The 72,089-nt window shown below is 34.8% G+C and overlaps 1 non-coding gene and 2 pseudogenes across 1 annotated transcript; all 3 read right to left on the bottom strand.

The window, feature by feature from the left end:
* Nucleotides 1–42,703: 42,703 nt before the first annotated feature.
* Nucleotides 42,704–42,808, bottom strand: LOC150041645 (U6 spliceosomal RNA). The gene has a single exon (XR_016533990.1). It is a non-coding gene; the product is annotated as a U6 spliceosomal RNA (small nuclear RNA).
* Nucleotides 42,809–69,379: 26,571 nt separating this feature from the next.
* On the bottom strand, nucleotides 69,380–70,133 carry LOC150041644 (large ribosomal subunit protein eL43 pseudogene; annotated as a pseudogene).
* Nucleotides 70,134–70,436: 303 nt separating this feature from the next.
* Nucleotides 70,437–70,716, bottom strand: LOC150041643 (centromere protein R-like; annotated as a pseudogene).
* Nucleotides 70,717–72,089: the final 1,373 nt, after the last annotated feature.

Genomic DNA, 72,089 nt, shown 5'->3' with positions numbered 1-72,089 from the left:
AAAAGTCTGTGAGACACTTACCTCAATAAACTAGTGAAAAGCCAGAAATGGAGTTGTGGCTCAAGGTGTAGTACATGAGATTTGAGCAAAAAATCTAAGGCAAGAGTGCAGTGGCCCTGAGTTCAAGTCACAGTACTGATACCAAAAAAAATTGAAAAGAAAAAAATAATTCAAGGCTATTAATTTGGCAAAAGGCATTTCCTTGAATTTTGATAATATTGTAACATTAAAAACTACAATATTTTATGAAATGTTCAACCAGCATTGAAACAAGTGTACACACACACACACACACACACACACACACACACACACACGCGCGCGCACACACACACACACACACACACATACACACATATTCTGTGTTAGTCCTGGGGTTTGAACTCAGGGCTTGGGCACTGTCCTTGAACTTTCTCATCGCTACCACTCTACCACTTGAGCCCCAGCACCACTTCTGGCTTTTTCTGTGTATGTGATACTGAGGAATTGAACCCCAGGGCTTCGTGCATGCTAGGCAAGCACTCTACCACTAGACAAACTCCCAATCCCTGAATAAATTTTTATGATACTAATTATGAATAACATCCAATTTCACCTGCTAATAAAATGTGCTATACTCTTTACTGTCAATTTTCTGCAGTTGCTATTTCAGAATTCTTTTGTTCATTTCTGTCAGACTTGTAATTTCATCACAAGTGATGAAATAATCTGCTTCTAACCTCAGTGTTAGTTCATGTTTTTATCCATGTTAATGAATGAGTCATCTAAGGCAATTGCTGAGACGTTACTTATTTGATCAGATAAATAAATAGAATATCACTAAAATGGATGTGAATCTGCAATTATAGGACATCTATGTTCTTATTTATTATGCTGTTCAGAACATAATGGTGATAGGCAATTATAATTTCTTTTTTTGCCAGTCCTGGGCTTTGAACTCAGGGCCTGAACACTGTCCTTCGGCTTTATGAAGGCTAGAGATTGACCACTTGAGTCACAGCACCACTTCTGTATTTTTTCTATGTATGTCATACCAAGGAATCAAACCTGAGACTTAGTGCATGTAGGCAAGCATGCCACCACTAGGCCAAACTCTTGGCCCTGTGATAGGTAATTATAAAATATAATAAAATAATCTAAATGGTTAATTTTTAATATTACTTATTCTGTTATAATTTACTGTTATACCTTTATGTGAAATAATTTTAATCATAGCTGCTGTCCAATATCTGTGAAAAGATATTAAAAAAGAGTTGGCTCTTGAATACAAGAGCAGGTTAACTCCATCAAAACTACTAAATTGAAGAGAAGTCTGGTCCTACATGGGTATCTGGTGTGTGCCATCTGCCATTGGATCCAGTAAGTGAAAATTTGATCAAGTTATTAACAATCTGAATTCTCTATTTCCTCATTTAAAAATTAAGAATACTTTTGTTTCTATATCCTGGAGGTCCTTTCATTTAGCTTCATCCTATATGACCTTATGCATCTAAGCTTTGCTCTACTGTAAATCTCTGCTAGAAGAGCCCAGGGTTTCTACTGATTATGACAAATGAGGGAAACCATTGCCATATAATGAGTGATTGTTGTCCTTCATATACTATGTTATCTCTCATCTCTTTTGCTGTCCCTTGGTTATCTCATATTGTCACAGTATTTTACCTTGTTATCTGATATATTGTATATATGCATATTTGGTTATTTGAAAAATAGAATAGGGAAGGGGGAAAACAAGATGAGGGGCAGGGGTAGGAAGAGGGAAATGGGGACCAAAACATGAGAAAGGGTATCAATATTTGTGAACTAATGCACCTTATATCTGGTGAATATAATGTAACCCTTCTATTAATTACAATAAAAATATATCAAAAAATTAAGGATACTGATATTTCAAATGACATTAGGATGGTTTAAATTCATAAGTATAAATCACATATATTACAACCTTAATGTACAGAAATCATTACTTCATTATTGTTAAGCACCAGTTGGTAGAATCCCATTGGAAATGACAGTCTATGGTGTAGAATACACCTCAGTTCATGAATACTTACACTTCTCTTTTACTCTTTAAAATATATTATATTGTTCTCAAGTAGTTGTACAAAGAAGCTACCATTTGACATAGCATTTTATGAATAGAAAGCATTTTCAACCCATCTATTTCCTTACTCAACTTAATTTTGTAAGATATATGTTTATGACTGCATTCATGTTCCTTTTCTTTCCTTTGAACTTCTTAACAAAATTTTTAATATTATAAAATGCCTTTTCAAAATCAAATTTTCAAAATTCCCATGTCTCTTGACTAGGCATTTCCTTTTTTGAATTCCTAGCAGAGATGCTAAGGGAATGTCTGGAACAATTTCAGGAGGATCTTAGAAGTGCTATCATATTAGGACATGATGGATGTAGAGTAATACAGATACTGATTATTCATATAGGCCTGGAGCACAGGAAAAAAAGGAGGAAGTTCAACTATTCTAAATCTCTAAATAAAAGCAAGTCTGTTCTCTAAATTAATCATCCTTCTGCTTCTTAATTCTTTTCATTTTTCCCCCACAGATGTGATTTCCTTGACATCATTGAGAAGTAGTTATATATACAGAGTATTGAATGCCAGATGAATAGTCTTGAATACTGCTTTTCTGTTTCAAAATTCATTTAGTCTATTAATAAGTTCTAGTTTGCAAAGGAAAAAATCTGCTACCTTCTAAAGACATTAATAACAGTATATTTGAATGACATCATGACTAATAGATTAAAATTGCATCATTCCCTTGGACTGATTGTAGTAAAATTCAAATAGTAATTTAGATGACTTAACAAAGGAAAATAACCTGTTTATAATTTAATAGAGCAGAGTATGTATATTTTGAAATTATTTTGGCTGAAATAAATTCATACACAGAGAAAACATTTAAAATGCCCAAATTTTTGCTATATATCATTTCTAATTTCAACATACAATTTAAACAGTCATGAGAAACACTCATGGAAACAATCATGAGATCTGAAATGAAAACATTCATCATAAATATTATTTTAGTAAAATTTAAATACCACATTCATTTAAGAAAACTAATTTGAAAAAAAGAAAACTAATTTGTAAGTGAAAATATTAGGAAAACATGATTTCTTTTTTACAAAAGAATATCTAATTGAAATTGTTTCTGAAGCATGCCTCTGACTTTTTTTTGCCAGTCGTAGGCTTGAACTCAGGGCCTGAGCACTGTCCATGGATTTTCTCAAGGCTAGAGCTCTACCACCTGAACCTCACCACCACTTCTGGCTTTTTTTTTTCTGTGTATGTGATACTGAGGAATCTAACCTGGATCTTCATGCAATCTAGGCAAGCTCTCTACCACTAGGCCAAACTCCTGGGTCCTCTCTGACTCTTTTTTCTGTTAGTTGTTTTTGAGTTAAAGTCTTAGTTCACACTTGGATACAGGCCTGGTCTCTGATCTTTCTGATTTCAGCTTCCTATGCATTTGGGATGGCAAGCACAATCCACTTTACTCATCTATGGGTTAAGAAGGAATATCTAATTATAATTTTTTCTGCTGGAGCTAGCCTTGAAACATAATCCTCCATACTTACAGTATTACTTTGGAAGGACTTTTATTTTCCTTGACTTCAGCTTAGTTATATGTAAACTTTAGATAACAATTATATCTTGGGAGATTTAGTAGTGTAATTAAATTTATAATGGCCCAGGTTAACATCAAGGCATAATAAATGATTTTTAAAAACCATAAAGTTAACCAAAAACTCAAAATCAGAATGAAGAGGAAGAGGAAAAATAAAATATGTAAGCAGTAAGGGTTATTTGTGGGATTTGAGTTTCAAAATTAGTCCTAATATTTTAGCTCACAATTTTGGAAACCAGGAAGTTAATCAACTTCAAAGGAAATCCAACATCATTTTTCTGCTATAATCTACATTAATTGAGGTTTTATTCAGATGCTATAGAGAAGTACAGGGATAATTCCCTTTCTACATAATTTTATAACAAAAAATTGGCTTAAAACTATGATGTAATAAGCAAGTACTTTGTCAAATACTTTATTTATATATTCATGGTCATATGCATTAGTCACAAAGGGCTCATGAGGTACATGTTACTTAATAACTACACTGTACTTGAGAAATATGGTGCTTAGACTAGAATGCATATTGTGTGAGGTCATGAAGGAGAGTGTAATCCAATCTTCAGTCTATTTTGACTCAGTTGTCCCATTTCTTTTCTTATTAGCTGACGTTGGTCATTCAAGGGGGAGGATTTCGTTTTTACATTTCCACACATATCTGTCATATTTTAAAAGTCTGTTCAACAAAGCTTTCCATGATTACTGAATCTAGCTATATATGCACTATATGTTTTGAAGAATCATAGGAACAACATTTCTTTTTTGTGGCTTTTATTCTTTGCTATCAATTTCTAGCTCTATAAAGTACATGAGTGCTGTTTTTCAGCTTCTCATATCCAGTGCTTCCAGTAGAATCTGAATCATTGTTGCCATTTTCTTCCTGTCTCCTCCATTTCTTCATCTGCGTTCTCTATCCAAGTACTAATAGTTGGTTAAATTTCCATGTTATATTTTTACTCTTCTGTGTTAATCTTGGACATAATGTATTGCTTTTCAGTTTGTTTTCCTGGATTTGTTTGGTAGTACTCATTGTCTGATCTACTCTAACTTCTCTTTTACAGCTGCCTATTGTATACTTCATTTGGATAATTAAGAGATCCATCAAAACTATTACGTCTTGTGCCTTTCTGTGTTCTCTATTGCAATGATTGCTAGACAGGCAGTTTCTCATATCTCACTGGGATATTTGAAATGCTTCCTAAACACTGCTTCTTCCCACATTCCCTTAAAGAAAACATCCCAATTTCTAGCCCAACAAAATTAAATCTACTTTTTTTGGTACATAAGAAACAAAAATTTCATTCCCAATAATCTTTCAGTTTTATGTTCAATATATATCCTTCACAGGGTCAATGGCTTTGACCAACTGATATAGTAGCTATTGCTAATTAACTTCCTATAAATTCCCTTCTTTTTTTAAAAAAAATTAATAAATAAAGCTTTTCTCATGACCAATCTTAACCATTCTTCTAGGTCTAGCTCTAATCCTAAATTCTATATTGTATTCACTCACAGTGATGCTATTGCTGCTCCTCTGACCCATGGCGACCCCTAGTGGATGGGTCTACCCAGCTCAACCCCTGAAATGGAAATTAAAGACATTTTTTTTTTTTTTTTTTTTGCCAGTCCTGGGCTTGAGCTCAGGGCCTGAGCACTGTCCTTGGACTTTCTCAAGGCTAGAGTTCTACCACTTGAGCCTCAGCACCACTTCTGGCTTTTTTTTTCTATGTATGTGGTACCAAGGAATCGAACCCGGGTCTTCGTGCATGCTAGGCAAGCACTCTACCACTAGGCCAAACTCCCGGCCCACAGACTACTTCTTGTTCCAATTTATGGAACAAGAAATGCAAACTTAAGTTAGGCAGCATATTGAGAGACACTTTATGGTTAAGACAATGGATTTGTAGAGCATGCACATAAACTGGGATTTCTTAATATAATATATACTATATAAAGATCAATATTGCCATGGAAATTACTTTCCTATAGAAAGAAGCCTTTAAAAGAATTCAAAAAAGTATTGGTCATTTTACTTGGTTAACTATGTAGATTCTTTTGGCTTTGTTCATCAGTATAAAAAGTTGCAGAATTAAAATGAAAGTAGATCAGAACATACATGCTTTGCTGTTTTAACTAAGTCCTTCAGTGTTTAGCTCTACGAAGGGTGTATATTTGTATGAATTGTTTATTTAATCCTTGGAGCATGATAGGATCGCATGTATTTATCATGAACAGAGCTATCCCAACAGTAAGAACTGAATGAATAAGCCCTCCTGCTCACTACCATAGTTTAATTCACTTTTCTCAATGTTAGGAAGAAAATTCTTGCTTCAACCTTACATTATGCTTCCTAATATGATTCTATTATACTATGTCTTTTCCCTAATCTTGAGTTCATTTTTCTCAAGTAGATGATTTTAGATGCTTTCTAGAAATATCTATGGCAGAAGCTGTCAATCTAGGGGGAAAGTATTAGCACAGTCAAATAGGAAATGCGTAATTACATATAGCTTGTATTGTTGATGAAATACTTTAAAATGCATAAACAAGTATCACTAATAACATCTGGGATATATACCTTAGTGCATCTGGTAAACTTTCTAGTGTACTAGATGAACTATTAAGGAAGTTTGATTGTGTCAGGGGCAGAAATGTCTCCTTCCAGTGAAATAAACCCTTATGAATTGACGTCTTGTTTAGCACACATCTGTATGCTTCTAGAATTTTTCTATATGCTTCTAGAACTTTTGTAAGTATAAAAAATAAACTTCAGAATTTGAATAACACTACACAGTAAAGCTAGGGGAAAACCATAGACCTTTTCATCCTGCAGTTTTCTTTTGTCACTGACAGTGACTTTGCTAAAGCAGATGCAGATGATAAATGGAATAGAATGGATGAGTGAGTATGCATGATTCCCTGTAAATGTGAGTGTACCAGGGGAATAAAGTTAACCCCACTGAGGCTGAGATCTGAGTATAGTAGTTCAAAGCTCACCCAGACACAAAAGTCTATTAGGCTCCAATATACCAGTAAAAATCCAGAAGTGAAGCTGTAGCTTAAGTGGTAGAGCACTAGCCTTGTGCATAAAGGCTCAGGGACAGCACTCAGGACCCGAGTTCAAGCCAGAACTGGCACAAAATAATAACCTGGCTTAGAAATATATAGCAAAGCCTTATTTTAGTAATTTCTGCAAAATAATCAGAATTTTTCTTAGAAGTACTTTCTCTACACACAAATGTGAAGAGTGCAAAGAAATGGAAGGGTTACAGTTTTTTATCTTATTTGTAGAGGTAATGTAGACAGGACTGACAGTTTCATTAATCAAGTAACAAGTATATTTCTTTTTGAACCATGTTTCCTCTTCCCTCAGTTTCTACCAATTTTTCACTCCATCCCCACGCAGGATATTTACAATTCATTTTCCACCCTGTCTAGTGAGTACCAGTGTTGTATTTGTTCACCCTTTTCTAGCCTTTTCTGTGCCCACCTTACTTTCCCACGTACAAAAACTAACAAGACAAAAAGAAAGGAAAACATAAGTGAAATGGAGGGGGAACATTTACAGATAATTTCTAAAATAAGTATAAAATACTTTTATGATCACTGTTGTTTATTTCCAAATTGTGGATGTTTATAAACATATGTATATTTGTGTATATATACTTCCACATTCATGCAGATGTTTCTGTCTACATCAGTAAAACAATCCACACAATTATAATCATCTTTTACTTATTTAATGCACTTCATTGCAGTTATTTCACTTGTGAATGAAACATGAACCTACTATGTTTTCCTGTATCAACTTAATATAAGAATGTAACATTTAAAAACCTCAGGTTTCAAAGGCCATATAATGAGTAATTGTTGTCCTTAATGTACTATGTTATCGCTTATCTCTTTTGCCATCCCTTGGTTATCTCATATTGTTACACGTTTTTCACCTTGTTGTCTGATATATTTTATATGTGCTTAATTGGTTACTTGAAATTGGATAGGGAAGGGGGAAATCAAGGGGGAGGGTGGGAGGGAAATGGGGACCATGTCATGAGAAAGGGTATCAATGTTTGTGAAGTTATGCACCTTCTATCTGGTGAATATAATGTAACCCTTCTATTAATCACAATAAAAGATTATTAAAAAAATAAAAAATCTCAGGTTTCTTATAGTGTTGTGGGCTGAAGGGGTGGCTAAAATGGTAGAGACCTGCCTAGGAAGCTGTAGGCTTTGCATTCAAACCTCAGAACTTCCAGAAAGAGAATATTATGTCACATTACTACAAATGCACAATAACAAAATGTTAAAGAAAGTAAGAGACTTAAGTACATAAATCTAAAGCACTTAGCCATCATAGTAATGGCTGTGTTATTTTAACATTACTATTGTTGTCATTTTAATTGTCTTTTATATAAAATACTCCAATGAATGAAACTTAGTAGTGTTCTACTACTTAAGCCAGGGGAGTGGTTCAGGAATTTTCTTTAGTGAAATCATCATTTTAATTTCAAGTTATTTTGTCTCTGATATTTTGTTGTGTCTCTGCTCTATGAATTTTAATGCTTTACACATTCACACACTGGACTGTCCAAACTCAATAGAATTTCTATTTCTTTTTGCGCTGAGCTTTACAAATTTTTCTTGAATGGTTTACAATCTAGAGACTTTACACCTACATTTTTTTTTGCCAGTCCAGGGCTTGCGCTTCAGGGCCTGAGCACTGTCCTTGGGATTTCTTAAGGCTAGAGATCTACCATTTGAGCCACAGCATCAATTCTGGCATTTTTTATTTTTCTATGTATGTGGTACCAAGGAATCGAACCCGGGTCTTTGTGCATCCTAGGGGAGAACTCTACCACCAGGCCAAACTCCTGAACCTAGACTTATATTTAAACCCATGTCACTTTTGTAAAAAGGGAAAATACTCCACTAAATTTGAAGATTTTTATGTTATACTATTTTTTCATATTTTCTGTTCCTGTGTATTTTGCAAATAAACATATTCAGTATTTTCTCCAATATGATATAGAAAATTTGAGCAAATATTCTAGAAGTTAACAATTTCATATCATTTGATGATAAAAATCAGTATATTGAATTACAAAGGTTAAGACACAGTTTTCTGCTCTTTCAAACCCCCATAATTGGAGATAACTCTGATGTCAAAATTATAGCATAATAGCAAATTCACTATTCTTTTGTAAGAAATAAAATTTCTCATTAATAAAACAATTTAATAGTGATATTCCTTTCTGCTAATAACATTAACATAGAGCTCTTAATTCTGCCTTCTATTTTTGAAAGATCTATTGAGATATTGATCCAATAAGACAAATGTACATATGAAAATTGTACTCAGTTGTCTAAAGTGTAATTTGATTGATCTTAAACAATAGTCTCATATAGTCTCATATAGTTTCATTATAACAACAAAATAATTTTTCTCTGAAATTTCCCTTGGCTGAAGCACAATAAACAATTGAATTAAAAGTATAAGTCTCCACAATATTCTATTTACAGTGTTTATATTAGTAATAACACCCCAGGAAAAGATCCTTCTAAGTTTTCACAACATATCAGCACTGTATCCTGCACATTCTGTAAAACTAATTAAAAATTTGTTTAATTATGTGATGCAGCTTCTCTATTTGATAAGATGGGTCTATGTGTGTTTCCATTATGGTGCTATTTTGGATTATGTTATAAATATATAAATGTATGTATATGTCATATACACATTTATAAAAGTATACTAGATATTCTATTTATAAAATATAAAACATAGAGACTAGTTGGGTTGGCAAGATATCTCTTTGGATATATTTCTTCACTACTTATTTAAAGTAATCTACATGGTAAAAATAAAATGAAGAATTACTTCTGTTTTTGTATTTATTTTTCCTGTTTTGTTTTCATGTGAAAAAATTCACCAAATTGCTTACATTATTGTGTTTCCATTCTCCAGTATTCCTATACACTAGGTGTCAGAGAAACAGTTATAAATAAAACACACAGTAATTATATTTGAAAATCTTATGTGTCAGAGAAAGGTATAGAAAATGAAGACCAATAAATAAAATATATAGTATATTAATAATGATAAGTGATCAGAAAGGGAAAAGAAAAAGAAGAAAATAAATGTATAGATATACCCATCTTGATCAAGAATGTCCTCACTCAAATGCCACCATTTGAACAAAGATTTGAAAGAAGTGAAAGGTTGAGCCAAACATTATCTACAGGGAGAATACTGTAAGGAAAAGAAACCCCATAGCCACTGTATCAGGATTATGGCATGTTCCTGGAATAACCAATAGGGCAGTGGGCCTGTGATCAAATGTATATCCTATAGAATTAAAAAGAATGTTAGCTATTTATCATTCAACATATAATGTTTTCCCCTGTGATTAAACATCTTAAATTCCCGGTTGTCAGTGTATCTGATTGTGGTATCTGGTGTATTATATATACAATATTCAAATAAACATTTGAATTATGGAAAGGATGGGGAACAACAAAATGGTGATACAAAGCTCAAAGTGTGAACCAATGCAACAGAGATACACATAAGATATTAGGTTCGGAATAAACTCTACAACTTGGGGAGGGAATTGAAGCGGAAGTGGGAGAAAACATGGATTGGGGTGAGAATGTCCAACAAGTGACATACTCACTACCTTATGTATGTAACTGTAAACCCTCTGTATATCACCCTTACAATAAAATAAAATTTAAAACATTTAGAATGATTAAGTATTTCCCAGGCCTCTGGATATATGCTTTATTGCATATATTCTGCTCTAATTGGAGATTTTGGTTGCTGTTATTATTTCATTAGAATATTAATGATAAGAAAGTATAAAATGAATATTACAAGACATGCTTTTTGTTTAAACTTGCAGAAGCAAAAACATCCTTATTTTTTGATCCATATTTGACTATTTTAACTAGATAGTACTAAATAAGGAAGTTATATCCTGATTCTTAGGAAACAATGTTTTTCAAGAGAGCAGGTTATACAATATTTATGTCAATCAGAAAGTGTTATCAGGGATGATTCTTTTCTCTGAATGCCAGAAACTTTTACTTAAGATGTAGAACTCCACTATAGCAATCATTTGAATCAATTATTATTACTGGGAAAGAAAGAAGAGAGTAGGAAGGAAAGGCAAGAGGACGGATGGGTGAGAATGTTGAAAGGTTATATTGTTCAAGATAAATTACATTCATAAACAGCTTCGTTAAATGACAACTCATTTGTAAAAGTGCTTGAAGATAATAAAAATAACCTGAAGATGAATTTTTAAAGTAAAATGAGGAGCAGTCATATAGGCACAGTTATCAGAGCTTGCTTTCAGGAAACAAAAAACCCAAATTGTTGGGGGGTCATTATGGCATCAGTGGAAAAGATAGGATGAAGTGAGGATGAACTCCATGATTCTATATTTAAACTGAGCCAAATATAACATATATGATAATATTTTCTTATGCTCATTTAAGCTTTGAAGCATGCTCACAAATTACTCTTTTTTTTCTTTTTCCTGTACCAGTTTGCAAAAGTATATTGTGGTAAAATTAGAAAGTCTTATCCTCTATTTTTTATTGTCAGGTTAATGAATAGAGGGGTTACAGTTACATTTGTCAGGTAATAGGTACATTACTTCTCACACCCCTTCTCATGTTTTTGTTCCCATTTCTTTTCTTCCACCCCCTCCAATCATCTTGTTTTCCCCCCTTCCCTTTCCTATTTCAAATAAACAAATAAACTTATACATAATATACTAGGTAACAAAGTCACATACTGTAACAATATGAGATTGACCAAAGGGCCAAAAAACATAGTACATTATCCTCTATTTTGTTAAAGTTCTTTCATTATTGGGTTTCAACCAAAAGCCATGCATTACCATATGCTTTTGTGTTTGTGCTATTTCTGTTACCAAGGTTTATTTTCAATGAGGTATGTTAAGATACACAGGTATGAAAATAAAAGTCATGGAGGAGAAAATTTTTACTCACTGTTCGCTAAAAATACAACACAATGTATACTATGCAGAGAACATAGGGATTCACAGCAGGGTCAGTCATAAAGGCTTAGGAAACACAGTAAATATATGCAAGAGTCTGCTGTAATTGCTGAAGGAAATAACAAAAAATGGCATAAATAGTTTAAAGTTTGGCCAATTTGAATCAATTCAGTGGTTTCTAAGGTGAATAAGGCAGATGGAGAAAGAGGCTCAGAGTGTAAGAGGTGAGAAAGACCGTGGTTGGCATGTATGGAGTTGGGATCTTTTATTTACAAATGAAAATTATGCCTACAGATGAAGATTTTTATCTCAAGGAATTAACTGACCAAGAGGGACAAATCCTCCTGTAAGATCAGGGATAAGAGTGTAAGAAGACAGACCAGAGGAAAATAAACTTTATCTAATTTCCTCAGACACGCTTTACTATAAATGAATCTATACTAATGATGCAAAGCTCAATTAAATGTATTTTTGTCAAGTTCTTCCCAATTACCACATCAAAATTAACCGGACATTCCTTTCACAGAGTCTTTTGTTTAGCATCCTCTGTAATTACATACCACAATCCTGACCTAATAACTAAGGTCTGTGTGAGTTACTATCTGCCATAGTTTTTAAATAGAAAAGCTGTTTTGGTAACAATAATAGTATCAAAATGACATAATATGACATCATCAAGACCATAAAAAGTGCTATCAAAATAACGTAACAATTGCTGACCACATCTTATTAATGAAACAAACTAGCTTTTCCACAGAGAATGAATTACAGTTTTATATCTCAATGTAAGTCATAGAATATATGAAATAGTGACAGTTAACAAAATGACTAAAAATCCAGCATCCACTGAAAACTAAAGAAGGAAGTTAAGTACAGTTTTCATCACCCACCTAAGATATTAAACTGTTAGTTTGACTTTTTGTTTTTCTTATTTTTTTATTTGTTACTGAACTTACTGATTTGGTCATTATATAGTTTTACTTGGTGGACATACTGTATTTCAAATGTAACAAAGTTTACAGTGATGGATTAAAAATGCATAACACTTCTAGTTTGAAGAGCTTTGATAGTACATAGCTATGAGTGGAGTCAAAAAGGATAGCTAACCGAGTTCCAAGTGGCTCATGCCTGTATTCATAGCTACTCAGAAGGCTGAGATCTAAGGATCATGGTTTGAAACCAATTCAGACAGAAAAGCCCTGCTGAGACTTTTAGCTTCAGTTAAGCATTCAAAAATCAGAAGTGGTGCAGTGGTTCATAGTGAGAGTGCTAGCCTTAAGTAAAAGAGCTCAGGGACAGCACTCAGGTTCATGAGTTAAAGCCCCATGATCATGAACAACAACAAAACAAGTACAGATATGTGCATGGTAAGGAAAATTAATTATGTGACTAGGTTATCCTTTTCATATTCTATCTTCATAAATGTTGCACACAATGTAGTCTCAACAGGATAACATGGATAATCCAGGTGGCTGCCCAGGATTTGAACAATGATTCATATGAACCCATATATGCAACAACAATGTCATAATATATGAATCTGGCTATTTGTAAAGATATTTTCTAAAATTTTTGAATGCTGTACTAGATATTGAATATACTGTGTCTCAAAAATTCTTGGATTTGGGCCAGGACACTAGCCTGATGGTAGAGTGTTTGCCTAGCACGCACGAAGACCCAGGTTCAATTCCTTGGTACCACATACACAGAAAAAGCTAGAAGTGGCACTGTGGATTAAGTGGCAAAGCACTTGCTTTGAGAAAAAAAACTGTCCGAGGACAATGACCAGGCCCTGAGTCAAGATCCAGGACTGGCAAAAAACAAATCTTGAATTTGACCATTACTAGGACTTAGACTCACGACCCAGGTGATAGTATTAGCTATTTTGCTCAAAGACGGTACTCTATCACTTGAGTCAGAACTCCAGTTCTGGATTTTTAGTGGTTAATTGTAGATAAGAATGTTAGACCTATTGGCTACCTGCGTGTGGCTGGAGCTGGCAATGGTCCCTCTGTGTTTGTAACTATCCCATTGGCCACCTGTGTTGCCAGGTTCGACTGCATGGGTTTTTCCCTTAAAAACCCACAGTGAGAGCCGCTCAGGGTCATAGTGTCAGCTCCCAAGTCTTCACTGTGTCTCTGGCCGGTCATTTCAACATCTATTTCCCCTGGCCGGTCAGTTCACCAGAGATTTTTCTTCCCTGGAGTGGCTTCAAACTGTAATTCTCAGTTCTCAGCCTCTTGAGTAGTTAGGATTACAGGTGTGAAACACTAACACTAGCTTTGTGTTGTTGTTGGTGGTCATAGGGCTTGAACTCTGGGCCTGGGCATTGTCCCAGCTCAAGGCTACCACCCTACCCTTTGAGCCACAGCCTTACTTCCGGTTTTCTAGTAGGTAATTGTAAATAAGTGTCTTATGGTCTTTAGTGCCCTGGCTGCCTTTGAACAGTGATCCTCAGATCTCAGCCTCCTGAGTACCTAGGACTACAGGCATGAGACACCACACCCAGTCCTAACACTAGCTTTAATGAAGTTTTCAACTTTCAGAATCATTATCACTGTCTAAGATTACTTTTGAGTAGACTACACACAACACTTTAGAATTTATTCCAATTATTCATGGTAAATACAGAGGCTATAATATGCCACATTTGTGAGCATGTAGGAATCATGCACACATACCCTCTGTGTTACTATAAGATATTTATCAACCATTAACACAGAAGTGGTTCCTTCATCATCAGATTGTAGCAAGATTCTTCATTCTGTCAGTACTCAAGGATATACTGAAAGAGCCTGTTGCCTAGTGAAAGACCTAGAGTAAAAATATTTCCTAGAGGAAAAAATAACCAATACAATATGAAGTTTTTCATAAGGAGAGAATACACAAGTGATTCTTGGCCTGAAGGTAAGTCACAGATGGACAAGGCTCAGATGGTACATGAGGATACAGAACTGAATGTGATTCCCTAGTGAGAATTCAAAGTGAATTTTGGCAAAAATGAAATTGTCCCTTATACATTAGGGTCATTACACACAACCTTTGCCCATTTCTCCATCTGTGTCAAGTAACATTATTTCATCTTTCAGGGGGTGAATTCCAATAATTCAAACATAACAAATATCTCTAACGTGTTGAAATCAATCTTCACATACATGTTTTATATGCATGTAATTTTTGAGAGTAGATGGGTGCAATGTCCAAATCAATGAAAACAATAAAGAGGTTATAGAAAATGTCAAAACACTACAGTGCAAGGATAAAAAGAAATCTCATCTCTAGAAGCTTTTTCCAAAATTTTTGCTGTGTTTATCATTAGCACTGAAAGAATCACCACCATTTGTGAAAAATACATAGATAAAAATAAGATATTTTATATTATTATAAAAATATTGGTAGAGGAATAACTTCTTAGGGGAAGAATGTTTTATTCTGCTTGAAGAGAAAAAAAACATTTGGAAATTAACAATAGTATTATTTCCTGCTTTCTAGATTGTCTGGATATTAATATATATCTGTTCTAACCAAGTAAAATTGTTAAGGTCATCTTACCATTATTACTGAAGGATCACTAAGAATGAAGGTAATAAACTCAATTCATTTGATTGAATTGTTTTCAGTCTTGTCATATTTTTGCATTTCATTATTAGACAAATTTTAAAATCAGCACAAATACATCCAGAATCCTTTGGACATTGTTTCTTTGAAAAAAGACAAGAACTAGGCCTGTTCCAGTGGCCCATACCTGTAATCCTAGCTACGTAGGAAGCTGTTATCTCAGAATGGGATTCAAAGACAGCTCTGGCAGGAAAGTTTGAGAATCAATGAGAATCATCTACAATTAACCACTAAAAAGCCTGAAATGGGGGCTGGGAGCTTGGCCTAGTGGTAGAGTGCTTGCCTAGCATGCACGAAGACCCGGATTCGATTCCTCAGCACCACATACATAGAAAAAAAGCCAGCGAAGTGGTGCTGAGGCTCAACTGGTAGAGCACTAGCCTTGAGAAATTCCAAGGACAGTGCTCAGGCCCTGAGCTCAAGCCCAAGCCAAAAAAAATGGAGCTATGACTCAGGTGGTAGAGTGCTAGCTTTGACCACAAATAAGCTCAGGGACAGTGCCTAAGAATCAAGGTAAAGATCCAGGGCCAACACATACACAATCTAAATAAATAGCCATTTTATATTTTGTTATTTCATTTACTGTGCTCAATTAATAGAATGGTTACATGATATTTGCCAGATAGATGGTGCATTAATTCCCATACATTGATACCCTTTCAAATGTCTTGGTCCCCATTTCCCTCCCCCCACCCCCACCCCTCATCTTGTTTTCCCCCATTCCCTATCCAATTTCAAATAACCAAATACAAATATATCCAATATATCAGGTAACAAAGTGAGATACTGTAACAATATCAAAACAGCTTGGTACTGGCACAAGAACAGGCCTGAAGACCAATGGAATAGATCTGAAGACCCAGATATTAAACCACAGACCTATGGCCACCTAATCTTTGACAAGGGAGCCAAAAAATAGAATGGAAGAAAGACAGCCTCTTCAACAAGTGGTGCTGGCAGAACTGGTTAAGCACATGCAGAAAACTAAAGTTGGATCCTTCTTTGTCACCCTGCACTAGAATTAACTCCAAATGGATCAAAGACCTCGAGGTAAAAGCCGACACTCTGAAAACTTTACAAGAAGGAATAGGAGATACACTAGACCTCCTTGGCACAGGTCGAATCTTTCTTAATAAGGACCAAGAATCACAACAAATCAGAGATAGAATATACTCAAATTTCTAAATGAAATCACACTTATTGAAACATTTCTTTCCCCAAAATATCCCTTTACATTGTAAATGGTCTTCATAAATATCAATGTAGATTTTAAACACCATTTTTAACGTATATTTCCCAAAATATTTATATGTACTCTCATCTTACTAACATAATCACTTAAAATTGTGTAATGACTCATCTTAGCCTGAAATATGTACACAAATATCAAAGTAGCCAGTTCAAATATTTCAAAATTTGTACTTATTCAAAAGTATGTGGTATGCTAATGTTATATATACTTGTTTTATGTTATTTTATCATAAAATAATGTATCATTTAATAAATATGAATGTGATCTGAATTCATATTTAGAGCTAATCCTTTAAAATACAATTTCTTGATAGCCAGTGATAAGGCCTAGGATAGTGACATATGTCTTAACCTCAGGCAATCAAGAGGCTGAGGTAGGAAGTTCAAGAGTTGGAGACATTCCTGGGCTACAGTATGCAACTTTTTCAAAATACAAAGTCAAACAAATATAACAATACCCATAAGAAACAACAGTAAGGACCAGTGGTAGAGTGCTTGCCTAGCATGTACAAAGCCTAATTCCTTGGTACTATATTCACAGATGTAGCACTCAAGTGGTGGAGTGCTATCCTTGAGAGAGCTCAAGGATAATGCCCAGACCCCAAGTTCAAGCCCCAGGACTGGCAAAAAATAATAATAAGATAAAAAAGAAAGAATGGTAAATATTTAGCTGATTGTTTTCACTTCCTAAAATTGTATTACCACAGCAGACTCAATATCTCTCTCTGTCTCTCTCTCTCTCTCTCCATATATATATATATATATATACACACATATATATGTATATATATTGCTTTAAATAAGCTATGAGATAATACTTGAAAGACAAACCACAGAATTCTGAAATAGTATAGTTTCTACAGAATTATCTGTTTATCTAAGTGTTGATAAAATACATGAAAGCTCCAACTCAGGTCATTTAATCATTAATTAAAATACTCTAACTTAAAAAATGTAGCTCAGCATGGTGGCTGACACCTGTAATCCTAGCTACTCAGGAGACTGAGATCTGAGGATCAAGGTTCAAAGCTAGCCAGGGCACAAAAAGACCTGAGACTCTTATCTCCAATTAACCTCTAAAAAATGGGGAGTGGGGCTTGGCTCAAGGGTAGGGTGGTATCTTTGAGCTGAAGAGCTTAGGGACAGTGCCTAGGCCAGAGTTCAAGCCCCATTTATTCCACTTTTCCTACGTTTGTCTATACTTTAATCATTCAGCATACTGCTAATAAAATGATTCAAACTTCATTTCTTGATGAGTTTAATACTGATGATAGATCTACTGTTGTAAGGTTTAAAGTTATTTATTAATTATTATGGGACACCTTATGATTAAAAACTGAAATCCCTAGCCTCCTTTTCATGGAGAAGAGTGAAGCAAATGCTAGATATGCCAACCATTTTGGAAAAAAATTCAGAATTAGAATAGTGACTGTATTAAGGATAACCTCTAAGTTTTCTTCTACGTAAAAGTATCTGTCATTCTAAATGTACCATAACATAGTTTAGATAGTTCTGATTTTCCTCTTAGTCAGTTTACCTATTCTGCTTCTGCACTATTTTATCAGTATACACATGTAAGCAGCATTACAAAATATTCTCATCATTCTTATATTCAACTCAGAAATACTATACTTTCATTTGTTATTTAACCATTGTAAGACAATTTGAAAAGTATGAGATTGCATCAAGTTTCCAAAACAGAATAGTCAAGCAGAATAAAGAAAAAGGAAGATCATTGTTTTGCACTATAAGTGCAAATTCAGCAATACAAAAAGGTATAGAGTATGTGAACTGATCTGTTTTTCACCTCTGGCCTCTTCCCTGGCCCACAAGTGCATTCCTCAGAGAACATGTCATTTTAAAGAAAATATGCCATTCTATAATCACTAAACCAGAAAAAAAAACTGGTAGACATTATCTTGGGTTAAATAAATACTGTATATACCTTGTTCATTTGTGATGGAAATATTCTCGATAAAATTTTGTCACAAAGCAGGAAAGTTGAGTTTACATGATATGTATTCAATGTAGGGAACAATAAGAACTGATTATAACTGAAGATTAGTTGTTTCTGAATCTAATATACCATGAGACTTTTAAAAATTTTATATGATTTATTACAATTTGGCAAAGAACTTTCAAATATTTTTGAGTAAACCCAGGTAACAATACTCTAATAGGTATCTATCAAGTAATTGCATTGACAGAGCAAGAACTGAGTTGTTAAAATTCTGAAATTCTTTCTCAAGATTTCCAGTTTGAAGAATAGTTATCAAAAAATTTCACAAAATCTATTAAATAGAATAGTATTGGTTACCATCCTCATCAGGTTGTTGCAAGGACTGAATTATTTCATTTAACAACCTTAAAATGTCACCAAAGCCAAGGACTCATTGGATGTACTGAAGCACTGAATGCACAATGCTACTGTTACATAGTTTTTCTTATCTTAATTGCACTGTAAATCAAGTTAATGTGCAGCATATTTTCTAATAGATAGGAGAGCCAAAAGTTGTAGCTACTCACAGTAAATCTGTTATTAATCTCTAACTTTGTTATTGTATCCCATTTCTCATCTTTGAATGTTTGTGACTCTGCTGTATTGTGCATATTTCTGGAAAATGATCTAAACTCTCTCCAGAGCAACACTGGCTATAAATACCTATAAATGCAAGAAACACTCATCTTTACTTATCTTTTATTAGCATTTGGAAATAGAAAACAAACCAATAAGAAGCTTATGCACATAAAAAATTTCACAAAACTTTTGGGAGTTGAGCAGATTGTAAGATCAATATACAAAAATCAGTAGCTTTTCTATATAACAGCAAGGAACAGGAGTAAAATATTAAAAAATAAATTCACAAAAGCCTCAAAAATATCTAGATAAACTTAATGAGAAAACAAATTGACAAAACAGCAGAAGATGGACAGATATTAACAGACTGATAATTTGGCCATATTAGGGAAATAGTCTATATATTCATTTCTCATAAATCTCTCAAAATCAGTCCTTATAGAAATAGAAAATCTGAACTGAAAATTCATATAGACCATAAAAGATATTTATAAAATTTTACTTATGAATTAATAACTAAAGTAATATTGATAAAAAAAGAGCTATGCTGGAGATATCTCATCAAATTTCAATGATATTTTTGGAGCCATAGTAACAGAACATCATGGTTCTGGTACAAAGATAGATACAAAATAATAGGAAAGAATACAAGACTCAAAAATAAAACCAAATTGCTAGAACCATCTGATAAAAATCAGATGAAGGAGCTAAATTGCATACTATAATAAGAACAGTCTCATTAATAACTTGTGCTGCAAAACCAGGTATCTCCATATAAAAAACTTGCAGATAGACAATAAAGACATAAAGTGAGCCTGGTGTAGTGGTTCACGCCTATAATTCTAGCTACTCAGGAGACTGAGATCTGAGGATCGGTCTTCAAATCCAGCCAGGCACTGAAGTCCCTAAGATTCTTTTATCCATTTAACCACCAGAAAACCAGAAGTGGCGCTCTGGCTCAAGGGGTAGGGCTGGAAGCCTTGAGCTAAAGAGCTCAGGGACAATGCCCAGGCCCAGAGTTCAAGTCCCACAACCAACAACAACAACAACAAAAATTGCTAATCAACAAAAAGATATAAAATTATAAAGAGATGCTATTATCCACTTTCAAATGGCTCACAGAAACAAAGAAATTGCCAAGCTTTTAGAATTTAATGGACAAATTGCAAGTAAGATATAAGATACAGTTGATGGTGAATATATAATAGTATAAAGCTTTTGGAAAAATGCTTATTAAGGAGAAGACATATATATGCACTGTGTTATTCCTGCATGTCTACCGTGAAAAATTAAAATATGTCTCGACAATAAGGTTCATATGTGAATATTTGTGGCACTTCTGTTCATCACATCCAAAACCCAGAGAAACCCCAAACATCTTACCAATGAGAGAACAGGAAAACCTTTTTTCAGACAATGAAATTCCACCCCAAAACAACAAATACACAACTGATAGTTATAAAAATTTGGATAAACCCAAAAACAATAGTATAAACAAAAGTTGAAAAACAGATATACACAGTGCAATTGCATTTACAAATGTTTTTTTTCTACAAGTGTAAACTAGTCTTCTCTTGGAAAAAAAAATAAAGACTATAAGAGAATGTTACTATTTTCCATTCAAAGCCAAGCAAAGTAGATATGCCTCCTGTTGCCTAAAAATAATAAAGTATTTTATATCAGTAGGATGAGGTACAGGAGTCATATATGATATTATACAGTTCTCGAATCAGGCTATGTGAGAATGCAATATAAAAGGATCATTGATTACATGATACAAACCTAAAAAAAAATAACAAGTAGTTTAATGAGTGTATGTGTGGGGCAGTTTGCATGCATGCACATATGTATATGTATATACACCTGAAACATCAGGATGGTCTCAGCAATTTGGAACCCAGTCATGAATTACATTGGAAGTAGGGCAGTAGCCTTGAGCTGAACAGGTCAGAGACAACGCCCAGGAACAGAATTTAAGCCTCAGGACAGACCAACAACCACAACAAAAAATGGCATGGAAGTTAGCCTCAGCCTTTTGTGTCCCAGAAGTCAAGACTGCATTGGTTAAATCTCTGACAATTGACACCCTTAAAAAGGAGTGCAAAAAACACCTGAAAAATACACCATCAAATGAATTTTATTTTACTACTTAAAAATACTTAGCCATTCTAAAGCATGACACATTTTCAGTCTGAGACAATCTGGAAATGGAAGCACATTTGGATAGTGGGAGGAATATTGCCGACATTTTAGAAGAAACTAAAATTACTTCCTGGCTTGCTCCAATAATATTTGAATGATGTTAATAGTTTGAATTTATGTTGATTTTTCTTAAAATCCATGTTGCAAATATCATCAAAAAGCATTGGAACAAATATTTTAGAATATAATTATTCCAAACTATGGAATTATAAAAGCTTAAGTAATCACTCAAAAATATTGTGACTAGGGAATATGATCTGCTCTAAGAAAACATTAATAAAATAGTTTTTATATAGTGTTGGATGAAATATTTGATTAGATGTAACATAACCTCATGTTATAGATCTACTCTTATACACTTTGTAAATCTTTTAAGCTTCAGTAGTATACAAATAAGTACCTGTATATAAAAAAGTATCTTAACCTCTTTTTTTCATATATTTTTATTGTAATTAATAGAAGGGTTACATCATATTTGCCAGATAGAAGGTGCATTAATTCATATACATTGATACCCTTTCTCATGTCTTGGTCCCCATTTCCCTCCCCCCCACTCCTCATATTGATTTCCCTCCTTCCCTATCCAACTACAAATAAAAAATACAAATATATCCAATATATCAGATAACAAAGTAAGATACTGTAACAATATGAGATAATCAAGGGATTAATCAAGAGATGAGAGATAACATAGTATGTTCAGGACAACAATCATTCATTATATGGCTTTTGTTTCTATATCCTAGAGGTCCTTTCATTTAGCGTCATACTATATGGCCTTATGTATGGAGGTTTTGCTCTATTGCAAATCTCTGCTAGGAGAGACCAAAGTTTCTACTGATTATGATGAATGAGGGAAACCATTGAGCCTATGTTCCTTTGAGTCTGGCTTACTTCACTTAATATGATTTTTTCTAAGTCTTTCCATTCCTAACAAATGGGGCGATGTCATTCTTTCTGACAGCAGCATAGAATTCCATTGTGTACAAATACCACATCTTGTTGATCCACTCATCAACTAAGGGACATCTGGGTTGGTTCCATATCTTTGCTATGGTAAATAGTGCTGCAATGAACATCGTGGTACTAGTGGATTTAGTCTGACCTTGTTTCTGGACAATTGGGTAAATGCCAACTAGTGGAATTGCTGGGTCATAGGGGAACTCTGTGTTTAGTCTTTTGAGGAACTGCCATACTGCTTTCCATAGTGGTTGAACAAGTTTGCACTCCCACCAGCAGTGTAGTAGTGATCCCTCCTGGCCACATCCCCTCCAACATCTGTTGTTACTAGTTTTCTTGATCCTGGACATTCTAACTGGAGTGAGGTGGAATCTTAGTGTTGTTTTGATTTGCATTTCTTTTATGACCAGAGATGTTGAGCATTTCTTCATGTGTCTATAGGCTTGACCTCTTTTTATAAAAGTATACTTTTATTTAGCGAAATATGGGTATCTTTCAGGTTTCTCAGAAGAGAAGATTTGTTTCACTTACACTATAAATATTTTGTAGTAAATTAGATAAAATACAAACAAAATGCCTATTTGTTTCTCAAACATTATTTTGTGATTCTGTTACTTCGTAAGAATTTTCTTCTTCATCTCCTTATATACACTTAGTATTTATTTGCTTAAATAAATTATTTTCCCCTAAGCTTCTGAATGAATAATTTATATTCTAAATTATTGAAAGTACAGATAATGATTTCAATTCACTCTCAGCAATCACAAAGAAATAAAGAATAAGAAATATGACAGAACAATTATTACAGTCATGGTTTTCATAAAGAAATAAAAAGGCATAATTGCAAGCTTTAGCACAATGTGTAAGGTGAAAACTGTGCATGCATATTTACTGTTTGTTAGAGTCTTACTTTGAAAGACAAGGAATGAATATTAAAGAATTCTCATAATAAAAAGGATTGAAAACCTCATTTCCATTGCTTTGAAGATCTTTACATTGGTTTATCTATGTGGCAGCAAACTTCTAATAGAGTACACTCTTATCACAAGGACTTAGCTGTTTACTCTATTTATCCCATGAACCGCTGCTAGATTTAATGTTCAGTTTGAAATAGTAAGAATTATATAACTCCAATATTCAAAAAAATTCAGAAGGAACTCCAATATCAAATCCATAACGCAAATGACAATTTTTTAATTCAATTTGTTAAGAGCAACCTTGAGGAACTCATTACGGATAGCAATTTTTTCCTGTTCCTGCTCATTGTGTAGGAAAATACTGGTTAGCATTGTAGGTCCAATATTTTAAAAATTCAAAATTATTTAGGGATTTATTGACTCAAACTAGTGAAATATTTTTGTTATGAAACTTCTGCATGTATGTGATCTATAATTTCTTTTCTAAATTTCCTAGCATTTCTAAAAAAGTACTGGTTGTTAACTAATGTGAAAACAGGAAGGATAATATGTTCTATTATATCCAAATTATTTCTATTGTAGTCAGAGTTGCAATTCTGAGTCTAAAATGGATTTGAAACATTCATGAAGTCTTTTTGGCTTATAAGCAACTCATTATTTTCATACTGTGTGGAATGGAAATGCAAAAATCCCAAATCAGTAACTTCATTTTAGGACTTTTTCAATGTTCCCCTAAGACATGATAGAATTACTAAGTCCCTATGGAAGCAATTTCTATTATTGCAGCATTAAATATTCTACTGGTAGAGCACCCATTATAAAGTCAGCTATGAACATTGGTAGAAAGAATAAACACAGTTTTACTTTACCAGGTATTCTTCTTTATATAATTGTGCTCTAAAATCATTCAAAACATTAACCTCTAGCTATAAAAACAATATCAAGGACAATGTAATCTCGGGAAATACTAAAACAAAGGACCAAGAAATAAAATTGAAATAATTGTAGTATATTTTGTTACTTGTATCCATTAGAATATATTGCATGCTTTTGTTTATGATGAAGTAAGATTGTGTTTAGTAAGGGTTTTCACTTACCAATACACTATCATTTGTCTCCAATGATATTTGAGATCTTTCTGAGTATATATATATATATATAGCTACATGTGTATGTATAATATACATATAAAATGCATACAATTTATAAAAAATAGATATACAATATATAGTACATATACTCTAATACAATATATTTATGCTGTATATATGTATATGCATGCATATGTATACATATACATAGTAAGAAAATTTGGAAGAGCATTACTGTGTGAGTAGACAAATAGGCAATCAGAAAGGAGAAGGCACACTGTAACAAAGTTTGGGTGCTGTCAAATCTAGAGAGACTCACAGCTCTTTGGTGTCAGGGGACTTATATGGGAAAGGTAGGTTGAATTCAAATTATACAAAGATAGGGGTCTTATCTTTGCTCTAATCATTCCTGGTGTTATACTTTCTGAGTTTCCGGATGTTTCAGAGCATTTCTTTAAGGTAAGGATGCATTCATACACAAAACAGATGCTTATTCTTGAGATAAAGAAGGCGTCCTGTTTTCTACATTTTGGGTAGGAGGATGCTTACATTTGCTCATGAATGCATATATCGTGCCCAACAAATTATAATTCTTGAATGAGAAATGCATCTCCTAGGAAGGAATGCATCTAGTTGCTTTCCTTTTGAGCATAGATGGCACTTTTATGTTTCTAAGTACTATGTTTTTGATTTGTCTTCACCAAGCCTCTTTCTTTCTCAGTTTATCCTGCCTCATTTTCCCCTAAAATGACTGGTTCATTAATATTAAGGAGAATAGAAAGATTATCTTTAAGCCTGAGTTTTTTAAAAATATCTGGTATCCACTTACCATGCCTCATTTTCCCTAGTCTATTTGTCTCATTTTCCTTTAAAATGACTTTTCTTCCTTAATCTTAAGGGGAGTTGATGGGTGCAGATCTGTCTTCTGCAACAGCTTCAAACTGAATAGGGGGGTTAGCCATGGCTAATCAGGGACCTGAAAAGTCTTTTTCTCGCATATTGAGGGGCAACATGGGAAGTTCAGTTGTTAGATTATCAAGATCAGCTGTCACTAGGAGCATCTTCTGACTAAACTGTAAATGAAGCCAAAACATAAATTAGGGAGGTAATAAGCCACAGACACAAGGTGCAGCAGATTAATATTCCCAACATATTAATTCCATGAAGGCAAATATATTTAAGGCCTTACCTCAGATTTATGATCTAGTTGAAACTGCATAATGCTTTATTTTGAATGTGCAGTTTACATGGTTTGATTTAATATTTTACAAAAGTTTTATAGGATCTTTATTATTCTAACCTAAAATACTTTCTACAAATAGTCTAGTTAGCCTATAATTTAAATGCAATTTTTACATGTAATCACTTTTAGTACCAAGACACAAAAAACTTGAAACAGATACATTCTCTGAAAAGTTTTTGATATATATATATATATATATATATATATATACATATACACATACATACATAGTGCTTCTACCAAATAGTTTTCCTGGCTTCTCTGTAAAGTTTTTCTGGAAAAATAGCATAATGTATGTTTATGAGATTTACTTTAAATTAAATCTTGCCATTTCCTAAGTAGTGAGGAAAAAACCTTCTCATACATTATTATCCATGGTATTCATGTATATTCTTCAATACATATGACCTGATTAGGAAAATTACAAAGCATAAATAAGTGATGAGACTAAGTTTATTTCTGACATACGCAATAAAATTGGAAATATATTTCCTATGTCCCTAGCTTCCACATAATTTTTTTAAAAGTATGAAATATTTTGAAGTATCAGAATTGAAACACTACTTTTGGTCTGTCAAACACTATGATTGAGTATATGTATAAAGTTTTACATTTGAATAAAATATTAAAATTCCATATAATGAGTTACTAAAATACCTACCATTATTATTTTATCCATAATTTCTCTCATAAAAACTAATTAGTAAGTTTAATAAAAATGTATTTGCTATTGGATACGAATCATCCCTTTCCTCTTCTTGGCAGAATCCCTTTGCTCTCTACTCTTCCCCTTGTATCTGAAGAAGGTGAAACCATCCTTAGCTGCTGGAGCAGGTCCTGATTAGTTTAGGTTAACCAACACATAAGCGTATGTTATTTTATTATAAAATATTTAAATACATATATGTAGAAGTAGAGCATGCTATACACTAGTCAGCTGTTCAGAAATACACTTTTTCTTTGGGCAGACAAATGAACTAAACCAGAATATAGTGGAAAAGTAGATCTCATTGAAAAGGTCATTTGCTATATGCAATTTTTTTTAATTGGCTCACTTGATTCACTTTTGTAAGGAGGTGATTTTTTTTAATTCCACTCTGAACAGCTATTGTTAGAGTTCTAGCTAGTAATGCACACTATGAACTTCACTAGAAAACTGTTTGAATGACATATAATGAGTGACTGTTGTCCTTAATGTACTATGTTATCTCTCATCTCTTTTGCCATCCCGTGGTTATCTCATATTGTTACAATATTTCACCTTGTTATCTGATATATTTTATATGTGCTTAATTGGTTATTTGAAATTGGATAGGGAAATCAAGATAAGCGGGGGGAGGGTGGGAGGGAAATGGGAACCATGTCATGAGAAAGGGTATCAATGTTTGTGAAGTTATGCACCTTCTATCTAGTGAATATAACGTAACCATTCTATTAATCACAATAAAAATTATGAAAAATGTATTTGCTAAACACATTTTACCTAGCACTTGTTTGAAAGTACTTTTTTTCATATGAATAATGCAGCACATATGGTTTTATATCTTACAACACAATGAAAAATCCATTCAACCAGCAAAAATAGGTTTTAAGACATATATATATATATTTTTTTGCCAGTCCTGGGCTTGAGCTCAGGGCCTGAGCACTGTCCTTGGACTTTCTCAAGGCTAGAGCTCTACCACTTGAGCCTCAGCACCACTTCTGGCTTTTTTCTATGTATGTGGTACCGAGGAATCGAAGCCGGGTCTTCATGCATGCTAGGCAAGCACTTTAACCACTAGGCCAAACTCCCGGCCCCTAAGACATATATTTTAAATTACCTGATTATCTCCACTTTCAGAATGACACTACAGTATGTAACTTTTCTTGATATATTTATAGTTTTAACATTCATTAGAAAGAATAATATTAGGGGCTGAGAGTTTGGCCTAGTGGTTAAAGTGCTTGCCTAGCATGCATGAAGACCCGGGTTCGATTCCTTGGTACCACATACATAGAAAAAAGCCAGAAGTGGTGCTGAGGCTCAAGCGGTAGAGCTCTAGCCTTGAGAAAGTCCAAGGACATTGCTCAGGCCCTGAGCTCAAGCCCAGGACTGGCAAAAAAAAAAAAAAAAGAAAGAAAGAATAATATTATACTATTAACAAAAAAATGGAAAGACTTGGCAAAATTTGTTAAGTGAAGTTAATCAGGCCCTAAGAGACAAAGGCCACACAGTTTCCCTTATTTATGACTAAATATGTTGTTGGTATGCAAGTGTAAGCAAATGTTTATTAAGTAGAATATGGCAAAGTTAAGAGAGAACTCAATAATGTTGTTACTTAGAAAGGCAAATTCAAAGCTTACCAAAACAAAGACCAGGAATCGAACACTTGAAGAGGGTGAGGTGGGATCAAAGGAAAAATGATAGACAATGAAGAGGAGAAAAGGGGGAGACTGCTGTCAAGAATTCAATTCCTACAAAATTAAGAAGTACGAGGGAAGGAACATGTAAGTGAGGGACAGATAAAATTATTGAAAGCAGTAAAAAATCAAGATGCATTTTACTCATAAACTGATTTGTAAAATGTCAAATCCTTTGTACAACTAAAGATAATAAAAATAAATTTAAAATAGTAACTACAATTAATACTTATTATGCAGTTTATATGTTACCAGCACCATTTACAATCCTTTAGCTTTAATTCCAAAACAAGAACCTATCGTAGAAACTAGTATAGAATATTTAATAAAAGTTGTAAAGAGGTGGGTGCTGGTGACTCATGCCTGTAATCCTAGCTAATCAAGAGGCTGAGATCTGAGGACCGTGGTTCAAAGCCATCCTGAGCATGGAAGTCTGTGAGACTCTTATTTCCAATTAATCACCAGAAAACAAGAAGTGGCACTGTGACTCAAGTGATACAGTGCTAGTCTTGAGCGGAAGACCTCAGTGACAGACCTGAGTTCAAGCCTGACAACCAACAAAAAAAAAAAAAAAGAAAAAAAATTTTGTAAAATAAGATCCTTTCACAATTGTTGAGCCATACACAGGTACACATATGAAAGAGTTATTCATGCACTTTCACAAAAAAGAAAGGAAGCCAGACAAGGGAGCAGTGCTTGGTGATAGTTTAGCAGAAATGAAATATTCACTGAAGAAGATAATAATTACTAATGTTACTTTCCCTCAACTACACAGAAGTTCTCACTAGGAAGAAAGAAGGAATTCAACTCAGGCGTTAGACCTGTAACCTATAACCAGCATGGTTCAATCCAGTGACAAAAGGGCTGTATATTCTTTGTGGAAAGACCAATACATACACGTTGAACTACATTAGCCAGTTTACATTAGCGAGTTATCCAAGTGCCTACCTATACCACCCTAACCTCAGCAGGCAGGAGAGGAGAATCAAGATCCTACATTAAAGTTAGCCCAGAAGCAGGATACAAAACTGGCAGAATATTTTGCTATGCTGAGGCCAGCTCTAAATGGAATAGAGACTAAATGCCCAGGAGTGGGATTGCCTGGGTCACAGGGGAGCTCTATGTTTAGCCTTTTGAGGAATTTCCATACTGATTTCCACTGTGGTTGAACCAGTTTACATTCCCATCAGTAGTATAGTAGTGTTCCCTTTTGGCTTCATCCCCACCAGTTTCTGTTGTTTTAGATTTCTTGATAATTGCCACGTAAACAGGGATGAGATGAAAACACAATTTGTTTCTGTTCGCGTTTCTTTTATGGCCAGAGATGTTGAGCATTTCCTCTTCAGTCTTTAAGTCTTTAGCACACTTTTTAATGAGGTGATTGTTTCTTTGATGATTTGTTTGGGGGTGATTTAATTTTTTGAGTTCTAAATGTAATTTAGATATGAGGCCCTTGTCTGTTATATGGCTAGTGAAGATCTCCCACTCTATGGGCTCTCTGTCTTGCTAGCTATTTCCTTTCCTATGCAAAAGCTCTGCAGTTTAATGCAATCCCATTTGTCGAACCTTTCATTGATTTCTTGTGTTTCTGGGTCTTTATTAAATTAGGTCCTCATATATCACCCTGAACTAGAATCAATTCAAAATGGATCAAAGACGTCCAGATAAAAGCAGATACACTGAAAATATTATAGGAAGGATCAAGAAAAACACTAGGGCTCTTTGGCACAGGTCAAAACTTTCTTAATAGAGAATGCTGGAGAAGACTCTCTTTAAGTCTTTGGCCCATTTTTTAATGGGATGGTTGTTACTTTGGAGATTAGTTTTGGAGTGATTCAATTTTTTGAGTCCTATAGACACATGAAGAAATGCTCAACATCTCTGGTCATAAAAGAAATGCAAATCAAAACAACTCTAAGATTCCACCTCACTCCAGTTAGAATGGCCAGGATCAGGAAAACGAATAATAACAGATGCTGGAGGGGATGTGGCTAGGAGGGATCAATACTACACTGTTGGTGGGAGTGCAAACTCGTTCAACCACTATGGAAAGCAGTGTGGCAGTGCCTCAAAAGGCTAAACATAGAACTCCCCTATGACCCAGCAATTCCACTACTTGGCATTTACCCAACCATCCAGAAACACGGGCATACTAAATCCACTAGCACAACAATGTTCATTGCAGCACTATTCACCATAGCAAAGATATGGAACCAACCTAGATGTCCCTCAGTTGATGAGTGGATCAACAAGTTGTGGTATTTGTACACAATGGAATTCTATGCTGCTGTCAGAAAGAATGACATTGCCCCATTTGTTAGGAAATGGAAAGACTTAGAAAAAATCATATTAAGTGAAGTAAGCCAGACTCAAAGGAACTTAGGCACAATGGTTTCCCTCATTCGTCATAATCAGTAGAAACCTTGGGCTCTACTAGCAGAGATCTGCAATAGAGCAAAACCTTGATACATAAGGCCATATAGTATGAAGCTAATTGAAAGGACCTCCAGGATATTGAAACAAAAGCCATATAACGAATGATTGTTGTCCTTAATGTACTATGTTGTCTCTCATCTCCTTTGCTGTCCCTTGGTTATCCCATATTGTTAGAGTATCTCACTTTGTTATCTGATATATTGAATTTATTTGTATTTGGTTATTTGAAATTTGATAGGGAAGGGGGGAAAACCAAGACCGGTGGGGGGTGTGTGTGGGGGTAATGGGTACCAAGACATGTGAAAGGGTATCAATGTATGTGAATTAATGCACCTTCTATCTGGCAAATATCATGTAACCCTTTTACTAATTACAATAAAAAAAAAGAGAATGCTGGATAATCTAACTAGTGACTATCGAGCCTATTTAAGTTCTTATAACTAGTATAATTAAGATATTCACTAATGAGAAAGAGACTTCCAAAGTGTTATGGTTCCTTCATACTTATTATCAGTTTCGTCACCAATTTCTGAGTATTTTGTTTTTCAATTGCCAATCTATTTTATTAACCCTGTTCTTCCGCATATTATTCTGTCTCATGATCCCATATGCTTCCTGGACTCCAGCCAAGCCTACTACAATCTTACCTTGATTATACTATTATTTCAGGTTAATCATAGTCTACATATTGCAAATGAAAAAGGTTTTAAATGGAAAGTGATAAGGCACAGTAAGAATCAAAAGAGAAACCTAGTACAATAACACATTTTTTGCAATGTAGAAAAGTGAAATGGAACATGAGAAGGGGTATCAATGTTTGTGAGGTAATGCACCTTCTCTCTGCTGAATATAATGGAACCCTTCTATTAATCACAGTCTAAAAAAACCACAAAAAGTGAAATGGAAGGATATTTATTGTAGGAATCTAAGTTATACAGGTAAACATTAACAAAAATCTTGAAGGTAGGGATAGATAGCCTTAGATTTTACACACACACAGACACACACACACACACACACACACACACACACACGAACAACACACACGAACAATTATTAGGAAATGCTATTTGATATAAGACATGAGGTTAAAAAATGTTATTTGGTTATTCGTCTATTTTCCTCTCTTCAACATCATGAGCACCTGACAAGTTTCTGAGTTTCTCTGTTATATTTAGAAATCACATATCCAATTTATATAGAGTCAAATCAGTATCCCATTTTCCAAATACAATCTCATTGAATCCATAACATAGAGTCAATTCAGTATCTAATTTTCCAAATACAATCTCATTGAATTCAAACATATGAAATCTTAGGCATTTACTCACCTTTTAAATAAGTCTTTAACATTTGAAATATGTTAGGAAACATGGAAAATAAAAGATGCATTAGGTATTACATTTTAGCTCTTATGAACTAAGGCTCTGATGATCCCCAAGTCTTTCCAATCACAGGTTGCTATTTATCACCTTCTTATGAATAAACTACTAGCAATGTTATTATGAATGCCTTCTCTTATACGCTCTGGCACCAAAACATTTTATGATAAGTATTATTGTTGTGGCTGCAACAAGTATTTTTATACATATAGTTGAATATTTTCCCAACTTCTGTACAATGTGTTTTAAATTCATTTTTGTGCCAGTACTGGGGCTTGAGCCTGTGGTTTTGGCACTGTTTCTGAGCTTCTTTGGCTAATGGGCAGCACTTTACCACTAGAGCTGCAACTCCTACTTGGGCATTTTTCGTGTTTAATTGGAGAAAAGTTTGCCAGGTATTTTCCTGCCCTGTCTGGCTTCAAACCATGGTATTCAGATCTCCTCTTTCTGAATTTCTAGGATTACAGGTGTGGGCTACTGCTGCCTGGGTTAAACACACTAAGATGAAACATATTTCTGTTGGTACACAATTACTAAGAGAAATTATGAATTGGAATCCAAGTGTTGTCTGCTTAGCCCAAAGAGGTAAGGGAACAATTTATTTGTTGCTTGGATAGTGAATAAATAGATTAAAAACATTTGTGAGAAAGAACTGTTAATGATTTGTATGTATTAATCAGACTTCTTTTGAATATCAACTTCCTATAATATAATTCATATGTACTTAATTTACTTCTCTAGACTCCCGTAATATTGTACCTTTTTTATAAATTGTAATGTTTCACTTGTGAAGGCCTTTTACATTTTTAGTTACAGGATGTCAGTTATTTTTGCAGGCAACTTAAGACAGCACAAACTTTCAGCTGTTTAAAATTTACAGATATTGAGTTTTCATAGTGAACATGTCTGTCTCTATAAAATTTATTTTATTTTGGCCTAAGTAAGCCAACCTCTGTTTTAATATACCTGCAAAAGTGTCTGGTAATTGTAGGTGGCTTATGAGCCTATTTTCAGTGTTGGCATTTTTATTGATTATTGTAATTATCTTTTAATAACAGGTTTTTCCTCCTGGAATGGCAAGATATTTTGATATATGCTCATTTCCAGGATTTAAAATATCATCACACCCTAGAAATGCAAGAATTTACAGTTAAGCGAATTGAACATATAACTTAAATTTGAAAGAAATCTGTATTCAACACAAATATATGTGTAACACACATACATTTAACAAAATGAAACAGAGGATATTAGCCAATGGTATCCATGGGATGGAAATTTAACTTTAAAAAATTTAGCAATAATCTACAAATTCAACGCAATACCCATCAATATCCCAATGTCATTCTTTGAAGAAATAGAAGAGGCAATCCAAAATTTCATATGAAATAATAAAGAACCCAAATAGCAAAAACACTTCTTAGCAGAAAGAACAGAGCTGGAGGAATTTCAATACCAAACTTTAGACTCTATTACAGAGATACAGTGACCAAAACAGCTTGGTACTAGCACAAGAACAGGCCTGAAGACCAAGGGAATAGTACTGAGGACCCAGATATTAAACCACAGACCTATGGCCACCTGATCTTTAATAAGGGAGTCAAAAAAATAGAATGGAAGAAAGAAAGCCACGACAACAAGTGGTGCTACCAGAACTGGTTAAGCACCTGAAGAAAACTAAAGTTGGATCCTTCTTTGTCACCCTGCACTAGGATTAAATACAAATGGATCAAAGACCTCGAGGTAAAAGCAGATACACTGAAAATTTTACAAGAAAGAATAGGAGATACACTAGGTCTCCTTCGAACAGGTCGAAACTTTCTTAATAAGGACCAAGAAACACAACAAATCAGAGCAAGTCTGGATAAGTGGGACTGCATTAAACTTCAGAGCTACTGTATGGTAAAGGACATAGCTAGCAAACCAACTAAAAAGCCTACAGAGTGGGAGAAGATCTTCACTAACCATAAAACAGACAAAGGACTCATATCTAAAATATATCAGCTCCTCAAAAAATTGAAACACTCCCAAACTAATTTCCAAAGAAACAACCACCCCATTAAAAGAAGGGCCCAAGTGGTAGAGCTCTAACCTTGAGAAAGTCCAAGGGCAGTGCTCAGGCCCTGAGCTGAAGCCCAGGACTGGCAAAAATAAAAAATAAAAAAATAAAAGAAGGGCCAAAGATTTATAAAGAGAATCTTCTCCGAAGAAGAAATAAGAATGCCCTATAGACACAAGAAGAAATGCTCGACATACCTTGCCTTAAAAAAATGCAAATAAAAACAACTCTAAGATTCCACCTCACTCCATTTAGAATGGTCAGGATCAAAAAATCTAATAACAACAGATGCTGGAGGGGATGTGGCCAGGAGGGATCACTACTACACTGTTGGTGTGAGTGCAAATTCGTTCAACCACTATGGAAAGCATTATGGCAGTTCCTCAAAAGACTAAACAAAGAACTCTCCTATGACCCAGGAATTCCACTACTTGGCATTTACCCAATCATCCAGAAACAAAGACATACTAAATCCACCAGCACAACAATGTTCACTGCAGCATTATTCACCATAGCAAAGATATGGAACCAACCTAGATGTCCCTCAGTTGATGAGTGGATCAACAAGATTTGGTATTTGTACACAATGGAATTCTATGTGACTGCCAGAAAGAATGACATTGCCCCATTTGTTAGGAAATGGAAAGACTTAGAAAAGATCATATTAAGTGAAGTAAGCCAGACACAAAGGAACTTAGGCTCAATGGTTTCCCTCATTTGTCATAATCAGTAGAAACCTTGGGCTCTCCTAGCAGAGGTTTACAATAGAACAAAACCTAGATAATTAAGGCCATATAAAATGACCTCTATTACAGAGCTATTACTATCAAAACAGCTTGGTACTGGCACAAGAACAGGCCTGAAGAACAATGGAATCGAATTGAGGACCCAGATATTAAATCACAGACGTATGGCCACCTAATCTTTGACAAGGGAGCCAAAAAAATAGAATGGAAGAAAGATAGCCTCTACAACAAGTTGTGCTGGCAGAACTGGTTAAGCACATGCAGAAAACTAAAATTGGACCCTTCTTTGTCACCCTGCACTAGAATTAACTCCAAATGGCTCAAAGACCTGGAGGTAAAAGCTGCCACACTGAAAACTTTACAAGAAGGAATAGGAGATGCCCTAGGCCTCCTTGGCACAGGTTGAAACTTTCTTTTTTTTCACATATTTTTTATTGTAATTAATAGAAAGGTTACATGATATTTGCCCCATAGATAGTGCATTAATTCCCATACATTGACACCATTTCATACGTCTTGGTCCCCATTTCCCTCTCCCCACCCCCATCCCTCACCTTTTTTTTCCCCCGTTCCCTATCCAATTTCAAATAACCAAATACAAATATATCCAATATATCAGGTAACAAAGTGAGATACTGTAACAATATGAGATAACCAAGGGACAGCAAAAGAGATCAGAGATAACATAGTACCTTAAGAAAAACACTCATTCATTATATGGCTTATGTTTCTATATCCTAGAGGTCCTTTCATTTAGCATCCTACTATAGGGCCTTTTGTATCAAGGTTTTGCTCTATTGCAAATCTCTGCTAGGAGAGCCCAAGGATTCTACTGATTATGACAAATGAGGGAAACCATTGAGCCTAAGTTCCTTTGAGTCTGGCTTACTTCACTTAATATGATCTTCTCTAAGTCCGTCCATTTCCTAACAAATGGGGCAATGTCATTCTTTCTGACAGCAGTATAGAATTCCATTGTGTACAAATACCACGTCTTGTTGATCCACTCATCAACTGAGGGACATCTAGGTTGGTTCCATATCTTTGCTATGGTGAATAGTGCTGCAATGAACCTTGTTGTGCTGGTGGATTTAGTATGTCTTTATTTCTGGATGATTGGGTAAATGCAGAGTAGTGGAATTGCTGGGTCATAGGGGAGCTCTATGTTTAGTCTTTTGAGGAACTGCCATACTGCTTTCCATAGTGGTTGAACAAGTTTTCACTCCCACCAACTGAGGAAATGGAAAAACTTCCCATGCTCCTGGATTGGAAGAATCAACATCGTGAAACTGACAATCTTGCCAAGGGCTATCTACAACTTCAACACAATACCCATCATTATCCCAATGTCATTCTAGAAAGAAATAGAAGAGGCAATCCAAAATTTCATATGGAATAATAAAAGACCCCGTATAGCGAAAACACTTCTTAGCAGAAAGAACAGTGCAGGAGGAATTCCAATACCAAACTTTAGACTCTATTACAGAGCTATAATTATCCAAACAGGTTGATACTGGCACAACAACAGGCCTAAAGACCAATAGAATAGAACTGAGGACCCAGATATTAAACCACCGACCTATTGCCACCTAACCTTTGACAAGGGAGCCAAAAAAAAATAGAATGAAGAAAGATAGCCTCTTCAACAAGTGGTGCTGGCAGACTGGTTAAGCACATGCAGAAAACTAAAGTTGGATCCTTCTTTGTCACCCTGCACTAGAATTAACTCCAAATGGATCAAAGACCTCGAGGTAAAAGCCGACACTCTGATAATTTTACAAGAAGGAATAGGAGATACACTAGTCCTCCTTGGAACAGGTCGAATCTTTGTTAATAAGGACCAAGAATCACAACAAATTAGAGAAAGGCTGGATAAGTGGGACTGCATTAAACTGCAGAGCTTTTGTATGGCAAAGGACATAGCTAGTAAATTAATTAGGAAGCCTACAGAGTGGGAGAAGATCTTTACCAACCATACAGTGACAAAGGCCTCATATCTAAAATATATCAACAGCTCAAAAAATTGAATCACTCCAAAACTAATCTCCAAAGTAACAACCATCCCATTAAAAAATGGGCCAAAGACTTAAAGAGATTCTTCTCTGAAGAAGAAACAAAAATGGCCTATAGACACATGAAGAAATGCTCAACATCTCTGGTCATAAAAGAAATGCAAATCAAAACAACTCTAAGATTCCACCTCACTCCAGTTAGAATGGCCAGGATCAGGAAAATGAATAACAACAGATGCTGGAGGGGATGTGGCCAGGAGGGATCCCACACTGTTGGTGGGAGTGCCAATTTGTTCAACCACTATAGAAAGCAGTATGGCAGTGCCTCAAAAGGCCAAACATAGAGCTCCCCCATAACCCAGCAATTCCACTACTTGGCATTTGTCCAACCATCCAAAAACAAGGACGTACTAAATCCACTAGCACAACAATGTTCATTGCAGCATTATTCACCATAGCAAAGATATGGAACCAACCTAGATGTCCCTCAGTTGAAAAGTGGATCAACAAGATGTGGTATTTGTACACAATGGAATTCTATGCTGCTGTCAGAAAGAACGACATTGACCCATTTGCTAGGAAATGGAAAGACTTAGAAAAAATCATATTAAGTGAAGTAAGCCAGACTCAAAGGAACTTAGGCTCATTGGTTTCCCTCATTTGTCATAATCAGTAGAAACCTTGGGCTCTCCTAGCAGAGATTTGCAATAGAGCAAATCATAGATACATAAGGCCACACAGTATGATGCTAAATGAAAGGACCTCTAGGATATAGAAACAAAAGCCATATAATGAATGATTGTTGTCCTTAATATACTATGTTATCTCTGATCTCTTTTGCTGTCCCTTGGTTATATCATATTGTTACAGTATCTTATTTTGTTATCTGATATATTGGATATATTTGTATTTGGTTATTTGAAATTTCATAGGGAAGGGGGAAAAACAAGATGAGGGGTGGGCGTTGGGGGGAGGGTAATGGGGACCAAGACATGTGAAAAGGTATCAATGTATGTGAATTAATCCACCTTCTATCTGGCAAATATCATGTAACCCTTTTTTTAAATACAATAAAAAATATTTAAAAAATGACCGTAAATGAAAGATCTCCAGGATATAGAAACAAAAGCCATATGATGAATGATTGTTATCTTTTTTCCAAGAAATGGTTTTATTGTCAATGTTCAAAAAGTCAAACCTATTGTTCATGTAAGGCTAGAGGTTTTTTCCATATATTTTTATTGTAATTAATAAAAGCTTTAGATTGTATTCACCAAATAGAAAGTGCATTACTTCACAAGCCTTGATACCCTTTGTCATGTCATGGTCCCCATTTCCCCCCTTCCCTATCAAATTTCAAATAACCAATAGAGCATATATAAAATATATTGGATAACAAGGTGAAATATTGTAAAAATATGAGATAAAAAAGGGACAGCAAAAGAGATGAGAGATACCATAATACATTAAGGACGACAATCACTCATTACATGGCTTTTGTTTCTATATCCTGGAGGTCCTTACATTTTGTGTCATACTATATGGCCTATGTATCTAGTTTTTGTTCTATTGTAAATCTCTGCTAGGAGAGCCCAAGGTTTCTACTGTGATTGTTATCTTTAATGTACTATGTTATCTCTGACGTTACCTGGTATATTGAATATACGTTTATTTGTTTATTTGAAATAGGAAAAGGAAGGGAGATAACAAGATGATTGGGAGAGGTGGGAGGAGAGAAAGGGGAAAAACATGAGAAGGGGTGTCAATGTTGGAGAAGTAACAAACTCACTTCCTGAGGAATGTGACTCTAACCACCCTATACATTACCCTGACAATAAAATAAAATAAAAAAGACTATATGTTTATTTGTCTATTTGAAATAGGGAAGGGAAGTGGGGGAAGCAAGATGATTGGGAAGAGTGGGGTGAGGGAAATGGAGACAAAAATTTGAGAAGGGATATCAATGTTGAAGAAATAATGTATCTACCACCTGGAAAATGTAACTGTAACCCCTCTATGCATTATCCCAACAATAAAATAATACTAATGATAATGATAATAAATACTAAACGTATAGCTCCCCTATGATCCATTAATCCCACTCCTTGGCATTTACCTAAATGTCCAGAAACAAGGCCATACTAAACCTACCAGCACATCCATATTCATTGCAATATTATTTACCAGAGCTAACATGTAGAATCAACCCAGATGCCCCTAAGTAGATGGATCAAGAAGATGTGATATATACACAATGGAATTCTATGCTGCCATCAGTATGACATTTCCCTATTTTTAAGAAAATGGAAAGACCTAGAAAAAAATCATATTAAGTGAAGCCAGTCCCAAAGGAACATAGGCTCCATGGTTTCCCTCATTTATAATAATTAGTATGAGTCTAGGATTTTCCTAGCAGATGAGCAAAATAGCTTAAAAGCTACATGCATATGACCATATAGGAAGAGGCTAAGCAAAATGAACTCCAGAACAGGGAAATGAGAGTTATCCTTGTGATTGTTGTCTTTAATGTTCTATGTGGAGACATTTCTTTACTCTTTATTTTCTTATCCTCTGTTGTCAATGAATCTGATGTTGGTGCATTGTATATACATTTATTTGCTTATTTTAATCAGAGAAGGGAATGGGGAAAAACAAGATCATGAGTCAAAGGACAAAGGATGAACCAGTGTAACAGCAATATTCACAAGACAATATGTTGGAAATTGAACTCTAAAACTTGGGAGGAGAGGAAAGTGGGAGAAAACATGGGAAGGGGTAACAATATTCAAGAAGAAATGGACCCACCCAGTATGAATGTAACTAATCCCTCTATACATCACTATGATAACAAAAAATTAATTAACAAAACATGTTTAGCAATAATGAAAATAGCTGGGTGTGGGAGCTCACACCTGTAATCCTAGCTACTCAGGAGGCTGAGACTTAAGGATTGTGGTTCAAAGCCAGCCCAGGCACTAAAGTCCATGAAACTCTTATCTCCAATTAACCACTAGAAAACAGAAAGTGGTTCTATGGCCCCATGGGTAGGTCAGTAGTCTTGAGCTGAAGAGCTCGGGCATAGCGCCCAGGCCCAGGGTTCAAGCCCCAAACTGGCAAAAATAAAAACAAAAAAAATAGAAATAGCAATGCCATATAACATGAGAAATAGTGAAAAAGTTCACTATATTCTAGGCCTTGTAAAATGTGCATACATGAATAAACTCATGTAAATCTTTAAAACAACCCTGATACAATATGATTATTGTTAATAGATGATAATGCCAAGGTACATGAAATGAGAAATTTTTCTCTTGTTCATAATCTAACAATTAATGACAAGAGCTAGGAGATTTTGTATTTAATAGCTACCCTATCCTTTGATTTGGTAAATAAAAGAAATCAACGTATTTATTCAGAGATGTAGTTTTGTTTTTCTATAATTTTCTTCTTTCATTAATGTTTAACACTTTTGGCATTGCTTCCGGAAACTTACAGGTTGTTGACAAAATCGTGAGGCACAAAATGACCACCACCAACTCATAGGGCATCTATTTTCTGTATTTTGTAGACATTTCAACATTTTTAATTGACACAAATCTTGTAATAATTTACAGGGAACCACGTGATGTTTCAGTATATATAGATGTCATCTAATGCTTAAATTAGGGTAATATCGCATCACCTCAAATATTTAACATGCGCTAGTGATAAGGATATTGAAATCCTCTCATCTATTTTGACACACACACAAACACTCACACACACACACACACACACACACACACACACACACATATAGAGAGAGAAAAGTGGCACTGTGACTCAAGGGGTATGACAGTAGCCTTGAGCTTAGAGATAACACCCAGGCCCAGAGTTCAAGACCCACAATTTACCAATTAAAAAAACATTTTGGCTGTGGTTTGACCTAGTGGTAGAGTGCTTGCCTAGCATCCATGAAGACTTGGGTTCAATTCCTCCGGACCACATACACAGAAAAAAAAAGCTGGAAGTGGTGCCGAGGTGCAATTGGTAGAGCTCTAGTCTTGAGAAAGTCCAAGGACAGTGCTCCATATGTATATATACATATATATACATATATATATATATATATATATATATATATATATATAGAGAGAGAGAGAGAGAGAGAGAGAGAGAGAGAGAGAGGAGAGAGAGCCAAGAGATCATACAGACAGAACCCAGGGGATTGCATATTTTAGGAAAATGCTCTATATTCCTAGCTTAAATAAACATTCTCAATTCATTTGTGTTGTAGCGACAAAACTCTTCCATCACTCTCCCTTCCAATTTTCCTCAAAGGCACTTCACCTCTCAAGTTTCCTTGTTCTATGAAATATACATTTCTTTCAATTTCTGCTTTGTGATTAAATATTACATGTCAAATATCCAAGAGGATTTCATTGTGATAACTGTAATTATGATCATCCTTCTGTACAATACGATGCAAAAACGTAATCCTTTAAAAATATTTTTGCCAGTCCTGAGGCTTGAACTCAGGGCCTGGGCACTGTCCTCAGCTTTCTCAAGGTTAGAACTCTACCACTTGAGCCACAACACCACTTTCAGCCTTTTCTATGTATGTGGTACTGAGGAATCAACCTGTGTCTTAGTGCATGTTAAGCAAGCACTCTAAAACTAGGCCACTCTCCCAGCCCAGAATTTAATCCTTTTAACAGCACTTTTTTTAGCAGTTGACTATCTCTGTCCATTCTCCTTTCTAATGGGATCCGATACCGTACTATCTAATTCAATAAGACTGGCAAGTTTTGAATACTACATGAGGCAATATGAAGTGGTACTTGTTTTTCTTTGTCCGACTTCTTTCTCTTAATGTAATGTGGAGCTGCAAAACTATATTTGGTGGTTAGTTTTGCAAATTTATGTGGCTGAATTCCACCTCACCATTATTCATTCTATTTTGTATTGTCAGCTAGTTTTTGTTTTATAAGGATGTGCTTTATTGATCAGCATTGTGTGCTCATAACTTACTCATTTTAACAGAGCCATTAATGCTCATGATGTTTCAACAAACCGCATGAATTGTTGAACTGTTGATATATTGACCAATGATTTTATGTATGAAAAGAAAACCATCAAACAAGATCAAATCAAATCTTTCAGTTGGTTATGAAACTAATGCTAACCTAATTAAAAATTTCATATTGTATCATCAATCACATTGGTGAGAAGGTAGCCAACAAAAATAATCCACTCATAAGTCATTGGTAGGCATTGGCAATAAAACAAGGTGTCCTAATTAAGATTACAGTATAATCCTCTAATGAAGCATCGATATTAAATGTGTGAAATTAACAGTGTAATTCATTGCTTTTATGTGCAAGGTTAGAGCACGAGATTGACAGAAAACTCCTTTGCAAATATTTTATATGCCATCGCATATTCAAGGAATGTTTGTATCTTACATTGTCATTAATCTGAGAATGCATAGAATATGGTTCATATTATTAGAACACGTGACAGAAATGATGAACATTGATTTTATGAAGCAAAAATCACGTTGTAAAATATTAAACGATAGAAAATAATTTAAAATGTATATATTGTTATAAAATTTATAATTCCAATACAAATTCATTTTTTCTGTTTTGAATTTTATCATGGAACACTTGTAATATTATTACCACTGTAATTTTTGTATGTATCCAATTCAGTGACAGAATGTCCTCAGTGGTGTGTAAACTTCACCACATTCATTTCCAAGATTTATGTTCTCAAGTAGAAACTCTAGCAACATTAAGCAATAATTTCCTTTATTCCTCTTTCTGTCTCAGTCAATTTATCTAATCCAGATATCTCATGTAAGTGAAATAATTCAGTATTATCTTTTAATGGTTGATTTATTTTACTTAAGTAATTTTTTCTTACTTTGTTTTTTAATTTATTTCATTATTGGGGTTACATTCATCAGGTAATGGGTACTTTACTTCTTGAAGATTGTTACCCTTTCTTCCCCTGTTTTTTTCCCACTTTCCCTCCCCCCAACCCTCTCACTCATCTTGTTTTTCCCTTCCCTTCCCCTTTTCAAATAAACAAACATATATTCAATGTATCAGGTACCAAAGTCAGATACAGTAACAACATGAGATAAAACAATGGAACACTTCACAAATTTGCATGTCATCCTTGCACAGGGGCCATGCTAATTCTTGGTATCATCTCAATTTTAGTATATGTGCTGCCGAAGGAAGCACAAATTCAAATATTGAATTGTAATCTGTACTATGGTTTATACATCCAATGTATGTGTGACTTCAAAGTAACACACAACTAACCTTTTGCCACTGCTTGGCAGAAGTTTGGAATTTATCACCTGGAATTTATGAGAAGTCTACTGAAATTAATTTAAATTATCACCAATGATTAAGCCTTATTTTAGACCAAAATATTGTCATGTTTATATTTATTAAAGTAATTTTAAATGACTTTCTGCTCTTTAAAATTAAAAATACCATTTGTTTGCAAATGATACAAGAAATTTAAAATATATATACTAGAATGTATATATAAATGATAAATGAATGACACACAACTTCCCACTGCAATAAGCCCAACAGTACAATACAGCAAATTCTTTTTGTAATACTTTTTCTCACTGAAATAAGTTTGTGCTCTCCTATACTTAGAAGAAAATGTCACTTATTGGATGGATGAGTTCATCTTCACATTATAAAATCAATTTTCTTACTTTTAAGCCATGCTTCATATATCTATCCAGAGTCTAAATTCTATTCCAAGATATTTTAGAATTTGAATAAATTCAAATTTATTTTAGATTCTGTAAAGCTATTCAGCATTTATCCACTGCTCTATAAATAAGGCACAGATGTAATAATATGATGTTGGAATATTATGAGTGAAAAGTTATTTGACACCAATTCTGTTTATATACCATTGTAAAATATAAGCAATTCTTCATGACCTTGACAGTCTTAATGACAGTTGCCCTAATAGCTAACTGGCATTGTAGCTGTGCTACCCAAACATCTTCAGTGAGATTTTCTCTACCCTGATAATTAAGGGTGGGAAACAGTAAAAAGCAAATAACCAACGGATAATTTTTGTAAAATGGCCAGCTAATCTGACAGTCAATCTAACATAAGATAATGAGTTTGTCTGAATATTTCCTGTCTTCAACCAATTATTTGGGCACAGAATATATTTAACAGGGGAAAAAACACAATGGAACCAACAATGACAGGTGTGAAGCGCTAGAGTTCTGCCAATCCCAGATATATGGAATATTGAAAAGATGCCTGTTCTAGGAGTTTTAACTATGGAGAAAACCTGGGACTAAATTTGATACATTTTAAGTAATTTATTGTTGCCATGAATCCTTTCTCAAAATACTCAAAAATGCCCAGGAAGGATGTGAATCAGGGTTGTTCTTTGTCTTTCTAAAAATTGAGTGATTATACTGGAAACATCTTCCCCTTCTTGTTTACAGATATAAATTTGTTTCATGTCAAACCTTGGGGTAACCACAGTATCTCTGTCAATCACCAGAGACTTGTGTCTTACAGGTTGTTTTGCAAGTATTAATAAATAACAAGGCCCACCCTTCATTACATGTTGAATTTATTTGCCTGATTTTTTTGTCAGACCTTAGGCTTGAACTCAGGGCCTTGGCGCTGTCATTGAGCACTTTATCTCAAGGTTAGTGCTCTGCCACTTGAACCACAGTACCACTTCTGGCTTTTTCTATGCATGTGGTACCGAGGTATCAAACCCAGGGCTGCATGAATGTTAAGCAAGCACTCTACAACAAAGCCACATACCCAGCCCCTTTCTGATTATTTTTTACTACCTGGATTTGAACTTGTAATATTAAAACATATTCACTTTTATTAAGGGTATATTAAAGACTGGGAATGGTGGCTCATGCCTGAAACCATAGTCACTGAGAAAGTGTATTTAGGAAGGTCACCAGTTGAGTCCATCCTCAGGCAGAAACTACTTGAAAAATAAAAAGATATATAGCAAAGAAATGGCTGGGGGGATTACCTCACATGGTAGAGTAGGAGCATTGTAAACAAAATGCTCTACACACACACATACACACACACACACACACACACACACACACACAGAACGAAGACAGAGCCAGGGTTTCTGTAGTCCTAAGTGACTACTAGATCTAAAAGAAAACTATGTAAACATGCACAAAATCATAAAAACACATATTTAATTGTTGCATTTAAATGATCTTGGTAATATAGCCATAATATTTATTTTCATGAGAAGGAAATAGTCATTATTATTTCCAGAGTATAAGAATATGTGGTGAAAAGGCCTGGGAGCATGGCCTAGTGATGAAGTATTCAACTAGCATCCAAGAAACCCTGGATTCTATTCCTCAGAACCATATACAGAGAAAAATCTGGAAGCGGTTTCTTGGCTCCCGTGGCAGAGCTCTAGACTTGAGAATGCCCAAGGATAGCACTCAGGCCCTGAGTTCAAGCACCGGGACTGGCAAAAACAATAAATAAATAAATATAAATAAATAATAACTACTTTAGCAGGGCACCAGTGGCTAATGGCTATAATCCTAGCTACTCAGGAGGCTGAGATCAGGGCATTGTGGTTCAAAGCCAACACAGGCACGGCAGTCCATGAGACCCTTTATTTCCAATTAACCACCAGAAAAATCAGAATTTGTACTGTGAACTGAAGAGCTCAGGGATGTCATCTACACCCAGAGTTCAAGCCCAATATTACAACACAAGGGTTCTCTACAACTTGCGTTGATTAAATTAAATGAAAAAAATAACTAGAGGACTTGGAAACTAATGTCCTATGGTCTCTGTGTGCATAAATATGTATATACTTTATACAAATATGTGTAAGTGTATATATCCACACATATATTCTTTAGGTAAGGCAAAAGCATATCACTGAGGACAGAAGGTAAAAATGAAAAAGTATCTAAGGTAATTATTGGATGTCTTTTGCTGATACATTATTCAAATCATTGCCTTGAATTTGATAGTAGATTCTTAAACACTGCTTCCTATTTACATCATATGAAATTTTCAGTGGTACTTAGTTCACCTGAACCTTCACTATACTCAAATAGTTGAAAATTAGATGAATTAATATATGTAAAGTTCTGTGTAGTATATCATAATTCAAATTACTGAGGACCCCCACTAGCATTAAAAAAACATGAACGCAGAAAACTAAAAACTGACCCTAGCCTTTCGCCATGCAAAACATTAACTCAAAGACCTCAATGTCAGACTGCAACCATGAAACTACTACATGATATAGTAGGAGAGACACTGGAACTCATAGGCACAGGCAAAAGATTCCTGAACAGAATCCCAGCGTCACACAGATTGGTTAGAGACTCGATAAATGGGAATACCTAAAAATAAAAAGTTTCAACACAGATAAAAGCATAGCCACAAAAGTAGAGAGACAGCCAACCAACTGGGAAAAGATATTTACCAATAATATGTCTGACAAATGCTTAACATCCAGTATCTACAGGGAACTCAAGAAACTAATCCCCCCAAACCCAACAAACCATTCACTAAATGGGCAAGGGAACTAAAGAGAGAATTATCAAAAGAAGAAATTAAAATGGCAGAAAAGCATATGAGAAAATGTTCATCATCTATGGTCATAAAGCAAATACAAATAAAAACAATCCTGACACCACCATACCCCAACAAGAATGGCCAAGATTTTGAACTCAGACAATGACAGATGCTGGCGGGGTTGTACAGAAAAAGAAACCCTACTACACTGCTGGTGGGATTGTAAACTAGTTCAGCCACTGTAGAAAGCAGTGTTGAGGTTCCTTAAAGAACTGAAAACAGACCTTCCCTATGATCCGGCCATACCACTTCTGGGCATCTACCCTGAAAATCACAACCCAAGATATGAAAAAGACACCTGCTCAGCTATGTTTATCTCTGCACTATTCACAATAGCCAGATGATGGAAACAATCCGGATGCCCTACTGCAGGTGAATGGACACAGAAAATGTGGTATATATATACAATGGAATTCTACATTGCCAACAGACATGGTGAAATAATGGCATTTGCAGGGAAGTGGATGAATCTAGAGCGAATCATTTTGAGTGAGACAAGTCAAGACATAAGGAACAAAAGGCGCATGGTATCCTTAATATGTGGCTATTTAATCTAAAGAGTACAAGAGCAAGGACTCTATATTTGCAAACCCAATGCAATGGACATGGTATTGGAAATATAAACACAACTATGCAGACATAAAAACCTATGACTCTATAGACATAATATTTTATTACATACATTAATGTGTGTCTATGATATACAAACCTTTTGCCTAATTTTCATTATGTTCTAAAAACTAAGTGCCAGTGTCTGTATATAGAGATTCCCTTCTTGACTACTTGTTTGTTAAACATGTCATTTGAAATATGATGTAAAAATCAATGTTAACAAATTCTTTAATAAAAAACAAAAATTAATACAACAAAATTTCAAATAGCTGAGCTTTTCAATTATCCAGGAACTAAAAATAAAGACAGAAACAGTTTAATGCAGTCCCACTTATCCAGCCTTTCTCTGATTTGTGGTGTTTCTTTGTCCTTATTGAGAAAGTTTCTACCTGTGCCAAGGAGGCCTAGTGTGTCTCCTAATCCTTCTTGTAAAGTTTTCAGTATGTCAGCTTTTACCTTGAGGTCTTTGATCCATTTCGAGTTAATTCTAGTGAAGGGTGACAGAGAAGGATCCAACTTTAGTTTTCTGCAGGTGCTTAACCAGCTCTGCAAGCACTACTTGTTGAAGAGGCTGTCTTTCTTCCATTCTATTTTTTTGAGTCCCATGTCAAAGATTAGGTGGCCATAGGTCTGTGGATTAATATCTGGGTCCTCAGTTCTATTTCATTGGTCTTCAGGACTGTTCTTGTGCCAGTACCAAGCTGTTTTGATAATTATAGCTCTGCAATAGAGTCTAAAGTTTGGTATTGAAATTCGTCCTGCGCTGTTCTTTCTGCTAAGAAGAGTTTTTGCTATACACGGTCTTTTATTATTCCATATGAAATTTGGATTGCCTCTTCCAGTTCTTTAAAGAATAACATTGGGATATTGATGGGTACTGCGTTGAATTTGTAGATAATCCTTGGCAAGATTGTCATGTTCTCAATGTTGATTCTTCCAATCCAGGAGCATGGGAGGTTTTTCCATTTCCTCAGTACTGCTTTAAATTCCTTTTTCAGAGTTTTAAAGTTTTCATCACAAAGGTCCTTTACATTCTTAGTTAAGATAATTCCTGGGTACTTAATTTTCTTTGGGGCTACTGCAAAAGGAGTTGCATTCCTGATTGTTGCCTCTGTCCTCTCTCTGTTGGCGTAGAGGAAGGCAGTTGATTTTTGAAGGTTAATTTTATATCCTGCTAAATTTCTAACGTTTTGAATCAGCTCAAGGAGTTAGGGAGTGGAGTCTATAGGGTTCTTTAAATGCAGAATCATGTCATCTGCAAAAGGGGAGAGTTTCACTTCCTCTTTCCCTATTTGGATCCAGCTTCTGTAGGACAAAGGACATAGCTAATAAATAAAATAGGAAGCCTACAGAATGGGAGAACTTCACTAACCATACAACAGACAAAGGCTTCATCTAAAATATATCAACAGCTCAAAAAATTGAATCACTCCAAAACTAATCTCCAAAGTAACAACCATCCCATTAAAAGGTGGGCCAGAGTCTTCTCTGAAGAAGAAATAAAAATGGTCTATAGATACATGAAGAAATGCTCTACATTTCTGGTCACAAAGAAATGCAAATCAAAACAACTCGAAGATTCCAACTCACTCCAGTTAGAATGGCCAGGATCAAAAAAGCTAATAACAACAGATGCTGGAGGGGATGTGGCCAGGAGGGATCAGTACTGTTGATGCGAGTACAAACTCGTTCAACCACTATGGAAAGCAGTATGGCAGTTCCTCAAAAGACTAAATATAGAGCTCTCCTATGACCCAGCAATTCCACTACTCGGCATTTACCCAACCGTCCAGAAACAAGTCCATACTAAATTCATTACCACAATGATGATCATTGCAGCACTATTTACCATAGTAAAGATATGGAACCAACCTAGATGTCCCTCAGTTGATGAGTGGATCAACGAGATGTGGTATTTATACACAATGGAATTCTATGCTGCTGTCAGAAAGAACGACATCGCCCCATTTGTAAGGACATGGAAACACTTAGAAAAAATCATATTAAGTGAAGTAAGCCAGACTCAAAGGAACTTCGGCTCAATGATTTTCTTCGTTTGTCATAATCAGTAGAAACCTTGGGCTCTCCTAACAGAGATTTGCAATAGAGCAAAACATAAATACATAAAGCCATACAGTATGACGCTAAATGAAAGGACATCTAGGATATAAAAACAAAAGCCATATAATGAGTGATTGTGTTCTTAATGTACTATGTTATCTCCCATCTCTTTTGCTATCCCTTGGTTATCTGATATTGTTACAGTATTTCACTTTGTTATCTGATATATTGGATAAATGCACATTTGGTTATTTGAAATTGAATAGGGAAGGGGGGGAAATAAGATGAGGTGTGGGGGAGGTATTGGGGGGGAGGGAAATGGGGACCAGGACATGAGAAAGGGTATCAATGTATGTGAAGTAATGCACCTTCTATCTGGTGAATATAATGTAACCCTTCTATTAATTACAATAAAAATATATGAAAAAAAGACAGAAACATAAGTATATGCCCTGTATGGCAGGTTCTAGCAAGAAACAATGACAAAGGCACAGAGGAGTCTGAGAAAAGTAGGGAAAGTTACCATTTTTGTAATATGTTCAATCAGTTATTGAAATAATTAATTTGCATTGTCTCACAATAATTTAATTTTGCTAGATTTTCCCCTTAGCATTTATGTTGTTCCTTCAGGCAAAGTAAGATTTTTTTTTATAATTTTTTAGTGTAATGTATAGAGGGGTTATAGTTACATTTGCCAGACAGATGGTACATCACTTCTCACACACTGACACCCGCTCTCACGTTTTTGTCCCCACATCCCTCTCCCCAACCCTCCCAAGAATCTTGTTTTTCCTCCTTCCCTTTCCTGTTTCAAATGAACATATAACCATATATACAATATACGAGGTAAAAGACTCAGATACTATTACAATATGAGATTAACCAAAGGGCAACAAAGGAGAAGAGAAATAACATAGTACATTAGGAACAACAATCATTCAGGAAAAACCTCTTATTTCCATATTAGAGATCCATTTATTTAGCCTCATTCAATATGGCCTTTTGTATTTAGGTTTTGAACTATTATATTCCTCTCCTAGGAATTACAAATGAGGGAAACCATTGAGCCTACGTTTCTTTGGGTCTGACTTACTTCATTTAATATTATTTTTTCCAAGTCTTTCATTTTCTTTGCAAATGGGGCAATGTTGTTCTTTCTAATGGCAGTATAGCCATATACTGCCTAGTGGCCTAGTGTTAGAGTGCTTGCCTAGCATGCACAAAAAATGGGGTTCAATTTCTTGGTATCACATACTTAGAAAAAAAAGCTAGAAGTGGTGCTGAGGCTCTAGCCTGGAGAAAGTCGAAGGACAGTGCTCAGGTCCTGAGCTCAAGCCTAGGACTGGCAAAAAAACGTTCTGATGGCAGTGTAGAATTTGATTGTGTATAAATACCCCATCTTGTTGATCCAATCATCTATTGAGGATCATCTGGGTTGATTCTTTTCTATCGTACACGATGCTGCAATGAACACTATGTTGTTTCTGTTGTTATTATATTTCTTTTTTGTTTGTTTCTTTTATTAAAGAATTTATTAACATTGATTTTTCATCATATTTCAAATGACAAGTTTAACAAACCAAGTGTTCAAGAAGAAAATCTCTATATACAATCACTGGGACTTAGTTTTTAGAACTTAATCCAAATTAGGCTAAGGGTTTCCATGTCATAGAAACATAGTAATTTATGAAATAAAATATTATGTCAACAGAGTCATAGGTTTTTATGTCTATATAGTTACGTTCATATTTCCATTACCATGTCCATAGCATTGGGTATGCAAATATTCAGTCCTTGCTCTTGTACACTTTGGATTAAATAGCCACATATTAAGGATACCATGTGCCTTTTGTTCCTTTGGTCTTGACTTGTCTCACTCAACATGATTCGCTCTAGATTCATCCACTTCCCTGCAAATGCCATTATTTTACCATGTCTGTTGGCAATGTAAAATTCCATTGTATATATATACCACATTTTCTGTATCCATTCACCTGCAGTAGGGCATCTGGATTGTTTCCATCATCTGGCTATTGTGAATAATTCAGAGATGAACATAGCTGAGCAGGTGTCCATATCATATCTTGGGTTATGATGTTCAGGGTAGATGTCCAGAAGTGGTATGGCAGGATCATAGGGGAGGTCTTTTTCAGTTCTTTAAGAACTGCTTTCCAGAGTGGCTGACCTAGTTTACATTCCCACCAGCAGTGTAGTAGGGTTTCTTTTTCTGTACAACCCCGCTAGCATCTGTCATTGTCTGAGTTCAAAATCTTGGCCATTCTTGTTGGGGTAAGGTAATATCCTAGGGTTGTTTTTATTTGCATTTCCTTTATGACTATAGATGATGAACATTTTCTCATATGCTTTTCTGCCATTTTAATTTCTTCTTTTGATAATTCTCTCTTTAGTTCCCTTGTCCATTTAGTGAATGGTTTGTTGGGTTTGGGGGGATTAGTTTCTTGAGTCCCCTGTAGATACTGGATATTAAGCATTTGTCAGATGTATTACTGATGAATATCTTTTCCCAGTTGGCTGGCTGTCTCTATACTTTTGTGGCTATGCTTTTATCTGCGCAGAAACTTTTTTTAAGCTTTTTAAAATAATTTATTGAGTGCCAGCATCTTCATAACATTACAATGGTTCAAATGTTATCTGAATCCTTTGCATTTTCTTTAGATTACATAGAGTATTCCTACAGAACATGGGGAAGAGAATTATTCTTGTATGAATTTTTATTTTATTGCAAATGAAATTATGTGGTTATATAATGAGTCATTTACTTTAATCTTAATTTAACTTTTTTCATGTATTTTTAATTGTAATTAATAGATATTTGCCAGAAAGAAGGTGCATTAATTCACATACATGGATACACTTTCACATGTCTTGGTCCTCATTTCCCTCCCCCCAGCCCCACCCCTCATCTTGGTTTCCCCCTTCCCAATCCAATTTCAAATAACCAAATGCGCATTTATCCAATATATCAGATAACAAAGTGAAATACTGTAACAATATCATATAACCAAGGGATAGCAAAAGAGATGGGAGGTAACATAGTACATTAAGGACAACAATCATTCCTTATATGGCTTTTGTTTCTATATCCTAGAGGTCCTCTCATTTAGTGTCATACTGTGTGGCCTTATGTATCTATGTTTTGCTGTATTGCAAATCTCTGCTAGTAGAACCCAAGGTTTCTACAGATTATGAAAAATGAGGAAAACCATTGAGCCTAAGTTCCTTTGAGTCTGGCTTACTTCACTTAATATGATTTTTTCTAAGTCTTTCCATGTCCTTACAAATGGGGCTATGTCATTTTTTCTGACAGCAGCACAAGATACCACATCTTGTTGATCCACTCTTCAACTGAGGGACATCTAGGTTGGGTCCATATCTTTGTTATGGTAAATAGTGCTACAGTGAACATTGTTGTGCTAGTGGATTTAGTATGCCCTTGTTTCGGGATGATTGGGTAAATGCCAAGAAGTGGAATTGTTGGGTCATAGGGGAGCCCTATGTTTAGTCTTTTGAGAAACTACCATACTGCTTTCTATAGTGGTTGAATGAGTTTGCACTCCCACCAACAGTGTAGTAGTGATCCCTTCTGGCCACATCCCCTCCAGCATCTGTTGTTATTAGCTTTTTTGATCCTGGCCATTCTAACTGGAGTGAGGTGGAATCTTAGAGTTGTTTGATTTGCATTTCTTTTATGACCAGAGATGTCGAGCATTTCTTCTACTATCTATAGTCCATTTTTGTTTCTTCTTCAGAGAAGACTCTCTTTAAGTCTTTGGCCCATCTTTTAATGGGATGGTTGTTACTTTGGAGATTAGTTTTGGAGTGATTCAATTTTTTGAGCTGTTGATATATTTTAGATATGAGGCCTTTGTTCGTTGTATGGTTAGTGAAGATCTTCTCCCTTTCTGTAGGCTTCATAATTAATTTACTACTTTTGTCCTTTGCCATACAAAAGCTCTGCAGTTTAATGCAGTCCCACTTATCGATCCTTTCTCTGATTTGTTGTGATTCTTGGTCCTTATTAAGAAAGTTTCAACCTGTGCCAAGGAGGCCTAGTGTATCTCCTATTCCTTCTTGTAAAGTTTTCAATGTATCAGCTTTTACTCAGAGGTCTTTGATCCATTTGGAGTTAATTCTAGTGCAAGGTGACAAAGAAGGATCCAACTTTAGTTTTCTGTGCAGAAACTTTTTATTTTTAGGTATTCCCATTTATTGAGTCTCTCTAATCTGTTGTGACCTTGGGTTCTGTTCAGGAATCTTTTGTCTGTGCCTATGAGTTCCAGTGTCTCTCCTAATTTATCATGTAGCAGTTTCACAGTTTCCGGTCTGACATTGAGGTCTTTTATCCACTTTGACATAATGTTTGTGCATGGTGAAAGGCTCAGGTCAATTTTTACTTTTCTGCATGTGGCTGCCCAGTTTTGCCAGCACCAATTATTGAATAGGCTGTGTTTGTTCCACTGTATATCTTTGCCTCCTTTGTCAAATACATGTTGCCTATAGGTATGTGGTTCTATTTCTGGGTCTTCTATTCTGTTCCACTGATCTTCTGGTCTGTTTTTGTCCCCATACCAAGCAGTTTTTGTTATTATGGCTCTATAGTAGAGTTTGAAGTCTGGTATTGTTATACCACCAGCATTGCTCTTTTTGCCTAGAATTGTTTTGGCTATTCCAGGCCTTTTCTTATTCCATATGAATCTTTGGATTATATCTTCTATTTCCGTAAAGAATGTCTTTGGGATTTTGATGGGGATTGCATTGAATTTGTATATCAGTTTTGGCAGTATAGCCATTTTCACTATGTTGGTTCTCCCCAGCCATGAGTGTGGGATGTCTGTAAATTTCCTAGTGTCCTCTTTAATTTCTTTATTTAGGCTTTTATAGTTTTCATTGAATAATTCCTTTACATCTTTGGTTAAGTTTATTCCTAGTTATTTTATTCTTTTGGGGGCTATTGCTAATGGGATCATTTTTTTGATTTGGCCTTCTGTTTGTATATTGTTGGTGTACAAGAAGGCTACTGACTTTTGAAGGTTAATTTTGTATCCTGCCACTTTGCTAGAGTGTTTTATTAATTCTAGGAGTTTGGGAGTGATGTTTGTTGGGTCACTCAAGTAGAGTATCATGTCATCTGTGAATAGGGATAGTTTACTTTCTTCTTTCCCTGTGTGGATCCTTTGATGTCTTTTTCTTGCCTTATTGCTCTGGCTAAGGGTTCCAGCACTATATTGAAGAGAAGTGGAGAGAGTGGGCATCCCTGCCTAGTTCCTGATTTTAAGGTAAATGCTTCCAGTCTGGTTTTTCATATATGGCTTTAACTATTTTGAGGAATGTACCTCTTATTCCTATTTTTTCTAATACTTTCAACATGAATGGATGTTGTATTTTGTCAAATGCTTCCATTTCTCTGAAGGGTTTCAAGAGTACAGATGTTATTTCATCTTTAAACGTCTTGTAGAATTCTCAGTTAAACCATCTGGACCTGGACTCTTTTTGGTTGGCATTTTCCTGATTGCTTCCACAATTTCATTGTAAGAGATTGGTTTGTTCAATTTGTTTACCTCATCGATGTTTAGTGTGGGTAACCTATAGTTATTTAAGAAATCATCCATTTCTACCAGATTTTCTTGTTTCTTTGAATATAGGCCCTGGTAGTGCTTATTCATTATAGACTGAATTTCTTGGATATCAGTTGTGATTGTTCCCATGGTGTCTCTAATTTTGTTTATTTGAGTCTCCCCTCTCCTTTTTTTTGATGAATCTTGCCAGGGGTCTGTCCATTTTGTTGACTCTTTCAAAGAACCAAATTTTTGTTTTATCATTTTTGTATATAGTAGATCTTATTTCAATTTCTGATATTTCTGATTTTATTTTTGTTATTTCTGTCCTACAATTTGTTTTAGAATTAACTTTTTCTTGCTCCTGTAGGTGTTTCAGTTTTTAAGGTTATTTACATGCTCTTCTTCTGTCTTTTTAATATATGCTCTTAGTGCGATAATTCTGCCTCTTAGAACTGCCTTTGCTGTGTCCCATGAGTTCCTTTGTGATGTCTCTTGATTGTCATTACATTCAAGGAAGTTTTAAATTTCTTTTCTCATCTGATCCGTTATCCAGGAGTTATTCAGAAATGTGTTGTTCAGCTTCCAAGTGATCGAATGTTTTTTGACTTTGACTGCATTGTTCAGAATTAGTCTGACTCCACTGTGGTCTGATAGAATGCATGGGATTATATCAGTCCTCTTGTATCTGCTTAAGTTTTCTGTATGAACTATTACATGATCTATTTTGGAGTGTGTTCCATGTGCTGCTGGAAAAATGTAAAAAGTTCTGCCGTTGGGTGGAAGACTCTGTGTATATCTGTTAAGCCCAGCTGGGCTATGGTGTCATTTAAGTCGATGGTATCTTTGCTTAACTTTTGTTGAGTTGACCTGTCATTTGTTGAGAGTGGCTTATTAAGGTCTCCCACTAAGATTGTGTTTCAGTCTATCTTGTTCTGTAATTCTAAGAGAGTTTGTTTGACGAATTTGGGTGCTCCCATGTTGGCGAAGTAAATGTTCATAACTGTAATATTGTGGGTATGGATTGTACCCTTTACTGATATGTAATGGCCGTCTCTACCTTTATGTACTGATTTTACTGAGAAGTTAATTTTGCCGGGGATTAAGATTGCTAGTCCTATTTTTTTGCATGGTGCATTTTAGTGGAAAATTCGTTTCCATCCTTTCACTTGGAATTTGTTTCTGTCTTTGGCGGTGAGGTGGATCTCTTGGAGGCAACATATGGATGGGTGGTGTTTCTTAATCCAGTCTGCTGCTCTGTGTCTTTTGATTGGAGTGTTCAACCCGTTCACATTTGGGGAAATTATGGAGAAGTGGTCAGTGTCCATTGTCATTATTTATTTTTACTTCTAAGTTTCTTTCTCTCTCTTTTTTCCCCTTTTGTGTTTAGTGAATTATAGATATTTGCTTCTTGATGGGGGTTCTTGATGTTCTACAATTTGTTCTTGATTAATTAATATTTTTGTAATGCTCATTTAGTGTGCACATATTCATAAAGCTTCTCTTTGGAGTGAAATATTCTTGTTTCTCCCTCAAATATAAATGCTAGTTTTGCTGGATATATCAGTCTGGGTTTGCAGTTGTTGGTCTTCAGGACATGAATGATGTTTTTCTAAGCTTTTCTTGCATTTAGGGTTTGTGTGGAGAGATCTGCTGTAATTCTTTTTCCCATTGTAGTATAGCTCTTTCTTTGTTTTTGCAGCATTTAAGATCAATTCCTTGGTATTCGGGTCTATTGTCTTAACTATGAGAGGTCTAGACGAGTTCCTTCTAGGATCTTGCCTATATGGGGTCCTGAAACCTTCAATAATGTGAATATTTTCCCTTTTGAGGTTGAGGAAGTTCTCTGCTATGATTTTGGTGAATAAGGGTTGCATTCCTTTGTCCCGGAGTTCGGCACCCTCATCAATCCGTATTATATGAAGATTAGATTTCTTTGCTGCATCTGCAAGGTACTGGAGTTCTCTCTGGTGGATTCTGACTAATCTTTCCAAGGTGGTCATTCTCTGTTCCAGCTCTTGTGTTTTATCTTTCTTTCCTGATGTTCTATTCCCCCTAGGTTGTATAGTTTATTTTATTTTTTTTATTGTTGGGATTATGTATAGAGGGATTTCATTTACAACTGTAAACTTTTTCCTATACATGTTTGCCACTGACATGCTTATCCTCAAAATAGCTTCATTTTGGCTGGGAGTGTAGTATAGTGGTTAATTGTACACCTAGTGTGCATGAAGTACTGGGTTTGATTCCTCAGTACCACATACCCAGAAAAATCTGAAAATGGTATTGTGCCTCAAGTGGCCTAGAACACAAGCCTTCAGCAAAAAATCCTTTTTTTTTTTTTTGCAAGTCCTGGGGCTTGAGCTCAGGGCCTAGGCATTGTCCTTGGACTTTCTCAAGGGTAAAGCTCTACTACTTGAGCCTCAGTACCACTCCCAGCTTTTTTCTATGTATATGTTACTGAGGAATCGAATCCAGGTTTTCATGCACACGAGGCAAGCACTCTACGCCTAGGCTAAACTCCCGGCACAAATGACTCCGTTTTTAAAGAGAAAATAAGGTTGTACATTTATTTCTAATCTTGTATTTATATTTCTTCAGATCCATAAGACTAAAAGAGTATATTTTAATATAGTTTTCATAGTGGTTATTTATTGAGGTACCATTTACTAGAAGTTTTATTCAATTGTTTGTTTATCATGAAGAGACTATAGGAAGGAAGAAGACCTGTTGAATATGTCACGGTTACTGTTTCATAAATTTGTGACAAAGCAATAGTATTTGGCATAGAACTCCATTTAACAAAACTATTAGATGAAATAAAAGTATAAATTGGCCCTTTGTGATAAATGGTGTACTTTCTAGCAGCTGTCAGGAATGTATCTCTACTGCAAAGAAGTAAAGTTTTCCCTATTGAGATTTCAGCTCATTGTTTATACTTTTGTATCATGGCTTTATCTTTACTTCAGATGATCCCCAAACCAACAAAAATTATTCTAGAAATTTAATATTTGAAACATATTATATACTGTGTTCAATTATTTTAGACCAAAACTGAAATCAATTTGATTGTTTCATTAATAAACCAGTGTTTACATATCATATTTTGTTTTCTCTTGCTATATCACATTTTGGGGAAATTACCATTTTCGTAGTTTTTCCACATATTCCTCATTACTGAGCACTGCAAATGTTTTTTTCTCTTTACCCTTGCTGGATAAAACAAAACCCATGTAGCTATATGAATCATTATGAGCTACCTACTCTACTTGATTAAAACAGCTGCATATAAACTATTTGATGTTTTTTTCTCTTGATAAGAAAAGTAGAACAAGATTAAGACATGAATCGTTAATTGCAGTTCAGACTTTTCTTTATCCAAGTAAGACTCATTAATGTCATTAGGAGGTCATAAGTAATAGTTGAGGTTTATAGACATTATACCATTCAGTTCTAGTTAAATTGATACCAAGTTTACACATTTCACTCTGGAAAGAGTTAACATAAAAAATCCAAAGTTAATTTTGGTGCATCCTGGTAGCATGTACTTATTGGAATGGAAGGCAGGAAGATTATGAGTTTGAGGCTACTGTTGGGTATTTAACCAGATCCCATCTTGAAAATCAAATATAAGTTAACCATGACTCAAATCTTTTTTTGATATTTTTATTGTAATTAATAAAAGGGTTACATGATATTTGCCAGATAGAAGGTGCATTAATTCACATACATTGATACCCTTTCCGTGACTCAAATCTTTGACAAAATATTTTTGTTCTGAATTTATCTGTATGCAGTATACTTAGGTAATATTTTGCTTTAAAAAGGCTCTATAGCATAGCCAAAAGATTTACTTTATGTAACTTGGCATGGTAATGAGCATATGCTTTTAATTCTGATAGATTCAGATTCCAATCTTGGCTACAACTCTTGGTAAGCCTGAAAAAATAACTCTGCAAAAGAATGAATTTTGTGTCCCCCAAAAACATATGTCAAAAATTTAATCTCTAATGTTTATAATTAATAGTAAGAATATTCACAGGGTATGAGATGGCAAGCATCTCTGCCTCATGAATGGGTATAATAATCTTATAAAAAGAGAAGCCAGCAAGGCACTGGTGGATCATGCTTATAAGCCTAGCTAATCAGTAGGCTCGGGTCTTAGGATCATGGTTGGAACTCCATGTTAGGACAGACTCTAATCTCAAAGTCAAAAAAAAAAAAAACTAGAAGTGGAGTGTGGTATAACTCTAGCTCTGAGGACAAAGATCAGGGACACTGCCCAAGCCCTGAGTTCAAGCCCTACAGTGACAAAAAAAAATAGAGAAAAGAAAGAAAAGAAAAAGAAAAAAACAAGTAAAGCCAGAGTGAGCACTCATCCTTTGACCCATATGAAGACAAAAGCACATGATGGATATCTACAAATTAGAAAGTGAGTCCAATCCAGACACTGAATATATCTTGATCTAAGATATAAGAAAATATAAGAAATAATTTTTTGTTATTTATAATCCACCAAGTCTCTGCTATTGTTATTATACTAGCGCAAATAACTATGGAATTCTGTGAATTTAAGTTTTTCTATTCAAAATATAGACTCATTTTGAAGCTGAATAAATCTTACTTAGTCAAGAATTTGGAATAAGACTCACAAAATGAATGGTGAAATTCACATTTATTATTATTGCATGGAATAATATCATAGATAATGCATGTTCTTCATTTTCAATTATTTATCAAGTGATCATTATGTGGAAAGCATATGACCTGCTCATTATCCTTGAGAACTCTAGATCTGGGTTGTGGAAATGAGACAAAGATTTTTAAAAAACAGGAACTGAAAGGGGTATCATAGGTCAAGATCTAAATGACTTAGATTTCCTGGCTGAGGAAGGAAGAAACTTCTATAATAAAATAATATGTTCAAGCAACATGACCTCATTCTCTTGGAATGAATCTGTGTGTGACCACATTATAAAGCCTGTCCCCAACTTCGAGAGATTTAAACAATTACTAATTTATTGACTCCAGCACAGCATTTCCATTTAACAGGGAGAAAAAGGTGTGTGAAGGGCAAATAACCATAAATGGTGTCCCCAAAGGACAAATTACAAGATTTGCTTTTACCATAAATTCTCTACAATAAGACCATTTTCATTTACCATTTTTATCATGCCCACAACTAGCCTGCAAACAATACTGTGCAATTCATTTAATTAAAATACACTTGCAACAAATAGGAAATATGGAAAGCAATAAGACATGTAATATCTATGTTGGGATGGAGTTTTGGATATACTCATAAATGTTACTGAATTGGTCTTTAAGCACTTTGGGTGTGGTAGAAATAACAAGATGATGACATCACAGAGAATGCAGAGATTAAACACAAATGCTGAGTAATACAGTGAAGAATTCATTCATGAATCACAAAGGGAGGATTAATAAGGATAGTCCCCACCCTGACTTACAGCATTCTCATGGATAATGCCATTTCTGTCAATGCTACTGATTTGCTCAATAAAGAATTATTGATTTCATACTCTGTACCTTTTAATGTACTGCACTTGGAATGACATAATGAAAAAGATGAGGCTGCCCCTCTTGAAGAAGTAGAGAAAACAAGTAATTTAGAAATGGTGTATGTGTAAAGGTCTCATCTAAAATATACCTTCAGCTAAAAACCCCCCCGAATTTGTCCAAAACAAATCTTCAAAGAAACAATCATCCCTTAAAAGATGGGCTAAAGACTTAAAGAGAGACTTCGCTGAAGAGGAAATAAGAATGGCCTATAGACACATGAAGAAATGCTTGACATCTCTGGCCATAAAAAGAAATTCAAATCAAAACAACTTTGAGGTTCCACTTCATCTCTGGCCATAAAAAGAAATACAAATCAAAACAACTTGGAGCTTCCAACTCACTCCAGTTAAAATGGCCATGATCAAGAAATCTAATAACAAAAGATGCTGGTGGGGAAGTGGCCAGGAGTGATAGCTACTACACTTTTGGTGGGAGTGTAAACTCTTCAACCACTATGGAAAACAGTATGGTGATTCCTCAAAAGACTAAACATAGATCTCCCCTGTGACCCAGCTATCCCACTCCTTGGCATTTAAGTAAATGACAACAAATGAGGGCATACTAAACTTACTAGCACAACAATGTTCATTGCAGCACTATTTACCATAGCAAAGATATGGAATCAACCCAGATGTCCCTCGGTGGATGATTGGATAAGAAGATGTGGTATTTATACACAATGAAATTCTATGCTGCCATCCTAAATGATTGGATCAAGAAGATGTGGTACTTATACACAATGGAAGTGAAGTAAGCCAGACCCAAAGGAACACAGGCTCAATGGCTTCCCTCATTTGTAATAATTAGTACACATCTAGGACTCTCCTAGCAAAGGATTACAATAGCTCAAAACTTATGTACATAAGGTCATATAGGATGAGACTAAATGAAATGAAATCTAGGGTATGGAAACAGAGCTTTATCTTGTGTGATTGTTCTTAATGTACTTTTATTTCTCTTCTCTTTTGTTGCCCTTTGGTTAATCTCATATGGTTACAGTATCTGACTTTGTTACCTATATAATGTATGTACATTTATTTGTTTATTTTAAATAGGAAAGGGAAAGGGGGGAAACAAGATGATGGGGTGGGGGTCAGAAGAGAAATATAGGAACAAAAACATGAGAAGGGGTATCAGTGTGTGAGAAGTAATTTACGTACTATCTGGCAAACGTAACCGTAACCCCTCTATACATTACCAGGACAATAAAACGTAAAATAAAATAAAATACAAAAATAAATGGTGTCGGTGGCCAGGCACTCGTGTTTCAGCTACAGAAAACAGTGGGATCTGTACTTCAAGTGGTAAAGCACTAGCCTTGAGCAAAAATGCTTAAAGACAGTACCAAGGAGGTAAAAATCAGTAGAGACAGGTAGATTTTACTAAGGAAATTTTTATATTGGAACATTTGCCCCAGTTATGAGAATTAATAAAACCACAATAGCACATGATTTCAAATCCAGTATGCCAAGATGGACTAAGAATTAACCAGATGATCATGGCTGACAAAAAAATAACCAAATGACAAAGGGTTAGGAAATACATGCATTGCAAGGATAAAGATGGTTTCAAATAGCAGATGTAGAAATGATAGTGCTACAATGAAACTTCATGCTGCCAACAGAAAAAGAATGGCATCACCCCATTTGTAAGAAAATGGAAAAACTTGGAAAACATCATATTAAGTGATGTAAACTAGACCCAATTTTTAATAATTAGTGTGCATCTAGGATTTTCATACCAGAGGACGATAATAGCTCAGAAACTATGTATATATGGTCATATACAAAGAGACTTAAGTGAAATGAACTCCAGGATATGGAGACAAGAGCTCATCTTTGTAGGTTTGTAAAATGGTATTTTATTGCCAGGGTGATGTATAGAGGGGTTACAGTTACACTTGTCAGGTAATAGGTACTTTTTGAATATTGATACCCCTTCCCATGTTTTTTTCTCACCTCCACTTCTTCCATCCCTGCCTACTCATCTTGTTTACCCTTTTCTGTTCCTACTTCTCTTGTGTGTGGTATTAGTCTTGCTCTCATTTCCAAATGATTGTTGTTTTAAATGTACTATGTGGAGTTACTTCTTTCTTCTTGCATTTTCTTTCCCTTGGGGTTTATCACCTGTTGTTACTATATTTGACTGTTGCACAAGGTATATGGTATATATCTTTATTTGTTAATTTGAATTAGGTAAGGGAAGGGGAAAAACAACCTGATGAGACAAAGGACAAAGGGTGAACCAATGTAAAAGTGATATCCATAAGACAATATGTGGGAAATGAAGGGGTTGGGGGGAGGGAAAGTGGGAAAAAAACACGAGAAGGGGTAACAATGTTCAAGAAGTAATATACTCAGTTCCTTATAAATATAACTGTAACCCCTTTATTCATCATACTGACAATAAAATAAAATTTAAAATAATGAAATGTCAGAGCTATTCTGAGTATAACTCTAAAAATAAAATCTCAGAGTAAGAATAAGCAGACAGGAGAACAGAAAAAGTACCAGACAGATTAGGGAAAACATTCAAGAAAAAGATCCTGAAGGCAATGGATAATGTTAAGTGGGAGCGTATTATAAGCATGTTTCTTCCTGAACAATTACTTTAAAAGATAAATCAGACAGACTCAGACATCAGTTAAGAGACTGTTGCACTAATTGACAGGATGTTTTCTGGTTCAAAAATGGGGTCACTGCTGACAGACAGAAGAAGAGGCACACAAAAATTAAGAAATATCTACAAGACTTCATGGTTTATTAGACATAGCAAATGAACAAAAAAGGAGACTTCTGCATTTCTGTGATAGTTACAGAAAAATAATAGGATACCTGCTGAGAATTTTGCCACTATATGGGCTGAAACAAACATTAAGAAAAGGGGAGTACGTCTCAAACAACATAGGGGAAAAGAGTGTTGCAGAAAAGATGTGAGAAATGCCCAATGTACCAGATAAATTGATATCATGAAAATTATATCAGATATCATTAACATCCAAAATAAAGTCTGAATGTAGTCCACACTTGAACATATTGTACTGAGAGTTTTGAAGAGTATTAGTCAGGTTTTTTGTAGAATACACTTTCATTTTATTTTATTGATGAGTTTTCCTGAATAAATTGAAGGAATGTTGGTATTATTGCATACTATTTTTAGTACATCACAAATAAGTAAGATGTATCACTCATTTTCGAAGACTCATTTTTCCAGTATGCCTTTACATCCCTTCTAACAGGTTATTTAATCCTGTCTTGTGCCTCAAATACAATATATTTGCAGTAGTGCCTTTGGTGGAAGTGTATTCTAGCATTTAAAGATTGTGGCCTATGTGGGTAAGAGGAATACAGAGTTCCATGAACTCTGCAGTTCCCTTTCTCTGGCATATATGTTCTGAAGCTTCTAGAAACTGTGAAATCTCAAGCACTCAACGAGGTATATGAAGAAAAATTTCCAAAATTACACAAGTTTTCCAGCCTTTATGTAATTCACACTTTCGATGGTCTTTATTAATTCTCTAAGCATCATGAAGGATTCCTATTTATTGTCATCTCCTTTATTCAAAGAAAGCCAGGATTCAATGGTTTCTCCAGGTTTTAGGAAAGTTATTGCCTGGTTTATACATTTGAATATTTTTTATCTTAATTATAAAGTGAATTGTGCTATATTCTGTTTTTGCAAGTGGTGATGCAAATGAATTTATTTTAATTTGATAAGTGTGATAGTTTTATTAATGTAAAAATGCATTCTTGACCCTAGGTACTTGTCAGTTCTAAATGTAATTCATTATTATAGTGCTTCTCCCAGTAATATATGGCCCTATTATGTGTCTATTAAATTGTAATATAAATATTGATTATTAAGCATGCTTCCTTATAGGAGCTTAGGTACTCATATAAAGTTGATATGAAATATGTATCTTTGTAATTTAAATATTTAAATTTTGTCTTTTCTAATACTAATAAAATAGCAGCAGACAGACCTTAAATGAATGCTTCTAATTATAATTTTATTTCTCAATGTTTTGGTTGATCTGTTTAATAAAGACATAAGCTATATGCTGTATTTAAAATTTTCAGAAACCTGAAAAATTGTTAACTATCAGTACCAGCTTACATTTTTTCAACTATACTTAACAACAAATTTGCATATAGTTAAGCGGTAAAACTTTATTAGATATATATGTATAGTGAAATATTTACATCAATCAAGATAAATTATACTTTATGGCATACTTCATATAAATCACTTTGCTTTCCAATTGGTGGGTGGCAAGAACATTTCAGATCTAATTTCTTAGCAAATTTCAACCATGAAATACCTTATTCTTTGGTATAGTCTCTGTACTTCATGTCAGATCTCCAGAACTAAGTCATCTTTCATCATTGAATTTTTGTACCATTTGAAATAATTGATAATTTCTGAAATATTTTCACCTTTCAGTTTTTATTAATTATATATGGTCTATTAATTTATAACTTTAGATATATACATGCATATTTTGTGTATATGTGTATTTGTTTTCTTGTTAACCTCTATAATTTTTTTAATATCTATGGAGTAAAATTGTATTCACAACCTAGAGTTCATCCAATGTGGATGAGACAAAAGTTTACAACCTGGTTTATGGACTTAACAAATCTTGAACAAAGTGATAATAGTTTTAGATCCACTTTAACGTTTTATTCTTTCTGAAAAATGATCTCATAGAGTTGGTAATATGTGAAATAATATATACTTGTCATCAAGCACAATCACTCAGATTGTAATAGCTTTAATAACTATTATAACTATATCCATGGGAATACCCTTCATATTAAATTTATCATGAAAATTAACATTATAAATATTGTGACAAAGACTACTATAAATATTTCTGTATCTTATTGAAAAGTAGCATCTTACAACCTGTTGTTCATAGTTCACCTAAAATTTTTTTCTGTTTAATGTTATCGTCAGGGTGGTACAGAGTGGTTACAGTTACATATGTAAAGCAGTGAGTATATTTCATGTAATAATTTTTAATATTTTTATTGTAATTAATAAAAGGGTTACATGATATTTGCCAAAAAGAGGGTGCATTAATTCACATACATCGATACTTTTCCACATGTCTTGGTCCTCATTTCACTCCCCCCCACCCCCACCCTCATCTTGTTTTCCTCCCTTCCCTATCCAATTTCAAATAACCAAATACAAATATATCCAATATATCAGATAACAAAGTGAGATACTGTAACAATATAAGATAACCAAGGGACAGCAAAAGAGATGAGAGATAACATAGTACATTAAGGACAACAATCATTCATTTTATGGCTTTTGTTTCAATATCGTGGAGGTCCTTTCAATTAGCTTCATACTATATGGCCTTATGTATCAAGGTTTTGCTCTATTGCAAATCTCTGCTAGGAGAGCCCAAGGTTTCTACAGATTATGACAAGTGAGGGAAACTACTGAGCCTAAGTTCCTTTGAGTCTGGCTTACTTTACTTAATATAATTTTTTCTAAGTCTTTCCATTTCCTAACAAATTGGTCGATGTCGTTTTTTCTGACAGCAGCATAGAATTCTATTGTGTACAAATACCATATCTTGTTGATCCACTCATCAACTGAGGGACATCTAGGTTGGTTCCATATCTTTGCTATGGTGAATAGTGCTGCAATGAACATTGTTGTGCTAGTGGACTTAGCATGCCTTAGTTTCTGGATGGTTGGGTAAATGCCAAGTAGTGGAATTGCTGGGTCATAGGGGAGCTCTATGTTTAGCCTTTTGAGGCACTGCCATACTGCTTTCTCTTTTACTCAAATTATTATTTATTATTTCTACTCATTAGCTTTTACTGGTACATAGGGGTTTCAACATATCAGTATATGAGTATAATTTATCTTGAACATTATCACCTCTTTCATCATTCTGTCCCATCTCTCCCAACCCCATCTATTCCTTCAATATATTTGATTCTAACTTCACATAAATATGCTGATTATTCATCCACCCTTGTACAATCTTCTTGGCAGACAACTAGAACCCAGAATTTATTAGTTTATTTCTTTGAATTTGTACATAGAATTGCAGTGTATATAATTATTTCTTTTAAAAATTTATCTTCTGATGTTTAGTTGACTTGTTTCTACTTTTTGGGCACCATGAATATTCATTCACAGGTAATAATAGAGACATAGATTATATTGGTGAGTATCATAAGTTAGTGCTTTACTTTTTAAGAAAATTACGTGTTTTTAGGATTCTAAAATACAATTTAAATTCCTAGCAGGAATATATGGAACTTCCACTTTATTCAAAGTTTATAAAGGATTATTTATGTTGTAGTTTTCCTTTAGCCATATTGGGATATAAAGGAATGTATTATTGCCATTTGAACTTGTTTTTCTTTAATGATATAAGTATCTTTCTGGTTGGTTTTATATGTGTATTCATCTATATTCTTTGGTGAAATGTCAATTCAATTCCTTAGCATAATTATTAATTCTTGACTCATCTCATTGTTTTGCAAACATTTTTTAACCTGTACACTATTTGCAATGATATTCTCCTGAATCTAGAAACTCAAATTTCCTTCAGTGTTTTTCTGAAGCAAAAATGTGCTAATTTGATGAAATCCAATTTATTATACACAGCTAGACTCATAACCCACAGCACACACATACACACATACACAGATCAATACTAGCACAATTGACATCTGAACAACACAAATGTTTCTAATGTAGGAAAATGCAAGGTTTCCTCTTTAAATTAAATGTCTGTTATTTATCTGAGCATGTCCCACAGTTTATTTTCTATATATGCCATTTTTACTTTCAAAGTTACACATTTTGTTAAACTTATTACAAATAATTTTATTATTTGGTTATTACTGTGAATGACATTATTTTTCTAATTCCCCTTTGTATTCAATGCTAATGTGTGGAAGAATTAGTATTCCTTCATGGAGCACCTATGTTTTGAAACATTGGGGCTTATTCTGGAACTTTATTGGGATATTATGTTACCACTAATATCTAAGATATGCTTTTATACTCTGGCTACAACATCTGACAAATATATGACATAGAAATTTTCTCCTAATCTAGGATTTGACATTTTCTTCTCCTAAAACTGCCATTTCAAATAGAGAACAATTTTGTGTCTGAGAAGTAGCAATGTATTATTGTTGCATTTTTGTGAGATGATCCATTATTTCTATAATTGCGAAGCTTCTCTATATTATACATTAGAAGTTTCCTTCCAAAACTAATCTCCAAAAAAACAACCATCCCATTAAAAGAAGGGCCAAAGACTTTAAGAGAGTCTTCTCTGAAAAAGAAATAAGAATGCCCTATGAAGAAATGCTCGACATCTCTGGTCATAAAAGAAATGCAAATCAAAACAACCCTGAGATTCTACCTCACTCCAGGTAGAATGGCCAGGATCAAGAATTCTAATAACAACAGAAGCTGGAGGGATGTGGCCAGGAGGGATCACTACTACACTGCTGGTGGGAGTGCAAACTCGTTCAACCACTATGGAAAGCAGTGTGGCAGTGCCTCAAAAGACTAAACATAGAACTCCCTTATTACCTAGCAATTCCTCGACTTGGCATTTACCCAATTGTCCAGAAACAAGGACATACTAAATCCACTAGCACAACGATGTTCATTGCAGCACTATTTACCACAGTAAAGATATGGAACCAATTGAGATTCCCCTCAGTTGGCGAGTGGATCAGCAAGATGTGGTACTTATACACAATGGAATTCTATGCAGCTGTCAGAAAGAATGACATTGCCCCATTTGTAAGGAAATGGAAAAATTTAGAAAAAATCATATTAAGTGAAGTAAGCCAGACTCAAAGGAACTTAGGCTCAACGGTTTCCCTCATTTGTCATAATCAGTGGAAACCTTGGGCTCTCTTAGCAGAGATTTATAATAGAGCAAAACCTTGATACATAGGGCCATATAGGATGAGGCTAAAGGAAAGGACCTCCAGGATATAGAAACAAAAGCCATATAATGAGTGATTGTTGTCCTTAATGTACTATGTTATCTCTGATCTCTTTTGCTGTCTCTTGGTTATCTCATATTGGTACAGTATTTTACCTTGTATCTGATATATTGTATATGTGGTTATTTTGGTTATTTGAAATCAGATAGGGAAGGGGGGAAAACAAGATGAGGGGCGGGGTGGGAGAGGGAAATGGGGACCATGACATGAGAAAGGGTATTAATGTATGTGAAGTAATGCACCTTCTATCTGGTGAATATAATATAACCCTTCTATTAATTACAATAAAACTATATGGAAAAAACCCAACACTGCAAGCAATCATTCACAACTTTTATAGCTTAGGTCCATGGATATAAAGCTTCTAAAAAGCTAGAGTATCCAGTTTGGCAGGCTTTTAACATTTTTTAATAAATTGAGTTAAGTGAAGTTTGGATAATCAATGTTAACCAAGATACAATACTTTATGGATTATGTAACTTGTGTTCATGGTACTGCTGGTATTTTCTCCTTGTTTTGAAGTCCTGTGTAGCCAAAGCATACGGTCTCTCTCAATGATAGCTGAACCTTGAAGGGAAGATATTGATCAGCAGTCTTTGTTTTCCCAAACTGACATAATGAATTGAACTTAAAGTATAATAAAATAAACACATAAATAAATATAGACAAAAAGAAGTTTTATAACTTCCTTTATCATGAGGTATGTATTATGTTTTGTTATTTTATGATGTATGTATTCTGTTTAGTTATTTCATCTGTAGTTTATTTCTTTGAATTGATTCATAGAATTGGAATTACTCCTTTTTATATTTATTCTCCAGTTGATGGATATTTGTATGTGGTGTTCTTATTCATTTTTTCCCCAATTAGGAGTGAACAGATCTTTCATTGTGAAAAACAACATTCTTTTAAATTGAATTGCCTTTACATTTTTGTGTAAAAAATCAGTAAGGTATATTTGTATAAGACTGTTTCTGAACCATCCTTTCCACTCACAAATACTATGCTCTCTTGATCATTATAATTTTTTAATGGCTATAGAATGTATTTCTCAATCTGAGGATCGTGTTTCAAAGCCAGCCCAGACACTAAACACCAGGAGACTGTTACCTCCAATTAACCACTAGTAAACCGGAAGTGGCAGCTTGGCACAGGGTGTAGGATGGTAACCTTGAGCTGAAGAGCTCAGGGATCATGCCCAGGCCAAGAGTTCAAGCCCCATGACCAAAAAGAAAAAAAAATGTACTTGCAAAATATTCTGTTGTTGTTATATAAATTTAGCCATTTATTGTAGGATAGGGATATCTCAGATGGAAGAGCTTCTACTGGTCTTTTAATTTCTTCATTCTTCTAATAGTAGACTTGACTGTGGGTGAGGAACTGGTGTTATAGGTCCAGCAGCCACTGTTTTCATGCAGGAACCACAGTTCCTGATGCCCACAGCTTACCTCTTCATTTTGGTCTTGCCACGGAAGGAAAAGGTATACTTGGCGTGCTGGCTGATTTCAAATTTTTTCGCCATCTTCCAGAGTGAGGCACCATAGTGGGTGCCATATCTACCTATGATACTGTCCTTGGTACATTTGGCCACATTGCCTCGTCTCAGGTCCAGGCCCTGAGATCTCAAAACATTTTATTTATTTATTTATTTATTTATTTATTTATTTATTTATTTATTTATTTATTTATTTATTTTGCCAGTCCTGGGCTTGAGCTCAGGGCCTGAGGACTGTCCCTGAGCTCAGCACCACTTCCAGGATTTTTCCTATGTATGTGGTACCGAGGAATCAAACCCGGATCTTGCTGCATGCTAGACAAGTACTTTACCACTAGGCCAAACTCCAGGCCAGCTCAAAACATTTTTTTAAAGGCACTCATACTTTTAAGTGGAAAAACTACTACCTAATTTGACTCACATTTATTCAGTTTTCCAGAAAAAAAGTACAGCCTGTCAGAACAAGACATGTGAGAGGGTATGTGAATTAATGCACCTTCTATCTGGCAAATATCAAGTAACCCTTCTATTAATTACAATAAAAATATATGAAAAAATACAGCCTGTCCACTGTCATACATACTTTGAATATATAGAAACAAGTGCTTTGAATATATAGAAGTGTGACAGAATATAAGGTTCTCTTCTACATGTTGGCTCTCACTAAAGGGTAAAGAAGAAATGTATTATTTACATTGAGATTATCTACTGGTGTGTGTAAAAGTTTAAATTAGCTGCAAGAAATTTTATCTAGTCTTGCACCTGCCTAGTACTACAAGCTGGTATTTACTGGGCAGATTAATTACAAACATTTCTTCTGTTCATTTAAATATGATCAAGCAGATTCAGAAATTTTGCTTATAGAGAGTAGCTTTCTTCTAGGTGTCTTGGTTTAAATGGATTTCAGGAATTCATAACTGTCAAGATGATACAATTCTTTGTGAGGAAGTACTGAACTCTTTTCTCAAACAATTTCTATTTTGTCACTTTTGTCATTAATTCCTTGGTTTTCTTCATTTCTCTTTTTAAGGACCATGGTGTATAGAAGGTACCAATGAAATTTTGAAGCTCTCTGTTTCCCTTGAAAGCCTGTATACTGTGTAAATTTTGCATTATCTTCACAATCTCTTCTCATGATTTTTCAACTTTACATAGCAAAGTCATGAATTCAAAATTGTCTTCTGTTAATTGTTCTCTTTTAGTCAAATTGAAGTGAGTCATTGTTTTTCTTCATTTAACATTACTTTTTGCAGGTTCATTCATTTCTTTGCAAATGGCATTTTATTCTTCATTTGATGGTCTCTTTCTGTGCTCTTATTCTTTAGATCTTGTGGGAGAAGAAAATAGGCTCATTTGACAAGTTGTTGGAGAATAAGCTGCAATGCTATTCTTCCTTGTGATTTTTGAAGAAGCAAATGAGGCATTTCAGAGTTCAGACACACCAACATCACCACAGCTGTATAAAATGTAATCAACCTCTTCCAAGAACTGAGAATCAGCCACAGGAAAACACCAAAGCCTGAAGATGCGCGGTCGAAACCACCCCCGCCATGGTGTCACTACTTGATCATTATAATTTTATAGACACATTTCCTGAAATAGTTTCTTCAATTCCATTCATATTTGTACATTTAGTCATTATCTATTAAAATTATGCTGGCAGTGTAATTGAGATCACATGTTTTGTGCCAGTCCTGGGGATTGAACCCAGGACCTAGGCACACACTGAGCTGTTTTAGCTATGGCTCCATTTGAAGATTTTTGGAGGTAAGAGTCTCATGGACTTTATTGACTAGGCTGGGTTTGGACCATGGACATCAGATGTCAGCCTCTTGAGTACCTAAGATTGCAGGAGTGATCCACTAGTGCAGGGCTTGGAATGATATTTAATCTGTGCAATAATGTGTGAAGAGCTAGAATCTGAAAACAATCTATAAACAATCCCTATTGTCCTAGATCAACCTTAGTCTCTCACATATGCCCTGTGTAGAATCTTTCCAGTGTGCTGAAACTTAAGTTTCTTCTCTAATAAATTCAGCCTTGAACCTTTACTTGCTTCTTCTCTTGGATAGATGGTATTGTTATTGTTATTTCTAACAGCCACATACATAACTAAGATTTGAAGTCATTTGCAATTGTTGACCTATCTCCATCAGTTTATGATACTGGTGCTGTTGAGGAGATTTGAGAAAATTGCTTAAATATGGCCTTGCCCTTTTATCTTTGCAGACAGATTTCGTCTTTTGAAGATCTCTACCATAAAAGACACTTTCAAATTTCCTTCCTGATCTCTAATCTTCCTTTTGAACATCAATTTGGACTAATTAGGCTTTGCATTAGGGAAATCTCCCCTTGGCTCTGTGCCTTTCAAGTGTCCTTCAATATCACATTTGTTCATAATGTCTTTTGCAAATTACTCTCAAATCTCTAGAATTCTTAAAGTTTCAGGTTCAAAGTGAGAAATACCTCTTATTCTTATGCTCTGTCACAGACAAATAAGCATGTGATTCTGTCTCCATCTAAAAAGTTTGTCTTTC

Source organism: Megascapheus bottae, chromosome X (assembly GCF_031878675.1).
Source record: "Megascapheus bottae isolate mThoBot1 chromosome X, mThoBot2.hap1, whole genome shotgun sequence".
Taxonomy (NCBI): domain Eukaryota; kingdom Metazoa; phylum Chordata; class Mammalia; order Rodentia; family Geomyidae; genus Megascapheus; species Megascapheus bottae.
Note: the sequence above shows the minus strand (reverse complement) of the source record. Positions and strands in the feature narration are given on the sequence as shown.